Source organism: Kogia breviceps, chromosome 18 (genome assembly GCF_026419965.1).
Source record: "Kogia breviceps isolate mKogBre1 chromosome 18, mKogBre1 haplotype 1, whole genome shotgun sequence".
Taxonomy (NCBI): Eukaryota; Metazoa; Chordata; class Mammalia; order Artiodactyla; family Physeteridae; genus Kogia; species Kogia breviceps.
The window spans coordinates 29402969-29475057 of NC_081327.1; the positions used below are offsets into that span (position 1 = coordinate 29402969).

The window sequence follows — 72089 nt, forward strand, 5'->3', positions numbered from 1 at the left end:
TATTTTTATATATTTTATCTATTCTTCTTTAGATAGATAGATTTTATCTATCTATATTTTATATATTATCTATCTATATTTTATCTATTCTTACCAAACGCTGGAATTCTAGGGCTCTTAATAGTCTTATGTGCTAAAGCGAAGATAAAAGAAGAGCACGCCAGGATACACTGATAGGGGGCGTGGTTCTCTGGGATCTGGGATCAACGCAGGCCTCTTGGGGAAGGTGCCGTTTGACTTCAGGCCCGAGTGAAGGAAGGTAGCAGTTATGGGACCATCAGGGGAAGAAAGGTTTCCAGGCAGAGGGAATCATCAGCAAGAAAACTCTGCAGAGGCTTCTCTGGCTTGGGGATCAATGAAGAAAAGGCCAGAGTGCAGTCTCTTCAGATGCTCTGCTCACAGCAGTTTATTATCCAAAATGTGGAACACCCCAACCAGCTGAAGGGCAGACATGAATGCCACAAAATAAATGAGGAATAAGAGCCAAATAGAGTTTCAAAGCACCATGAACAAGCACAGCTGGTGCTACAGACAGTATGCTGGGGACGATATTATGCGCTTTTGCATAACATTTATCAAGAACAGAGAATGGCATGGCCCTGCTCGGTTTTCTCTAGGAGTGATACAAAATAATCTTTTTATTAATCTTATTTTAAATTTGTTACCATTGTACAGGATCTCAGAAGACTAAGTGGGGAACATTTGATACAAATCAAAGGAATAAATGAATATGAAAGAAAAGACAAATGATATGCCCCAATAAAGATGTCTGCCCATTCTGTTATACTATATAGCATTTTGTAAATGTAAATATTGTACATAAGTGTTAAATAAATATATTAATATAATCTTCCTCTGGGTTTTTAAAACTAAGAATCTCAGTAGGCAAAGAGTTATTTCATATTTACAAGTTCTCTCAGGCCCACATTTTCCAGCCTCTAACAGTTACCACAGGGAAGCCATTATCACGGTAGAGACAATGAGGTTAATACTCGAAAGCCTGGGGTCGGGGGCAGGCAGACCCAGGCTCAGACTCCTACTGCCATTTAATAATTGTGTGACCTTGAACAAGGGATGTAATCTCTCCAAGCCCTTGCAAGGGAATATGCAAAATGTGATGATCCTTTTCACTGAAAATTGTTGTTGGAACAAAATTGGGTTCTTTCGAGAATACGGCACAGTGGTGTCCTCAGGTTCACTATTACCGTCATCATCTCATCAGAGGGCAGGGGTGTGTGCAGGCATCTCGTACTCATGAACCTGGAAAAACACAAGACAGGCTCAGGATAGAAGAAAACTGTGGCGTGGCGGCTCCCCTCCTCCCGTTGGAAGGTTTGTAATGGATGAGAAGCCCTCTGTAGCTTTATCCATCAATTCTCTCTGACAGTTAAGAATCCAGGAAGGATGAGCTCAGCCCGTTGCCAACTGGTTGTCTGTGTATTTAGCCGAACCAGTTTGGCTCCTCATTTTTTTTTTTTTTTTTTCCTGGCCACGCTGCACAGCTTGTGGGATCTTAGCTCCTCGACCAGGGATTGAACCCGGGCCCTTGGCAGTAAGAGTGAGGAGTCCTAACCACAAGGACTACCACAGAATTCCCTGGATTCTCATTCTTGATTAAGGAATTTGACAATAATCTTAAGAATGGTTCTGGAGAGAATTCTTCCTGCAACAAATTGTCACCTGGAAACTCACCCATCCATACAAACAGGAATTCGGCGATACAGCAATTAGTTACTTTGGAGAACTGCAAAGATTAATGTTATTCATGATGGAGAAAGATATTCCACTTTAGGCATACTTTGTATGCTGCTAGCAGGAGTATAAACACATTTTTTCCCTTTTCCATTCAAAACAAAGACAACGAGCGCACTAATTAGAAACAGTAGGATTTATTCTAGGTAACAACTTAGAATATAAATTGAGAGATGAAAAGGACTCCATAATCAGGAGTCATCCATCACTACTTCATCTGCTGGTGAGGTTACACTCCTAGAGTTCCAGTGCTGTCTGTCCTGAGTTTATTCTGCTTAAGCTTTGGACCCTCCATTGAGTGGCTGATCAAAACAACCGTGGCCTCGTGCTTCACCAGAATAACCATGGCTTCCTCTGGACAACCAGTGGTCCTTGAAGGCTCAGAGTCTTTTAACCAAAGGGTGGGTTGTTTCTTTATTGACATCATTAAAGACCTGGTGTATCAGGATGACAAACTTTGTTCCCTGTTGACAAAAAAGACACACAAGGTAGCTGCTGCTACTGATTACTAAATGATCTTATAAACACAAATTCTTAAGGGTCTAGCATGGGTGCAGGTACACTTAATATTCAAAATATGAGATGGATTATGTAGAGCAAACAAGCTGTTTGTTTCATGGAAAAAAAATAATGATCCCAGAGTGAGAACTCAGGTTCAAGTCTGAGGTTGATTACTGAGCAGCTATGTGACCTTGGGCATCGTCATTTTGCTTCTCAGAATGTATTTACTCATCTATAAAATGGGAATGATATTTATTTCAGGTTCCTCATAGCATTGTGGTGGAAATTAAATCAGATGGTGTATGTGGAAGTGCTCTGAAAACTGCCAGAGGAGCTGCTGTGTAAATGGTATCATTATTACCAATTTCTAGGAATTACTGAACACCATATCCTTAGAGCATATCGGCAAGCTGACACCTGACAAATGAGAACGCATTACTGTGTCATATTCCATTGTCTCTGGCTGTTTTCATCCTCAGCTGACAGGGTGGGCCTATGGGGTCCTGTTAGCATAAATCCTTGGTAGAGGGCATTTCTCTAAAAGTAGAAAGAATTTCTAGCTCCTGTCCTATCGCACCTCTTTCCACATACTCATATAGTCAAACAAACGCCACTCAAAATTCCTGAAGCAAGAAAAGACAAACACAGGAAGCATATAGGTATCTCTGTTTTAGATTGCCCCACTTTTGTCAAGATTCTTTACAGATCAAAATGGCCACAGCCTCAACTCCTGAAATCTCTGTAGAATAATAACTATTTATTTGCCATCTGTTGAGCACTTCCTGTAGTTGGTCACAGTGTGGAGTATTTTATTCAATCCTCATAACATATGAAATACTGTTACTGTTCCAAACAGAAAGATTGGGAAATTGAGACTTGGAGAGGTTAAACAACTTCCTGAGGTCATACGGCTAGCTCCTAAGTGGTAGAGATGGGACTAGACTCTAGGTCTGCTTGGTTTCAAAGTACATGGTCTGACTATAAAACACTTAGAGGAAAACGTAGGCAGAACATTCTATGACATAAATCACAGCAAGATCCTTTTAGACCCACCTCCTAGAGAAATGGAAATAAAAACAAAAATAAATGGGACCTAATGAAACTTAAAAGCTTTTGCACAGCAAAGGAAACCATAAACAACACGAAAAGACAACTCTCAGAATGGGAGAAAATATTTGCAAATGAAGCAATGGACAAAGGATTAATCTCCAAAATATACAAGCAACTCATGCAGCTCAATATCACAACAACAAACAACCCGATCCAAAAATGGGCAGAAGACCTAAACAGACATTTCTCCAAAGAAGACATACAGATGGCCAAGAGACACATGAAAAGATGCTCAACATCATTAACCATTAGAGAAATGAAAATCAAAATCACAATGAGGTATCACCTCACACTTGTCAGAATGGGCATCATCAAAAATCTACAAACAGTAAATGCTGGAGAGGGTGTGGAGAAAAGGGAACCCTCTTGCACTGTTGGTGGGAATGTAAATTGATACAGCCACTATGGAGAACAGTATGAAGGTTCCTTAAAAAACTAAAAATAGAATTACCATATGAACCAGCAATCCCACTACTGGGCATTTAGCCTGAGAAAACCATAATTCAGAAAGATACGTGTACCACGATGTTCATCGCTATTTACAGTAGCCAGGACATGGAAGCAACCAAAATGTCCATCGACAGATGAATGGACAAAGAAGATGTGGCACATATACACAATGGAATATTACTCAGCCATAAAAAAATTACTCAGCCATAAAAAAAGCCATAAAAAGGAATGAAATTGAGTTATTTGTAGTGAGGTGGATGGACCTGTCATACAGAGTGAAGTAAGTCAGAAGGAGAAAAACAAATACCATATGCTAACACATATATATGGAATCTAAATAAATGGTACTGATGAACCTAGTGGCAGGGCAGTAATAAAGATGCTGATATAGAGAAGGGACTTGAGGACACGGGGAGGGGGAAGGGGAAGCTGGGATGAAGTGAGAGAGTAGCATTGACATATATACACTACCAAATGTAAAATGGATGACTAGTGGGAAGCAGCCGCATAGCACAGGGAGATCAGCTCGGTGCTTTGTGACCACCTAGAGGGGTGGGATAGGGAGGGTGGGAGGGAAGTTCAAGAGGGAGGAGATAGAGGGATATACGTATACATATAAGCTGATTCACTTTGTTGTACAGCAGAAACTAACACACCATTGTAAAGCAATTATACTCCAATAAAGATGTAAAAAAATATATATATATATATATATATCTCCAATAATTGAAAAAAATAAAAACACCAAAAAAAAAAGTACATGGTCTGACTACTACATTACCAAGTTTTTCCTGAAAATTTGTTCTATTGTTACTGTTAGTTTTGTGTAGAACCTACTGTTGGGATAGGTGGTTATAGAGCACTGAGACTTCCTTCAGCCTCAAACCAGATACTGTCAAATGATTCAACTTTCCATCCAACAAATATTTCCATCCAACAAATTCTAGGTACTGCTCCAGGGAGGGAGTGGTCATAAGCTATGAGTGAATCCCATCCCTTAATCCTGAAGAGCTTCCAGGTAAGGATAATGAATCAAAGACGAAAACTTTCTCCCTAAGACATGTTGATGTGCATTGCATTAGGAAAATTCCTTCAAATTAAAATACAAACTCATGAGGATTTTCTTCATTGTCTAAAAAAGATTCACCTTAGGATTTAATTTCATTCGTTCAATCCACAAAACAATAAATATTTGTTAGGTATCTATTAGGAGTCAGTCCCTGTGCTAGCCAATCTAAAGATAATATTGCATCTATCAACCCTTTGTTTACTCACAGCCATTCCAGAAATACTAGAGAACACCTAATGTTAATACGTGTTCATTCTCAGTTATCCATCTTGACAGGGAAAGAAGGTAGTTGGAATAAAAGGTATATCTATATATCTATACCTATATATCACTGTGACCAAGAATTTGAGACTCTTCCCACTCTACACTTTTACAAAGATCTTTTGAGCTTATAAACAAGCCTCTTAATTTGCTCTGCGGAAGAAATATTTATAAACAGTACAGTAGCTAAAATTAGGCTGCAAAAAAAGAGGTAAAGGGAGAAGTGAAAGGCAGCATGGGTAAGCCAGAAACTAAGTATACTCTTGAATAACCATCAGTGTTTTTAATGAGTTTTTCATGGTTTCTGAGCACCCAGATCAAATCAAGCTTTCATTTTCCTGAATGATGGTACCACTTTGTACCATTAAGCTTATTTTCAGACTAGTGGGGGCCTTCTCTTAGAGAGATGTAAACTCCCTGAAGGAAGCAGCCCTGATGTATTTCTTTATACCTCCACAGCGAACAAAACAATTCTGGTCGCATAACAGGCACTGAATATGTACTTACTGATTCATAGATTAAGACTCTTGGAGAGGTAACAGCAGTACACGAAGGATTGCAGAGACCAAAAAACAAAGGTATTACCTAAAAGCCACCATCTTCCAATTTGTTGGAGGTAGTCAGAATACATAGTGGTTAAGGAGCCAAGTTCTGTCATTTTCTATTTCTGAATCTTTGGAAAAATTACTTAATCTCCTGTGCCTCAGTTTGTCTTCATCTGTAAAAATGAAAAAAATAAGGATGTCTATATTGGAAAGCTGTTGTGAGAATGAAATTAGTTCATACAGTAGCAGCATTTACAACACTTAACACATGATAAGTGTATAATAAATGTTAGCTATTATTATTTGTGATTCTTTTATTTTGGAGAATGTAAAAGTCTTTAAAATTAGAAAATATGATATAATAGATTGATTTATTTCAAAGATAATAGGAAATTTAGCTCCTTACCACCACTAACCTTAATTTAAATAATGAAATTCACTCTTGACTTCCAGGTAAAGATGGTAGATTGACTATGTGCATCTACTTTCACTCCCTCCCAAGACCACTAAAATGGCAGAAAACAATCTTTTAAAGGGATAAACCCACAAGGATTTGGAGAATAAGAGGAGAACAGCAATGAAGTTTCTTCAGTCAGACCCTCACATCTGTGGAAACTGGATTTATAACAATTCTGGCATGGATTGAAGAACAGTGGGGAAGGATAGAGAGTGGGTGGAAAAACACAACCGAGCATCCAAGACATATGCTATAATAACAAAAGGTCTAACCTGTGTGTAATTGGCATCCCAGGAAGAAAAAAGAAGGAGAAATAATACGCGAGAATATTCCAAAATGAATGACAGATACCAAACAACAGTTCCAAGACATTCAAAGAACATCAATCAGGATAAGTGCTCCCCTACCAAAAGTACTCCCACACCATAGGCATATTATATACAAGCTGCTGAAAACCAAACACAAAGGAAATTATGAAGGCAGCCAGTGAAAAATGACACATACCATACAGAGGAATAAAAATTAAAGATAAGAGTTACAGTAGTCTTCTCCAGAAACTACACAAGACAGAAGATGAGGAATGAGGTCTCTGTAGCTGAACAGCAACAAAAACCTGTCAAGTCGGAATCCTATACCCAGCAAAAATGTCTTTCAGAAAGGAACAAGAAATAAAGACTTTCCTGAACCAAAACCAAAAAACAAACCTGAGCGAATTCATTGCCAGTAGACCCATGCTATAAGTAATATTGAAGAAAGTTCTTCAGACAGAAGGAATATAATAGCAGACAGAAGCTTGAATCTACACAAAAAAATTAAGAGCACTGTAAATGGAATAACTAAAAGTAAGCAAAGTTCAAAATTTATTTTTTATTATTTTTAATTGCTCTGAAAGATAACTACCTAAAGCAAAAATAGTAGTATTGTGTATTTACAGCATACATAAGAGTCAGTATGTGGCAAGAATAGAAGAAGAATGAGAGAGAGAAATTGGGGATATATTGTCTTTGTACTAGACATGACAGGATATTATGTGAAAGTGGACTTTAAATAACAGGTACATGGTAAACCCTAAAAGTACTAAATTTTTTTCAAAAGAGGTGTGCATGATAATTCAATAGTGGAAATAACATTGAATCGTGAAAATGCTCAATTAATCAAAAAGGAAGCAAAAAGAAACAAAGGACAAATGGAAGAAATAGAAAAGAGCTGGTTAGATGGTAGATTTTAATTCAACCATATCAATAATCACATTAAATGTAAGCCACACTAATTCAAAGATAGATTGTTAGATTAGATAAAAAGCAAGACTCAGCTATATGCTGCCTACAAGAATACCACTTTAAATATAAAGACATAAATAGATTAAAAGTTAAAGAATGAAAAAAGATATTCCATTCAGACACTACTCAAAAGAAAGCTGAAGTTGCTTTATTAATACCAAAGTAGGCTTCAGACAAAAAATATTACCAGCGATAGGCTTATTACAAAATGAAAAGGGATTCAATTCTCCAAGAAGACAAAAACATTAATGACTTTATGCCTATAATTTCAACAACTTAGAGCAAGTGGACAAATTCCCTGAAAAGCACATCATACCAAAATTAGCACAGGAAGAAACAGAAAAATTCAAAGAGCTTTATATCCATTTTCAAAATTAAATTCATAATTAAAAACCTTTCAACAAAGAAAACCCTGGCCCAGACGGCTTTACTCACAAATTTTATGAAAGGTTTAAGGACAAAACTAATACCAGTGTTATACAAACTCTTTAAGAAAATAGAAGGAAATGCTTTTCAAGTAGTTTAATGAGGCCAGTATAACCCTGTTATTACAACCTGAGAAAGACATTACAAGAAAAGAAAATTATAGACTAATATCTACATGAATAAATATACAAAGTCCTCAAGAAAATATTTACAAATCAAATTCAGCATTATATGAAAAGGATAAATGTTATTAATAAATGGAGCTTATGCCAGGATTAAAGGTTGGTTTTATGTTATGAAATCAATAGTTCTAATTCATTACATTAACAGAATCAAAGAGAAAAAAAATCTCAATTCAATTGATGCAAAACCATTTTTGAACATGTCAAAAAATGTCACACCATTCATGAAAAAAAAATCTCAAAACACTAGGAAAAAAAAGGAATTTCATCAACGTGATAATGGGAATATATGAAGAAACAAGAGTTAATGTCATACTTATTGGTGAAATATTGAATGCTTCTTAGTTCAGGAACAAGATACCCACTGTCTCCATGTCTATTCAGCAAAATACTGGAAGCCCTATCTAGCATAGCAATGTAAGAAAGAAATGAAGGTATAAAAATTTAAAAGAAAGAAGTAAAACAGTCTTTTTTGCAGTTGACATGATTGTATATATAAAACATTCTAAGGAATCTACCCCCCAAAACTACTAGAACTGAAAAGTGAATTTAGCAAAGTCACAGGAATTAAGGTCAATACACAAATTTTAATTATATTTCAAAATTTCACCAGCAAATTATTAAAAAATGAAATTTAAAAGCAATTCATTTACTACTGAAGGACTAACATAAAATACTCAAAAATAAATTTAAGAAAAGATAGGTAGGACTTGTATTCTGAAAACTACTACATACTGCAGGAAGTTAGTAAATAAAAAACTTAAACCATATAACACATTTAGGGATGGGAAAAATTAATATTGCTAAAGTGTCAGTTCTTCCCTAATTGATCTATAAATTCAGTGCAATCCCAATCAAAATTCCATGAGGCTTGTAGTAGAAATTAACAAGCTGATTGTATATGTATATGAAAACGTGAAAGATTAAGAATAGTAAAAATAACCTGAAAAAGAAGAAAAAATTTGGAAGACTTACACTACCTGCTTTTAAATTGTGCTTAAAAACCACAATAATTAAGACACTGTTACTTGTATAAAGATAGATATGCAAGTCAGTGAAGCAGAATAAAGTTCTGAAGTATACACACACACACATACACATATCCAATGGGGAAAGGAAAGTTTTTACAATAAATGATGCTAGAATAATTGTATATCCATATTTTAAAAAAGAAAGAACCTTGACCTCTACCTCACACCATAACACAAAAATTATATTTAGATAGGAATGTTTCATGTAAAATCTGAAACTAGAAAGCGTCAATGTTTTCTAAAAGAAAACAAGAATATTTGCATGATCTTGTGGTTGGCAAAGAGTTCTTTGACAGGATACAAAAAGCACAAGCCATAAAAAAAAATCATAAGATGGACATAACCAAAATTTAAAATTTCTGCTCATCAAATGATACCATTAAGAAGATGAAAAGATGAAACACAGACTGGGAGAGATATTTGCAAAGCTGATTTCTGACAAAGAACTTGTTATCTAGAATATATAAAACTCCCAAGAATCAATAATAAAAAGACAACCTAATAGCCCCAAAATGGAAACAACTGAGCATCAACAAGTAAACTGATAAACAAACAGTATTTTCATACAATGAAACATTACTTGGTAGTTAAAAGGAATAAATTTCTGCATGAATCTCAAAGATGTCACTTTGAACAAAAGAAGTCAGGCACAATAGAGTGCCTAATATATAATGCCATACAGGAAGTTCTAGAGCAGGGAGATCTAATCTATGATGAAAGAAATAACAAAAGTGATTGCTTCATGGATGGGGCCTGATTGCAAAGGTATATAAGGGAACTTTCTGGGGTACTGCAAATGTTCCGTAGTTTGGTGTACAGTCATGTGGGTACATTCATTTGTTAAAATGTATTCAACTGTACATTGAAAATCTGTGCATTCATTGTATATAAATTATACCTTTGTGTTAAAAAAGAGTAATTAAAAGAAAACCCACTGGGACTTCCCTGGTGGCGCAGTGGTTAAGAATCCGCCTGCCAGTGCAGGGGATGCAGGTTTGAGCCCTGGTCCGGGAAGATCCCACATGCCGTGGAGCAACTAAACCCGCGAGCCACAACTGCTGAGCCCGTGAGCCACAACTACTGAAGCCCGTGAGCCTAGAGCCCGTGCTCCACAACAAGAGAAGCCACCGCAGTGAGAAGCCCGCATGCAGCAACGAAGACCCAACGCAGCCAAAAATAAATAAATAAATTTGTAAAAAAAAAGAAGACCCACCTTCATGGTAAGTGGAAGAAGTGAATCACAGAAATGATTCCATCTATGTAACATCCAAAAACAGGTACAGTGAAACAACCTATTTCTCACTGTGAAGTTATTTTTCTAAATAATCTGCTGCAAGAAATGGAAGTGGTTGCCTGTTGGCGGTAGGGGTGGGAGGCTGGGGAGATGGCTATTTTTTGTCACAAAACCTGGAACTACTTGACACTTCAAAATCTGTGCATATATAACTTCAATAAAAATAGAGAACAAAAAAACATACCCATTTGCAAGTTCACGATATTAGCTTCAATAGAGAATTGTTGACATTTGCTTTAAATAAGAAATTATTTCTGATGGGTGAATCTGGCAGAAACTTCAGGCTGTTAAGTCCAGGAGACAGAGTCCATTTGCTGGTGGTTGTATAATGTGGGCCACCTTGTTACTAGTCAAGCATAAAAGACAGCGGGGGAACTCAGCACACCAAGTGTGACAATACACTGGAAAAGGGGGCATTAAATTAGGGTAAGTGAGTAGAATTGTGACAGAAACCCGGTCTGTACTCCCTAATTACAAAGTCTCACTTTCACCAAACTGACACAAATGTTAAGTCAAATTAAATATTGTCTAATTAACAAGCATACACGAGAATGCAAGCCCAGTGACTAGGCAGTATTCAGACGAATAAAGGAAACACAAGGACTTGCAAATTCTCGGTCACCCCCCCCCCGTCTGCCATCTCGGCCAACTGCTACAAGATTTGTCCATTTTGTTTTCACACATCTCCACTTTCAGGGCTCTGCTTGTAATATTTACAGAAAAAGGCAATGCTGGTAAACAGTTTCACACAATGAGGTGTGAGAGTTGATAGGGTCCTATTCAAGCTCTGAACTCTCCTGATGAGCTGCCAAAAGTTGTTATGAATGGCCCGGCTGACAGGGTGATGACTGATAAAGGAAAAAACAAACAGCTCTGGTAATTCATGAAAACACACAGCTCCAAGACAACTCAAAGTGGCGAGTGACAGTTAAGATAATGGAATTTTGGAAGCTTTTCTTAAGGGATCCTCTCTATACAATTACTCTGTCAATAGATTCTCCCTTAATGTAGCTGGATCTTCAACTTTTTTTCCACCAAAAAATACTTACTATGATCGCTGGCAGAGAGGAGCTGGCCTGTGCTTTTATACTGTGATCAGTTTTTCATATAATTTCCTTTTCCTAGAGGAGGATGAATTTTAGTTGAGGCCTGTGTCTGCCATTTAAAGAAATAAAATATCCCATTTCCACTTCTATTACTAGAAGCATTTCAAAGCATTCTTCCCTCATTTCTTTCATTTATAAACCATTTGCCACAAACCTTTGATTAGAAAATAAATATTGGTTTACACACTCAACTGCTAATATTTTAAAAGAGAATAATTTAAATGTGGTCGAAGTCAATTTCCAATTCACATAGCCTATTTTGGCTTCATTTCCTTAAATCAGGCATGACCAAGCAAGAGAGTATCAATTTGTCAATGTTTTGCCTTTGTACCCAATGTTTTTTCCATGAAGCACATTGCGGTTTCTGTAACAATGGCCTATTTCCCAATTAATGTTTTAGAAAGCAGGAATATAAAGATATATATAAAGCATGTGTATATGCACATATAGGACTACGGAGTAGGGGAATGTGTTCAGGAGAGTTGCATTTTAGAGCCTGGCTACTGCGAGGTCTGGGGACAAGCAGCTTGCTAGAAATGCAGAATCTCAGTCCTACCGGAGCCCCCCACCCAATCACAGAATTTGCATTCAAACAAGATCCCCAAGTGATTCATATGTACATCAAGGGTTTGAGAAGCTCTCTAATTTAGATGGTTGTGTTTGCCTTAAGAGTTTAAGGAGGATCCGTATTTTCCAAAAAGTTTAAAACTATATCATAAATCACTGAAAGCATCTCCAAGTCACTTAGTGTCTGCATTCAAAGTTCTTACTGTCTTTTCCTCCCCTTGAAGAAGTGTGAGAGCATCCTTGAGCTTACCAAGCCTTCTAGGGAGGTTCATCCTTTCATGAATCACATTCCTTTACCACAAATATTGGTAGAATCATCCAGCACATTCCTGAGGGGTAAGCATGGTGCCAGAACCTGGATTTTAAAAATTCAATCACTGTAGTGAACCATATGACTTTTATAACACTAATAAAAACATTTTAAAAACATTTAAAAAATCATATCTTGATTGTAATGTCAACTGTTCAGCTGCTACAATGCAGAGTAGAGTATTTTACAGGCGAGATGACAGAATCCTTAGAAAGGCCTAGACAACAGAAGTGGCTTTCACCCACCTGCTAAAGTCTGCAAAAAATCCACCACTGGACTTGCGTTCCTTTCATTTTGTGGTTGTTAGTATTTGTAGAATCTTCTTTAGACTTGAAGGGATCTTGAGATTTAGTCCAACTCTCCACAAATTTCCTGGGTGTTGAGAAATGTAAAAACGTAAATTTAAAAACTTAGGATGGGCCGAAATATTGTAAACAAAGGCAAAAGACAAAGGGTAAAGTGGGGAAAATATTTTCCTTAAGGGCTCGTTTCCTTAATTGACAAAGGGTCTATATATTTCACTTGGAAAAAGACACACCCAGTGGAAAAATGGGCAAAGGATATGAATAGCCAATTCACACGCAGAAGTAAAAAATACAAAACAGGGAACAAAGAGATGAAATGGTGCTCAATCATATTCATAATTAAAGACATACAAATCAAAGCAATTGTGGAAGAATGGATCTTACCTATCATGTTGGCCAAAATGAAAATATTTGATAATATCAAATAGGCACACTCACCCACTGTGGGTAAGAATGCACTGGTTCAACTGTTTTGAAGGTCAGTCTGGAAATATCCATCAAAATTGTGAACAGATATAACTTCTAGCCCAGCAACTCCACTGCTAGGAATTTAATCTAGAAAAATACTTGCAAAAGTACCTTAGACTAGATGGATGAGGCCCTGCAGTGCAGCATGATCTGCAATATTGGATCTGGAAGCAACTTCAAGGAGCACTGCTCCAAGGGCGCTGGCACCCATGACAGTGCAACCCAGCAAGGGAAGACCACGGCAGCCATTCAGAGTCCAGTGGGCCAGCAGGGCTCTCATGGAACTCTGTCTGCAACACTCCATGTGCCCAGTTTAGGCCTCTGCACGACAGAGTAATTGCAGAGCCATTTTGCAATGGGGCCACTTGAAAATTGGTTTTTAGGGAATAATCTCTTATGGTCTTTTGGGGCTCTGCAGAAAACGGGTGCTGCAACAGCTCAGCGTGACTCCTAACTCCAAGGAAACCCGGCCGGTGTGTCCAACATGTGTTAAAAACAGGTACTGTCGGTCTGATTCTCAGTGCTATGTCACATGTATGACACACAGCCAATGAATTAAATCCCTTTTGACATGTTACACCAGCCTCTGACATACTGCCAATGTAAAATGACACAATGCATTGAAAATGATAATATTTTAAACTATGGTAATATGTAGATCCAAACAATCAGCATGTAATAACACTTTCAACTGTTAAAATGGAATGATAGTAATCACTTTGTCCCATTCTGAAAATGTATCTTTCTCAGAATAACGATAATCGTATATAATAATAGCTACTAACATCTACTTAATACCTCTATGTACAGACATTGTTATAAAGACTTTATAAGGATTATCTCACATCCTCCTCACAACAGCGCTCTCAGGTAGGTACGATTAACATCCCCATTTTATAGACGAGAAAACCAAAGGCCAGAGAGGTAAAGTAACCTGCCAGAGGTCACACAGCTGCTAAGTGGCAGAAGCTCCTTTAGCAACATGGCTACATACACCTCCTTTTAAAGGAATCCAGAAATTTCAATGGGCCTTTTCAGACTCACTTCATAAACTAGATGATATCTCTGACACACACACTGAAAAAGAAATACAGAGCATGTAAATGGTATGTTTGGCTTTGCTACATGGAAGTCATCAGGCCAGTGACTCAGCTTCTATGAACCTCTGTTTCTTTATCTTTAAAATGGAGATAATGATAGTACCCTTATTATAAAAATTGTGGTGAGGATTCAACACTGCTATGAGCTGAATGTGTCTCCTTCTCCTCCATCCTAAATTTATATTTTGAAGCCCTAGTCTCCAGTACCTCAAAATGTGAGTATATAGGGCCTTTAAAGAGGTGATTAAATTAAAATGAGGCCATTAGGGTGGGCCCTAATCCAATCTAACTAGTGTCCTTATAAGGAGACAAAGGCACCACGGATGCTCACACACATAGGATAGGCCATATGATGACACAACAAGTAGGCAGCCATCTGCAAGCCAAGGAGAGAGGCCTCAGATGAAACCAAACCTGCCAACACCTTGATCTTGGACTCCCAGCCTCCAGAAGTATGAAAAAATAAATTACTCTTGTTGAAGCTACTCAGTTTTTGTATTTTGTTATGGCAGCCCTGCAAAATAATACAAACACATTTAAAATGACTGTCATAGGGCTTCCCTGGTGGTGCAGTGGTTGAGAGTCCGCCTGCCGATGCAGGAGACATGGGTTCGTGCCCCAGTCCGGGAAGATCCCACATGCCGCAGAACGGCTAGGCCCGCGAGCCATGGCCGCTGAGGCTGCACGTCCGGAGCCTGTGCTCCGCAATGGGAGAAGCTACAACAGTGAGAGGCTTGTGTACCCCCCCACACACAAAAATGACTATCATAGTATCTGGCAAATAGTAAGTGCTCAATAAATGATTTTACTATTAGTTCAGTTATGAACACACACACACACACACACACACACACACACACACACACACACACACAGCCTTTGTTCTGGCTTCAGGGACATGTATCCTAAGGTACATTATCTGAAAAAAATGCTTCTTTTCCAAACAATAGACATTTCATGAAACTTTAACTAAAAGACTGAATATAGTTCACTTTTCAAACTAATACAGTCTACTTAACACTGGTTAAAAGTCATTTACTATTATATGACATCATATTATGATGTAAAATTGCATGTGACTTTGGAAAGTTCCTTTCCTTCCTGGTACCCATGTAACTACAAGGCAGCACATGTAGTTAAGTCCAGGTTGGAAACTGATGCCATTTGGACAGAAATACACAAAAGTCATGACAAAAGGAGAGTGAGAATATCCAAACATAAACCAGTGTAGAGCAAAAAAACCTAGAACTCTGAAATTTCCTTGAATGAAGCTACCTAGATCAGAGCTGGTCTATAAATGTCATCTCAAGGGCCAATTCCAATCCCTTGACTTAACTTGTGTTGAGGAAAGTCTCCAATGACACATCTGGGCTTGAGAAAGACTGCCAGGGTAGATGAGGAATGGCTGTTTGAACATGGGGAGAAAGATAGTTACATCCTGAATCTGGACATTGACTGATGGGTACTTCTGACATCCATCTTTTAAATTTAAGGCCTATCAGAGATTCAGGCTATTGTGCATATTGGATGTATTTCAATATCGTAAGTTAGCAATTTTGAATTCACTAAAAAGTAAATGTTTTTCTTTATACATCTATTTCTTGGGATGTTTAAGCATTATTATTTAAGAACATAAGGAGAACACTGCTTTGAGCCAACAAAGGCCATTAGCCTAATCACTGTTTGGGTTGCTTTAAAACTCAAGCCAACAAATCCATCGACTCAGAGAAGAGGAAGACAGTTTTTCCTCAAAAAGTCACCAGGGTAGGGCTTCCCTGGTGGCGCAGTGGTTGAGAGTCCGCCTGCCGATGCAGGGGACACGGGTTCATGCCCCAGTCTGGGAGGATCCCACATGCCGCAGAGCAGCTAGGCCCGTGAGCCATGGCCGCTGAGCCTGCGCGTCCGGAGCCTGTGCTCCGCAATGGGAGAGGCCACAACAGTGAGAGGCCCGCGTACCGCAAAAAAAAAAAAAAAAAAAAAAAAAAAAAAGTCACCAGGGTAGCCTTTAGGTTACCACCAAAAAATAGGCGTGTGGCTCACACATCTGCATCAATCTCTAGGTACTGTTTAACTTAACTCCTGATGAATGCATGTCCTCGTGGAGGAGGTCAGGTTGTGTGTGTGGGATGTGTCGCCCACTGAGTCGTCCCCTGGAATGTTAGAGGGACATACTGGCCCTGCAATGCCTGAACTTCATTTGTTTCTACACAGAGGACCAAAGCTCTCACTGTAAGTGTGAGTCAGGGCTGATGCAGCAGCCAGCCAGCCCCCCTGTCTCCTCTGGGAACCCAATGGAGAAAGTCATTCCTAGTGATCAACAATTAGCATTTGCATTCAAAGTTCCAAGCCCAGTTGTCTACAGTAAGGTACTAAGAGGTCTAAGAATCTGGGTTTAAGCCCCAAATGGGCCAATTAGCTTCACACAGAGAAACCTCCAGCTCCACTCCAACCATAGTCCACCCTGTGGGTTAGACAGAGGAGAGAGAGACAGAAACCCAGAGTGACAGAGAGACTGACTCAAGTCAGGTTCAGCACCAAAGGGCAGGTGCCGCTGAGAGGGCCCTGCCTGCTTCCTCCCCACGATTATCACAACCAATTCATAGTCCACACTCAATATGAGGTTCCTTAAAAAACTAAAAACAGAGGTACCATATGATAAAGCAATCCCACTCCTAGGCATCTATCCAAAGAAAACCTAATTTGAAAAGATACAGGCACCCCAATGTTCATTACAGCACTATTTACAATAGCCAGGACATGGAAGCAACCTAAATGTCCATCAACAGAGGAATGGATAAAGAAGATGTAGTACATATGTACAATGGAATATTACTTGGCCATAAAAAAGAACAAAATAATGCCATTTGCAGCAACATGGATGGACCCAGAGATTGTCATACTGAGTGAAGTCAGACAGAGAAAGACAAATATATAACATCTCACTTATATGTGGAATCTAAAAAAAAAAAATTGGTACAAATGAACTTATTTACAAAACAGAAACAGAGTCACAGATGTAGAAAACAAACTTATGGTTACCAGGCGGGAAAGCCAGGGAGGGATAAATTGGGAGACTAGGATTGACATATACATACTACTATATATAAAATAGATAACTAAAAGGACCTACTGTACAGCACAGGGAACTCTACTCAATACTCTGTAATGGCCTATATGGGAAAAGAATTTTAAAAAAGAGTGGATATATGTATAACTGACTCACTTTGCTGTACAGCAGAAAGTAACACAACATTGTAAATCAACCATACTACAATAAAAATAAAAAAAATACGTATCACTGCAGAAGGAAAACAGAAGATGTCTAATGTTCTAAGTTAGTCATTGTGTCCTAAACATGTGATGCCTATAGGGTCTCACACAGTTCCTTACATGCAGGTATGTCCAGTAAGTATCTGTTGACTGACTACATTTGAAAATGAAAATCAGCCTATTACTGTTCATTTGATCTAACAAATTTTGCTCACATCTCATTAAATTGGTTGGAGGAGGTTGGCTCAGGCAGCAGTTTATTGTACTGTGTTATGAGCTCTACCAAAAGTTTGCAAATTGAAAAAAATCAATTATTATTTTAAAATTTCATTCAAAATATAAAGTAGAACAAAATAAGGATTATGTTGGTTTATTTTCAATGTCGAAATGATCTAGAAGACTTTAAAGTCCTCTTCAAGTTTTAAGAAATTCTAACAGGCAAAACAAATTTTTTTCAAACAGGGTAGCTGCTGTTAAGATGTCCCCCATCAGGGAGTGTCCAGCTTATATTTATTCCAGCCTCATTCCTGCTTTCCAGCTATGCACAGCGAGGGTTTGTAAATGACATGCTTCTTATGCCATTCTGTAAGCAGTGCCTTCTTGGGCTGGCTTTGCTTGCCACCAGCAGAATTGCTATACTGTGGAAAACATTCCAAATGACTGGGTTTTTTTCCCTGAAAGATGCAAAGAGACAAGCTTTCATATATAGCAAGGGATCCCTTAGCTGATTCAGCATACTTTGCACATCTGTTACAGGAACCTTTCCCAATTGAAATTACATTTAGTTATGCTTTTTTAAAAAGTTGCTTCTAGGAGAATGCAATCTCTCATTCAAATATCGAGGTTTCCAGCACCTTATGTGAAGAAGCCCTCAAATTCCTCTGCTCTTCTGTTGTCTCCTGCATGGCTTTAATGACCAGGAAGCACAAAGATGGAAAATGAATTCAGGCAGCGTAAGTGGTAACCCTCTCCCACATTTCCTCTTCTCTGCAACCCTGTGGAATGCTTTTTGAAGTCAGAAAGAGCTCCGTAGGAGGTGAGGGCTGACTTTGGCTGCCAGCAAGCAGAAATGTTCAGCTACTTAACACTGGGCCACATGTGGCAGCTACAAAAACATCACCAGGACTTGAAATCTACTTACTTCAGTGTAATACCCTTGCCTTCAAATCTTTGCAAACCTAAGGAACTATGGAAGTAGGTGAACTTGGAGGGAAGGGTGGGGAGAGATATCCTGTGATTTTAGTCCAAAATTTGTATCGTATAGTGAATCTTGGAATCATGTCCTGCTGTTTCTTTTCCACATTGTCCTTTGAGTCTCGGTCCGTGTGTGTTGTATTTAACACAAAGCCCAGTGGCACAGGGGATTAAGAAAGCTGACCAATGGAATATTAGGTGTTTTATATCAACTATAAGTCAGAAGGAAATCTATGTCAGAGTAGATTCCCAAGGTGCCTTTCTCAGGGTAAGCACTGTACTTACTTAAGTTACTCTGGTGTATAGCTTCATTCACACTGTGGACAGAGGGTTGTGTGCACTTGCCAAAAATGATCTGGGGTCAGCTTTTGTGCCCTTCTTTGCCTTGGTTAGCTACAGATTCTGATCCTACTGTTTCCTGTGAGGCATCAATGCTAAATGCAGTGCTCACCGTGCAAATGATACATGGCTGGAAATGTCCGGCTTACGTTTTCTCCTCAATACCAACAGGAGTTGGACCAAAGAGATGACCTCTATGAACTTTTCTTCCTTTGAGATGTCATGACTCCAGCCAGTGATTCTGTGATGCTTAAATGTAGAGGGAGGAAAACATCACAGAAACCAGTAGAACATGACTATACCAGCAGAAGCTTTCGCATCAGACAGACCTGGGTCCAAGTTTAGTTCTTTCATTCATGAATCCCATGGACTTGAGTGAGTTACTCATCTTCTCTAAGTCTCAGTCTCCTCACTTATAAAAACAGAAATAATAGGGATAATCTACCCCAGATGGGAATTAAATGAGATTATGCATGTTGCATACGCAGTATGGTGCCCAGCACATAGGAGATGCTCAATATATGTGCATTGTCATTATTAACATTATGAATCAAATCCCAACCCCAGAGCACTGAGCTACACACTCTTCTCCAAAAGGGACAGGGCTTAAGTCATCACAGCTGGAACACAGATGTGGGGGAGTGAGGAGCAGACATAATCTTCCTCTCTGCATGGATCCCAACTTCACTCCCTCGTAAAGCAGTATGTGGTCCCAGATCTGGCACTTTAAAGGCAACGTTGGGTGCTTCTGATGGCAGCTTCCTCCAGGCCAGGCAGAAGGAAAACGTCACACTTCTTCCAGTCTAGAACAACCTAGCTCTGCTTTGTTTATTCACTCAACAAGTAAGTATCAAGTAGGTGCCAGGATTTGAGTAAAGAGTGATAAAAGATAGAGCTTGCAGCCTAGAGAGGCCAAGAGACAACACAAGCGGGAGAAAATGGAGACCCAGGAGTGGCTTTCTGAGGTGACAGTGAAGCGAAGGAAGAGACAAGGGTTCCAGGTAAAGAGGACACCAGTATGTAAGGAAAAAGAGAGAATGAAGACATCACTGCATGAAAGATATCAAAGTCATCTTCAAAGACATCAAAACAATTTTCAAAAGTGGAGAGTGGGTGGAGAGTGATAAGTTGGCTTTAAAGAGCAAAGGAAGCTAGACGCTAAATTCTGCAAAGGGGAGCAAAAATGAGAATGAAGCCCATGACACCTAAAGGCTCAGGAATGGGAGGAAGCAGGTATGGTGGAGCATGGGGGCTGAGCGTTAAGGTGGAGATAGGCTCAAAGTCTGTGTACACAGCAGACTCCCAGATCTCCTCCCCTCTCATATGTATTCAGGCAACTGTCGGGGGCAGGAGACGTTAAATTAGAGGCTCCAGACTCAAAGATACCAGGCAGAGATAAGGGCTGCAACAAGGCACAGGGTTTAAAAAAGTTGTACTGAACGGGGAGCTCCCTGGGCCTTTCCTCCTCCCTGCTTCCAGAAAGTCAGCCACTAAATCATACCACCCAAAGAGGAGATTGAAAGATTCATCTCTTGAGACCCAAGCCTAAGGAAAGGGAGACTTTCAGATCCAGAAGTTCAAGGGTCCCCCAGAGCCAAGGATGCCTTGCCACTTGATCATCCAACAGTGAAATTCATCCACCAACAAGCTCCACAGATGAGCAAAGAGCTTCCATCAATTTCTGAGCACCTTTTTCTTAAATATTATAGCTAATGACTACAAGACATTTGAGGAAGATTCTCCAACATGAAAGAGAAAGACCTAAATTTACAGAAAAATGGGATCTGGAGGAAGCTTGAGACCATGCAGAGCACAAAAGGAAATAGTGCTTAAAATCAAGTTATTAACAACCACAGAGAAATAAGAGAAGATTCTATATTGATGAAACAAGAACAGGCAGTTAAAGGACAGGAGCAATCAGAGTATAAGATAGAGCTCTTGGGGCTTCCCTGGTGGCGCAGTGGTTGAGAGTCCGCCTGCCGATGCAGGGGACACGGGTTCGTGCCCCGGTCTGGGAAGATCCCACATGCCGCGGAGCGGCTGGGCCCGTGAGCCATGGCCACTGAGCCTGCACGTCCGGAGCCTGTGCTCCGCAACGGGAGAGGCCACAACAGTGAGAGGCCCGCGTATCGCAAAAAAAAAAAAAAAAAAAAAGATAGAGCTCTTGGAAAAGTGTGACACCTCCAACAAAGACATTTTCACATGAAAATATTTTACTTCCATCCATATTTCTGTAGAAAGCTGTGGAAGGATGTGCTCCATGAAAATGAGAAGCAAGAAAGAGGAAGGCATAAAACAAGAGACAACACAGACTCCAACACAGGAAAACATAAAGATTAGTTTCAGGATGACAACCAGGTGGCAAAGCAAGAAAGCAATCGATCCAAACTGGAGAAGGAGAAAAAAACGTTTCCAGAGAGAGTTCCCTAGAAAAGAAAAACTAAATAACTAAAAGAGAATCGATAAATTATTATCTGATAGATATAACTGCTTAGAAACTGTTGATAGTGAATAATGGATTTGATGGAACACATGGAAACTAATCAAATATAGAAACAAGTCCATTATTAGCTTCAAGAAAAAAAAGTTTGAATGATTAGGGAAGTATAAGTACACTATTTTTCCCAGCAGTAAAAACCAAATTTAGCCAAAAATTATATTAGGAGAATGAAGTTTTGGAGCAATGGGGATGGTAAAGTAACAAAGCTATATACTCATATGTCACGAGTGGAAGTCAATAAAGCATTCCTATAAGTGGTAAGCAAAGCAGAAATCATATTATTTAGAAATGTGAAGGCAAATAATAGAAGAAACAGCTAGAAAGTTTTCAAGGGTTATCTCTGACGAGTAGAATGGCAGTGAAGAAGGGCAAGGTAAAGACCTTCCATTTTTCTTTTAGGGTTATTTCATTGTTAACTAATTTATCATTGTTACCCTGATGAAAATAAAAATTAAAAAGACAGGAATAGATTAACAGAAATACCAGAGTAAACCACAATCCAAACAGGTATGGGAATAGCTACTATGGAAATGAAGGTTGTCCTTCTGATGAAAGAGTAAACTCAGCGATGACAGAAATGAAAGACCCAGAGTGACTGATGGGCAATCTCTCAAGATCACTGAAAGGCCCACCTGGAGAACAGTGGATTCTGTTAGCAGGACTGGGACTCCAGGGAGGCAGGTGAGGACCCTAGAGTGCCAAATTCAGGAAGGCACTCACTCTCAGCAGCATGCAAGGTCCGCCTGACTTTGCAGACACTGACAGTGATCAATTTTGCACCCTCTGGGCCTCCCTTGGCCCACCCTAGTGCCAGCTTTTCTCCACACTCACCCATCCTCACCCATAGGTACAGTGGGTTGTAGCAGCAGTGTTTGCTGCTGAGAATTGCTCACCAAACGGAAGGAGAAATGTGCCTGGGGAAGGCTCACTGCTTGAGCGCTGGAGCAGAGGGAGAAGCAAGAAAAATGTGAAATAACTCCAGACTCTTCAAAAAAAAAAAAAAATCACAAGGAGCGCCACACTAGGGAAAAGGCTTCCTTTAGTAATCAAAGGGAACAAAGAGAGAAATTTTGTATCAATTAAATGTACAATCTACTGAGAAGATACAGTGGAAACAAACCTTTACTCCATGAAACAACAAAGCCTCAAAATATATAAACACTATTGGAAATACCGGAGAATGTCTGAAAACCACAAGCTCCTAGAGACTGACAGGTTAAGATATATGGAAAATAAGAATGTAGAGTATTTGAAAAACAAATTAACAAGGTTGAGTTAATAAGCAGACTTAAGATACTTTTCCTAAAGAGAGAATGCACATTTCTTAAAACCTGCAGAATGTTTACAAAAATTAACTGTTTGACTACAAAGGAAATCTCAATATATTACCCAAAGGGGAAATCATATAGGCTCTATTCTCTACCTATAATGAAAAAAAAACAACAACCCTAGAAATAAACAATATATGGATAGCTCTCTCCTCCTTACACATAGTCACCCCCCCGCCACACAAAATATTGCTCTAACCACTTAATTTTTAATGCTATTTTCAAAATAACTCTTTGGTTAAAAAAGAATAAAAGTGTAAAATTATGGACTATTCACTTATGAAAGACAATGAAAGGAATATATATAAAAAATTCTGGACATGGCCAAAACAGAAATTAGAGGATGATTTACAGACTAAAAATATGTATTAAAGTCTAAGAGAGAGAAAAAGTAAACACACTATACATTCAGCTAAAAGACCCAGGAAAAAGTCAATCATATAAACTAAAACAAGTAAAAGGAAGAATTAAGATGAAAGGGCAATCAAACAAGTAAAAAAGAGAGCATATCAATAAAAGCAATTTTTAAAATATACTTAAAGACCAATAAAGTAAAACTCTGTCAAGTCTGACAAAGACAAAAAGTGGAGAAACCAAAGTAAACTACATTTGGATTAAGAAAGCAGACATACTTAGAAATATGGGGAAAAGTTTTAAGTGAAAATATTATGTAGAACTTTACAATGATAAATTGAAAATCTAAGTGAAATGACCATTTTTAAGAATTTTTAAAACATCTAGAAAATGATCAAATATTTACTCCCTCTCCTCATCTCCAAAACCAAAACAAAGCATATATTCATTCATTCAACAGATAAATATTAGCTGTTATTCTGAGATATCATAAGGAGTAAGGATTAGAAAGATTCATCCCTTTCCCTAAATTAATCTATAAATTCAATCTATTCTCAATAGAAATCCCAAAGGAATTTTAAAATGAAATTTGCAAGCTGATACAAATGTTTATCTGAAAAAGCAAATGTATGAGATGCTAAAATATCTTTTGAAATTTTATATTATATAATATTTATAATATCTATAACTTTTATAATTTAAGATTGAGTATTTGATAGAGATTATCTTTTTAATTATAAGATTTTAAACTTACTTTTATGTTATAATGGTAAAAAGTGTGACACTGCAGGATTAGACCTGTGGAATATTCCAGAGAATTGGCAATCCAGGGACATATATAGGTGGAATATAGCATTAGACAGAGATTATCTTTCAAACCATAGAGAAAAAAATGGACAAATTACAAAAGTGACCTGTGGGTGTTACTAGAAATAAAAGGTTTGATCTTTATCTCACACTGCACACCCAAATAAATCCCACTTGAGTGAAAGATCAAACTTTAAAAAAATTAAAAGTAGTAGAAGAAAATGTAGGAAAACATACTTGTAATCTTGCAGGTGATAAAAGGCTTCATTATACCTCAATCCACAAAGCAAAACTTGGTAATATTAAAATAAAACAAAGTAAAAATATAAGCAACAGGCTTAGAAAAAAATTTGATAAACTATAACAGAGTCAAAAGCCATTATCAATAGAGATCTATTGTAATTTGCTAAGAAGACAACACTACCGAAAAACGAGCAAAAGACAGAAACGGACCATTTCTCAGAATAATAAATGTAATGGCAATAAACACATGAAGCCACATTTGAACTCACTACTTAGAAAAGATAAATCAGAAGAAAAAACAAAGTATTTCTGCAGGCACACTGGCTTGGTTAAACACTCAGACTGGTGTGCCAGACCTCCTGCGTTTGAGCCCAGGCTCTGCTATTACCTGCCTGTGGCCTTTGGCAAGCAACTCAACCTCTCTGTGCCTCAGCTTCCCTATATGTAAAATACAGATTATAATACATTTTAGCTCTTTATTGTAATGATGCAATGAGTTAATACTATATATGTAAAGTGCTTTGAATAGCACCTGGCACAGAGTAATCACTCAATAAATGTTAGCTCAATATCTTTTTATGACACGTGCACAGAGATGCATACACACCTGCTGCAAACACACACACACTCAAGCACAATCAGAAGTTCACTGCAATGCTATCTGCCATAGCGGAAAAACTGGAGGTGACTTCAAATGACATCAATAGGCAATAGATAAATTTTATACCTCTAAAATACGAAATGGCAACTGGCTATGAAAAAGAATGAGGGGGCTTCCCTGGTGGCGCAGTGGTTGAGAATCTGCCTGCCAATGTAGGGGACACGGGTTTAAGCCCTGGTCTGGGAAGATCCCACATGCCGCGGAGCAGCTAGGCCCGTGAGCCACAACTACTGAGCCTGCGCGTCCGGAGCCTGTGCTCCACAACGGGAGAGGCCACAACAGTGAGAGGCCCGCACACTGCGATGAAGAGTGACCCCCGGTCGCCGCAACTAGAGAAAGCCCTCGCACAGAAACAAAGACCTAACACAGCCAAAAATAAATAAATAAATAAATTAATTAAATTAAATTAAATTAAAAAAAAAAAAAGAAAGAGAATGAGGAAGATTTGGACACCAGTATTGGAAAATACCTATGATAAATAAGTGTGGGGAAAAAGCAAATCACTGACTTCTATGGGGTGATCCAAATTATGTTCTTTAAATACGTTATGTGTACTATATATAAATAAATAACATCTGTATGTGCATGTGTATAATATGCACAGAAAATGTTATGAATGCTTGATATGTTATCAAACTGTTAGCAAAGGTGATCCCCAGAGAGGGAGGGAGGATTGGGGGAGAGGGTAAAAGGGAGACTATCAAATAAATTTCTACACTCTTCTTCTCTCTCTTTTTTTAAAAATAAGCATGTATGTTCTAAACATTACAAAAAATAAAATAGAAATCATGATCAGTTAGAATAAATTCTCAAAAAAACTGACTCAGACAATGGTAAGCAGAAGAAAATTATGAAATCAAAAAGTCCTGCAACTTTTTCAAGAAGACAGAATGAATGGCAAAGGAATTAGTCGAGTTATGCTTCAAAGAATGTCAGTTTAGCTACGGTTTTTCAAATACTTTGAACATGGGCTAAACATGTCAAAGTCATACATCTCTCACAGACAAAGAGTCTATAATAAATAGTCTCCATTAATTGTTTCCATTGTCCATAATATTTTGTAAGTTTTACGTCCCCGGGAAAATAATGTTTGCCAAATTCAAACCAGGGACCTTCAATATTACTTAGATGACATAAATTAAAATGAGACCGACCTAAGCCAGTTGTGTTTATCAACCTGATCTCCTCTGAAAAGGAGAAATGAAGTCAAATACCCTTTAATACTATTTATTAGTGGAGTAATATAATACATTTTGACAAGTTGTAACAGGCGGCCATTAAAGTCTCTACAGGGCCTGTTTGGAATGAAAACAGGAGTGAGAGACAGCTCTATAACTGGGTTTTAAGAACAGCTCAGCCATCAACTATATCCTAACCAAGTACTTTTATCCAGTTAATTTACGGAGGGAATCCCTTAGGGTCTCTAGCCGTCTACCACTGTAGCTCATTAGAGTCTAATATCCAACTTTTCTCATTGTAACACTGAGAGCATTTATGCTTAAAATGTAATTAAACTTAAAACAAACAAGATCTTTATTCCCTGACAGTCCTGCTATTTTTAAATTGACAAAGGCATGAACTTATATAGGATTATTTAGAAAGCACTATACATTTCAGCCGCTTATGGCAAGACATTTGCCCAACTGTTCATCCTGCGTGCAATTAGAAATCTAAATACTTGGGTAACGGGTTTCTTTTGGGAATTAAACTTGCAGATCTCTTACAAACGAGTAATGTGGTAAGACTTGCTGTCCAATGAGGTGTCTTATTGAAATATCCCAGGCCGTTTCACTTGTCACAGCTGTCGTTTCAGCCGCTTGCACTCACAGTGTATAGCTTTCATTACGAAAATAGAAATTTGTGTCCTAAGTGCTGTTACATTACTAATGCTAAATATTTAATTCCCTGGGGTTCCAATTATGTTTGAGCACTGGCAACACTGATTCTACTTTTTAATAACAACTGTAAAAGCAATTTGAGCATTTTTCAATTAATTAAATACATAGTAAACGAGTAACCTCTTGTCATTTTGCCCTCCAGGACCTGAGCTAATTGGTGTAGAATAAAATGTTTTGAAAATTAACCAATATTCTGGTCTGCACACTGTTATACCATTAAATTACAGTTTGCAAAATGAAGTTTGTCTTCTAATAGTTATGCTCAGTATAGTCTGCAGATATGACAGGGTACCTGCATTTTATGTACTTAACCGTGCCTCTAATTAGAGCAGAGTTGAAAGCTGAGTGTCGTTCCTCTAAACACCAGTCCGTATCAATAATACTTTGCATTGTTCACATAAAAATGCAACATAGGAGAGTTTTCCAGCTTTCAGGATGCATATTCACAATTTAGCTTAAACAGTTTTAAAAGTTTATCCATAAGAATTCCTACTGTCAATTATACTCACAGGAAAAAAGTTCAAAAATAAATGTTTAGATTTCTTTCATGAAAGAAAGTTACAAATCAAACATCTGGGAAAGTCCTTCTTTGCTAAACACTTTGTTGAAGTTTCTCCTGCCATAGAACAATGTAAATAAACTCTAAATTGGTTTCTCAGCTTTAAAAGGATGAATCATAAAAGCAGATGCTGTTTTACCCACATTCTAAAATGAATCTTTTTCTGAAGTGCAATGAAACCTGAATAAAGACACCATCTCCTTGCAGAAAAACGTCTCTGACAGGTGTTCCTCCAGCTCCAAGTCTTGATTGGCCATAATCTAAAGTCCATACTCGGAGAGTGAATGCCTTTTTGGCAGCTGTCTTTCTAACAGAGATGATCCCCTAAACAGGTTTCACTGAATTAGGGATCTCCGCAAAAGCATTATGGTTCATGGAAGAAGACACAGAAAGTGAAATGAATCACTCTGGGAGAGAAGGGAAAAAAACAGGGAAAATTTAATAATTTCCATACCAATTTGTAGGGTTTAAATCTTTAATATTTCTAAGATGTTAGTAACATCTTTGAGAAATGAATTTTAATTACAGGATTAACTTGATAGCACCAGTCTGTTAATATAAATAGATTGGACTAAATTTCCGATTTTTAAAAAGCTAAACTGGATAATGAATTAGAACATTTTAGAATTTGGGGGTTGGGTTGACTTCTCAGGAAGCAATCTCTACTCCATCAGCAAATACACACCCACACACCCACACATATATAAATGAAAAGAAAAATATAAATTTGTTAAAGGTTTATTTAAATATTATTCTATTTGGAATGCATCATCTTAATAGACCTTCAAAAACATTGGTTTAATATAACCTATCATTTACAATTCTTAAAACAAAAAGCAATAGAGTTTGTAAATGACAAATTAAATCCAGCTATGCAAATTGTTTTTGCCGAAGACTAATTTTTTCCAGCTCAAAAACAGCTATATATTGAAATCTGAAAATAAAAATAAAGGAAACTTGTGATTTGGATACAAGTGGTATAGATATATTGTTTGTCTTAAGAAATGGATCAGAATATACTCCCAAACTCTTTAGCACCTGGTTTTGAAAAATAATAATTTCATTAACTGACTACTCATATGTGGCCAAAACCACTAAACAAAACAATATTTGGTTCTCTAAAAACACTGGACAGTTATCTACAGGAATAACTAATGCCACTACATTTAGTACCAGAGTCCCCAGGTTATTGTACACAACTGACCATCAGTCCTTGGATCCCAAACGGGCAGTCTCCAGCCCTCCAGCAGCAGCAGGGTGACGGCTGGTTGAAGATGACAGACTTCTCCCTTAGGATCACATGCTGAGCAAGTTCTCCTCCTCTCGCTTTAGAAGATCTGACACTTCACGTACTCGGAGGCGTTGGAAGCCCTAACTACACACTGAGAACTAATGTGTCTGCACACTGTAAACTAATAAGTCTCACCTCTTACTCACCAGTACGATAACTTGGGAGCTAATGGGGGAAAACACACAGGTCTGGGCTCAATCCTGAGAGCGCTAACAGCAGTGTGACCTTGGACACATCACTGGACACCTCTGCACCTCTGGTCTCCTAGCTCTGACATGGGGGACAATATAACCACTGCATTGTTCTGAGGATCCAATGAGAAAACACGATGAAATCCTGTGAAGCACCGTGGAAATGTCAGACAACCAAGTTTCTAGTCTAATTGTCACCTGCCAGCATCTTTAATAAAGAATTCTTCATTGTTTTGTGCAAAGAAACTAAAGTAAAAAATATATGTAATGAATCCATAATAACGTGCATTAAAAAAACTAGAATCATTAAGGGCTAGGCAGTTTTGACTAGAGATGCATTTTTAGAATTAAGGCTTTAGCTTTAGTCCCAATAAATTACAAGACCAAAGAGTGTATGTTTAGCATTTTATTTTTTTTAAAAAAGGAAAAAGGTGCAATAGGATAAAGAGAAGGAGAATTTGCAGGATATTATCATGATATAGGCATCATTTAATAAACTACGAACTTAAAATGAGGCCTGTTTTAAACCTGATTTTCTTTTCTAAGGTGTATTCAGCTAGCTGCTTTAGTTCCCAGACACAAGGCTCAGAGTTCCCCTATCCTGGCTAGAATCAGCTTCTGCAGAGCTTTGCTGAGTAGAGAAGCATGTTGAGGGGAGGAATTACAGCAGATCTGCCCCATTTTACGACCCGCTGGCTAGAACGCAGAGAACCAACAGGCTAAGGAGTAAGAGTTTTCAGGGAGGCAAGGGTTGCTTGCAAGTTATTAATACACAACTGAGGCATCGGACCCGTTAGTGGGTCCCCGGAAGTCCTTTCTCATGCCTGCTTATATTCTCATGAGTTCTATCACCTGTTTCCAAGTCCATAGAAGTATAAAAGCAGTAAATTGAAGGGCACTGTTTCTCACGTGCCCTCCTGCCCTCTACCAGGAAGGCCCGTGAGAAACACAGCTGACGGCCATTGAAGAAAGAAGACTGGTTTAAGAAATGCCCAAGAGGGCTTCCCTGGTGGCGCAGTGGTTGAACATCCGCCTGCCGATGCAGGGCACACGGGTTCGTGCCCCGGTCCGGGAGGGTCCCACGTGCCACGTGCTGCGGGGCGGCTGGACCCATGAGTCATGGCCGCTGAGCCTGTGCGTCCGGAGCCTGTGCTCTGCAATGAGAGAGGCCACAACAGTGAGAGGCCCGCGTACCGCAAAAAAAAAAAAAAAAGAAATGCCCATGAGAATTAAAAATCAACAACAACAAGAAACTAAAAACAAAAAAGAACACCCAAGTCCTTTAATGAGAGCTGAGTCACGCAGTGCAATTCTTACTGAAGACCATGAGTTATTGTCAAAGTGCAGTGAGACTCTACCTTTTTTTCAAGATAAGAGGGATAGGTATGGTCCATTTTAAAAAGGTTTCCATCACAAGTAGTTAATGTTCATTCTTAAAACTTGGCTATCTTGAACAACCTATTCCCTGAGGGTTCCAGATTATCGTGGTTTTTACCGTAGTTAGATAGTTTTATGGTTAATGTACTGTGGTAAAAATAAATACAGCTTAGCCTAAGCGTCTCCACTGAAAATATGTATGTCATAAAATGACAAATAAAATAGGTCAATAACCAAACCCACAGTAAATAAGTCAAGCACTAAAGTACATAACATTAGAATAAACTAAAACTAGCCCTCTTCAACACTGACGATAAATATATTCAAAATGGACTTTTCAAAATGAAAAGTGAAAATCTCCAAAGGTAAATGGGGAGAAAAGAGACATAAAATTACTAATTTATACCCTTTTGATAAAATCTAAATAATCACACACTACACTCATGAGAAGAGGCTGTAGGAGAACAAACCTACCCTATGCATCTGGCTGAGGATCTAGTAATATTTCACACCATTCTAATTTGATTTCACATCATAATGGCCTAGTAGGTGCTCAATATATTGTTGTTTATCTGAAACACAGTTTGCAACTGGTCTGGTTGTCATATAAATAAAAGAAGAGAGATACTGGGACTATCACCAACTTTTCTTGGGGGTGTTTAATTAGACCTCTAAGACATAAGGAAAGGGAAAGAGTTCAAGATTGTAAAGGAGACCACTCCACTGCTAGCTGTAAAGCACACATTGATTTTGACTGCATCTGGGGGCAAAGACTGCCAGGTGAAGAATGTCCCATCTTGGTTATTTTTCAGAGTAGGAGACTGTGGCTAATCTAAAGATACTCTAAATAGCACCAGAAGATGATGAGGACCAAGTCAGTGCCCCCGTCACAGCTCGCATGAGCCTTGCTACTAGGTCGTCCTGTTCGGTCAGGCCACAAAAGATGTCCTTATTTGTGGCTTTGGGGAAATAGGGTAACAGGGTGACCTCTATGGGGCCCCTTGGGGGCAGAGGGAGGTGACAAAGGCTATCACAGCATCAGCCAGCCTCCTCTACCTGCTTCCCTGGTGCTGATAATGTCAGGGTTTTAGTAACCCCGCTGTTTTCGACTTTAATTTACATGGCTATTTGGCTTGAGCATTTTATAGAGCATATGACCATCTGAGCCATTTGAGGCAGGTATACTTGCCTTTAATGTCTTCTGGCCTAGTTTATGCATTGCTATGCTGTCTACCACTCTGTTATCTCAAAGATAAGATATCATAAGCTGTGCAGTTTTTCCCATCGGGTATGAATTCTAGACAGTATACTGGGCCATGGACGTGGGCATCCTCTAGGTCCCCATCCTTACCCCAGTTTGTGAAAAGCTTAACTCTACTTTCCAGGTCCAAAATTCACATAGCCCACCAAAAGGTAGTTAGAGCACCAAGGATATTACCAAATCACTTTACGGCAAGGTTTTAGCTCTCATATAGTTCATAGTCAGAATCTCATGTGTCTATCTCATAAAGACCTGGGTTAAGGATGAATTTTACAAACACTTATACATGTTCAGTGTATGCCACTGCATCTTTCACTCCACCAATAAAGGACATTTTAGGCTGCAACTGACTGGCAAGTAGGGGCAGATTACTCATTGTTTATGCCATTTTGAAGGAAAAAAATCCAGGAATTTAGAAACTATAAAGGTAAACTTAGCGAGGCCTCCAAAGGCTATTTAGAGACAGGGCAGAAGAAAGGGGACGTTTTCTTTCCTTTGAGCAGAGGTTGGCAACTACAGCCCATGGGCTAAATTCAGCCTGCAGTCTGTTTTCATAAATGTTATTGGAACACTTTTGTAAAAGTGTCACTGGAACTCAGCCACACCCACTTGTCTATGGCTGCTTTTGCATTGCAATGACAAAATAGTTGCAACAGACATTGTCTGGCCCACAAAGCCAAAAATATTCATTATCTGGCTCCTTTGAGAAAAAGTTTGCCAAGCCCTGCTTTAGAGGCTCTCTCTCTCTCTGAGAAGGATGGGAACCCCAGGAAAGCTGTCCCAGGAGAGCCCCACCTTCAATGGCTTCTTCTCTGGTCTCCCCCCAGCCCTGAGGCATCCAGATGCTAGTTTCAGTGTTACTTGGTAACTGCTCCTACCTAATGGCCTGAAACACATCCCCCTTTCCAGTTGTGAGATGCCCAAAGAAGACACAAGAACATGAAATCGTCAGAAATGTAGCAGAATCTGTAAGTTTCCCTTCCAGCTCCACACTCACCCCACATTGATTGAGCACCTGGGCCCACCTCACCTGTGCATTTGACATCAAATGCAGGAAAACCCCCAAGAGGATGATGTTAAAGGCTATGTGGGATTTCACCAGAGAACAGTGAAAGGAGGGAAGGCCTTCCCAACAGAAGAGGCTGCAGATGCATAGTTGCTGCACATGCATGACTGAGGTGGCAGTGCACACCACGATCTACTCCAGGAAAACCAGCTGCTGGAGAGAAGGGTCACAGGCTGGAGTGGTAGAAAACGATGTGAGAGGGGTCCTCTGTGGTCAGGTAGATAGCAGCCTTGGGAATGGTGCTGAGAAGTTGAGAAGCGTTAGGCAGAAGGTGTCTCTAAAGAATTTAAGCAAGAGGGGGGTGACATGATCTGATCTCCATGTTAGGAAGATCACTCTGACAGCAGGGGCGAGGTAGGTGGGGGGTGGAGGATGTCTATGCTCTCTCATACGCCACTGTATCCTGCCCAGCACAGCCACTCTGAAAGGCCCTAATCACCCTTTTCTTTGCACTCCAAGCAGTTTGACTTTCTTCCCCTGCAATCTCAGAGCACCTTCTGGACAACTGATAAAAGTGGTATAATTCCCATCCCCCAAATCATCATTTTCTTGACTGTCTCCCAGTTCCTTTCTTCTCCACCTATCTGTAGTGAAGGGCCAATCGTTTGTTGTCTTTTTGTTTTGCTTCTAATTTCCAATCTTCTGCAGACCAATATTTTTGTAAAATATAAAATCGTGCACATGGATACCATGGCAAAGTCAAATCGCCATGTAAGTTTCTAAATGCTTTCTCTTATTATTTGGTATTTATCTTGTCACAGGCTGATAAATGTTTGTGGATTTCTGGTTTCTGGTCCAACACGTAAGGAGCTTAGATGTCACCAACTCCAATGTAAAACAAGTAAAGAAATGAACAAACTGAAAAATCAGCCAATCTCGTGAGATCCATAAGGGAAGTGCGGTTACAGGGCAAACTTCTGCCCCTAAAGCTGGGGTGAGAGACAGATGAGTACAGAAAATCACAACTCAGTAGAGCAGAAACCGGTAAGCAGAAACCTCCATGGGAGCCAGTGGCGGGGTGGGAGAACCTGAACTGTAATTGCCCAGTTGCTGGAGGCTCAGTGTGGACAACTCTGAAGGCAAAAGTTCCAGGGGGGCCCAGTCACAGGCAGGTCCCACCCTTTTGTGAGTTTCACCTCCAGGAGCTCAACCAGGTCTTCACAGTGAACATCCAGGAAAAAACCCCTCATGCTTCTGGCAGGCGGAGGGGAAAAGGAAGCATTTTTGAAACATGCCAGAGCTTTCTTCTTAACAAGGTCTGCTCTCAGGAGAAACTATTTTCATAGAGCCTAACCTGCTAGGGTTTTACCAGAGCCTAACTGACCTGAAGGAAAAGAAAAACCCGCTTCCAGCTGGCCATAGCCTTCCACAGGGAGGAAGGGAAATATGTAACTGCAGCCCGCTCTAGCCACCCTGTCCTACCTAAGGGGGCGGGGAAACTGAGGAGGAGTGCGAAGTTCAGACAAGAGGTGCAGCAGGCTCATTAAAAGACAGAGACCTAATCATGGGTCTATCTCATTCCTTGCTGGTGGGAATGCAAAACAATACAGCCACTTTTGTAAGACAGTTTGGCGGCTTCTTATAAAACTTAATACTATTACATATGATCCAACAACAGCACTCCATGGTATTTACCCAAAGGAGTTGAAAATTTATATCCACACAAAAACCTGCGTTCAGATGTTTACAGCCACTTTATTCGTAACTGCCAAAACTTGGAAGCAACCAAGATACACTTCATTAGGTAAATGGAAAAACTCTGGTACATTCAATGAAATATTATTCAGCACTAAAAAGAAATGAGTTATCAAGCCTGAAAAGACAGAGAGAAAATTTAAAGGCATATTACTAACTAAAAGAAGCCAATCCGAAAAGGCTAAATACTTAATGATTTTAACAGTATGACATGATGGAAAAGGCAAAACTATGGAGACAGTAAAAAGATCAATGGCTGTCAGGGGTTAGTGGAGAGGAAAGGATGAAGAAGCAAAGCACAGAGGATTTTTAGGGCAGTGAAATTATTCTGTATGATACTCTAATGGTGGATACATATCATTTCAAATTTGTCCAAACCCACAGAATATAAAACACCAACAGTAAACCTTAACGTAAACTATGGACTTTGGGTGATGGTGTCAATACAAGTTCATCAACTGTAGCAAATTTACCACTCTGGTGGGGAATGTTGACCCTTTTGAGCAAGTAAGTCACAACTCCATTTCCTAGCTACTCAGGAATAGCCAGGAGCTACTGTCCACATGTGCTCCAGTCCCCTGATTTGAGGAACAATTCCAGCTAGCCCCACCTCAACAGATAGAAAGTCAAGGCAGCCTGAATCCTTTCTTTTTCTTCCTCCTGTGAACGTGGCAGTGCCCTCTGGAGGCATAAATGTTCATTTTTATAGGATTTGAGAGTCATAAGTGGTCCTCGCAACGTATGTCAACTACATTAAACAAACATGGAGAGAAATATCATAAAAAGCTACCTTCAGGATTTATAACCCTCCAGCTAGACTACAAACTCTGTGAGGGAAGGACCATGCCCACTACAGTCTCTATTCGATGGCCAACGTTGTCCAGTACCCAGTACATGCTGAGTAAGGACTTGTGGGTGAATGTTGGAAGTAACATGATGCAGATAATGTTACTTACTAATCACTTAAGCATAGGTTGTAATCCAAACTCACCAAGTGTCTAAAAACAAAAATATTCTCCAGTGCTTTTTTCCTGGAAATGTTTTGCCCCTCCCTGTCTATCTTTAAATCCCTCTGCACAAACGAAATTGAGTATACTTAATCCATTGAATGGTTTAGGGGACAGCTATAGCCAGGAATATTCTTTCACTTTCCTTCCTTCGTATCCTTCTGAACCCCATCTTTTTTTAAAAACAAATGCTGCCCAATAATATTGAACGGTTCATCTCAGATTTGCTTTTCACAGGACCATTACAGCTGTATCACACAAGAAAAAAAGGAAAACAACATTTAATAATGAAAGAAAACACATTTTTGGAGAAATGTGCCTTTCAGAGAAATGAAAACGAACGGATATGAAAGAATAGATTGTGTTCCCTGCCTGCTACTAGATCGTGAGTTCCAAATCCCCTGGATATTCTACTAGCATCTCACCACCTGCTTGGCCCACACTGTCTTTTCTCCCGTTAGACTTCCTTCTCCTAGGTTCCCTGTCTCAAAACACCACCACCACGACCTAACTGCTGCAGCCTTCTGGACGCCCTCGTTGACATGCTTTTCCTTTACCCCCATACGTAACCGGTCGGCCACAGGTCCTTTAATTTCTAGCATCTTAGTATCTCCCATCAATCCACCGACAGCTCTACTTCCTCTTGCAACTATTCTCATCCCTGGACAATTATGTGCAAAAACCACCAAGCTAGTCTCTCACCACCAGTCTTGCTGGTCTCCAATGTACTCCCCATGCTACCACCAAACATGATACCTCCACAACGCAGAGCTGGTCAGGTGAAAGTAAGATGAGGTCCAAGCTGCTCTCTCGGGCGTATAAACCATCCTTTGCAGCCTGGCCCCTGGTTACTCTCATCTCTCCTTCTAATCTCTGCACGCACCTCTCCTGCTTCTTTCAAACTCCTTGCTGACTCCTGAAGGCACATGCTCTCCCTTGTCTTTCTTTGCTCCCCCTTCCTTCAAGGCTCAACCCCAATGCCCCTTTCCTCTGGGAAGCCTTCCTTGACTTTGCCCATCCTCTGTCAGGCTTGGCTGGGGACTCTGCCCCTGGGGTCCCATGGCACCTGGCCTTTCCCTCTCACCATGCTGTGCTGAAATGGTCTGTTTATGCCTCTATAGCCAAGATAGCTGCTAAGCTCCAAGCTCCACAAAGGTAAACACTGCATGCTGTTCACCATTTCATCTCCATGCCTGAGCCCAGTGCCCACGTTGTTGAATTCAGGGAACATACTGTATTCATATTTGATTCCCTGGATTTATCACAATGTTAAAAGACAGCAGGTATGTCTAAATAGTAATGAATACATGAAACATCCTATTGGTTAAAATTCAGTTCTGAGATTAACATACTTTAACTTGTTACTGGTACCCATACTGGATGACAAAATGTTTGTATGATGTGTACAGATGGCAAGTAGACATTTATTTCTGATATGTATAGAATAAAATATTATGAAGAATAGGGATGTGATACAACCATCTTCAGATTGAATTTCCAGAACTGGGGACAAGCATCTTCAAGATGGCAGCATTTGCTGTGGAGTCAAAAGATCCTTATTACCACTTAGTAGCAAGGCATTTCATCTTCCTGGACTCAAGTTTCTTCACGTGAAAAACACATCTTCTCCAGCTTCAAAAGCCTGCAAGTGGAAGCTGTCTGCTATTTTTATGCATAGAGTTTGCAAGGTGTTTTGACTAAAAAGACTCCTGGAAAAAAAAATTAAATAGTCTGCTAATGTGTCTTGCAACTGACACTTCAGTATATTCATACATAAAGTTTAAAGATGGCAGGTAGGTTAAGGTAATTTAGGAATAAGTTGTTCTGAAAACATTTTGTGGAGAAAATATATATAAACAACTATAGACAAAATTATAAAGTGCCTTGTATTTTAAAAGAATATACAGAGAATACAGCAATCACAGCAGAGTCAGGAAGTCTAGTGGTAACCAACCTGTGATTTGCAATATTTGTAAAAAAAATTTTTTTTTAACTGTCTAAAATAGCACCATTTTCTTTTTTTTTTTTTTTTTAAACTGCTAGATAAACAGTATTACAAGATGATTCCACAGTGCTGGCTCATTATACATAGTCAGAACTTTTAATTCGCCCACCTAATGTAGCACTTTCCTAAAACACAATTCATTTTGGCCTCCTCATTGGCAACGGCATATAGTTGGGGGCACTGGAATCTGTATTATTACACATAAAATCCTGACTATCTTAATTTTGATGTCTTTTATAACCACGTTGATCAAATCTATGATTTACATAAATTTAAAGAAACTCTGATAGTCCCTTAGGTGGCTTCCTTTTTCCAAGTTCCTGACTTAAAGGGCCTCAGGCATATTAGCGCTTCCCAGTTTAGCCTTCTGAAATTGGATGCATATTTAGAAAAGGCTCTCAGCTCTCTTACTGCCTTGAACACTTGAAAAGAATGCACAGAAATGCCTGTATTTTCTTAGGGTGCCCAAAACAGTTTCTTAGTAAAGCCATCTATGTACCATCTTACAAATGTATTCTTTATGTAACTTTTATCTATGTGATCTTACAGCTTTAATTTTGGAGCTCGTCTAAAAGAACTTTAAGTTATTTTATTTTAAGCCTAAAATAAAACATTGTAAAGTATTACAGTATTACAGATTATGCATTTAAGACATCAGAAAGGTACAAAATATCTTATTCCTTATCAAACACAAATGGAGGAAAGTAAGGTTGTTTTTCACATTCACACACACATACTGAGCCTCATAGCCTAAAAGCTACTTCCAAGTCCTAGTTTTAAGAAGAAGAGTATCCATTTGTTTTTTCACTCAAATATACATATTTAAACTCAAATATTACTCTTAAAGAAAGCATGCCACATTTCTGGTGAGTTCCTAAAACATAGGAAGCTGTTAAGTATACTTTGGGGCAGTCATCTACTATTTTGATGACCAGGCCAGATTGCATCTCACTTCCAACAAACCACACTGCAGCCCATTTCCCCCTGCTCCTGATGTCCTCGATGTCCTCCCTCTGTGTCACATACATGCTCCTTCCCAATTCAAGCCCACCATTTTCTGTGAGGCCTGCTCCAGCAGTTTCACCTTTCCTAGTCTCTCTCCTAAATTCCAAAGGTTCTGGATTTCTAGTAACACATAATCGTGTTGGACTCTACCTCAGTTTCATTTACTTCTCCCCTGTCCCCATCCCCCAGTCTAAGAGCCGTGAGAACCCCACAAAGGGATCAGGGCCTGTATTGCTCTTCTTTACTGTTGGGGTCCCAGTTCCTAGAAGTGCTAGACAGGAGATGCTTCCCTAGCTGCTTCTTGATGAGTGACTACTGGTATTCAAAGATTCTATATGTCCATACTATCTTTAGTCCAGGTCATTTTTAAGGGCAAGGACTATTTTATTATCTTATGTCATTTATATCACTGTGGTCATGACCATAATGTGCTAAAGATTAACTATATTTAGAAGAATTGCAAGACTGGGGTTCCCCTGGGCCTAGGGCCTCACTCAAAAAGGTTAAAGATTTAAAATATTGACTTTTGTTAGAAGGATTATTGTAACCAGTTAAAGGCATCCAATGTTTCTAAAAAAGAAATGGAGCTACATCTTCAGTAGGAGTTCTAAAGTCAATATATACGGTGGAAAATCAGAATAAAAATTATCCTTGAAAATCCTTTCAGTAAGTCACTCCCAAAATATAGCATAGATGGTTTCATACATGCCTCTCAGGAAGTATAACAGTATAACTTCCACCAGGGTTGGGAACAGAGCTGTTTCTTCCATTAAGCATCATGTAAAGTATCAATAGTTGCCTTTTAGGGGCCACATACTAGAAAAGATACTGTTTTTTATTTCCTTCTTTTCTTCCTAAGTGCATATAGTTGAATTAGATGGACATTAAATGCAATACCGCTGAACACAAATTATAAAGATAATGAATTCATTCTACAAATAAAAACTACAGGCAACATGATAGTGACAAAAGCTAGAGTCTACCAGTTGAAAAACTATTATAATATATCCTTGAACGTCAAGTCTCTCTATTAACACTTGGAAAATTTCCCCAAGTAACCTGTCAGCTTTGCAGCATCTTTTCTAAAATGTATGTCTACCTTTATTCCTTTACAAAGAAACTGTTTACCCCCCCGAAAAGTAATTTTTTCTCAAAAATGTTTCTCTAACAATAAGAACAAAATCTAGGTTGTGGAAAAAATGTTTTTTGATATCTAGCTACAAGTTATTTAAGATAGTCTGCATGTTTTGAAATCATAAACAAATCCAGTTAAAGCAAAAATACCACAAAAATGTAGATGTCCTCTTTGTCTCCCCTTCCATACACACAAAATCAATTCTAGTCTTAAAAAGAAATGCTCTCTGTAATTATCATATGACCCACAATCGCACTCCTGGGCATTTATCCCAGGAAAATGAAAACTTATGTTCACACAAAAATCTATACACGAATGTTTACAGCAGTTTTATTCGTAATAGTGAAAAACCAGAAACAACCCTGAAGTCTCAACTGGTAAATGGTTAAACAAACTGTGGGACAACCATACCATGGGATATTACCCAAACATAAAAAGAACAGACTTGAAATATTCAAGTTGAATTTCCAGAAAATTGTGCTGAGTGAGAAAAGTCAATTCCAAAAGGTTATATACTATATGATTCCATTTATATAACATCCTTGAAAGGAAAAAATTATAGAAATGGAAAACAGCCTAGTGGTTGCTATGGTTAAGGAAGGGGAGCAGGAGAGAAGCAAATATGGATATACAAGGGCAACATCAGGAATCCTTGTAGTGAAGGAAATGTTCTGTATTTTGGCTGTACTGATGTCAATGTCCAAGTTGTGATATTGTACTATACACCATACTATTTGGGGAAACTAGGTAAAGGGTACAAAGGACCTCTCCATTATTTAGTACAACTGCATGTGAAATCTACAATGATCTCAAAATACTAAGTTTAATTTAAAATAAAAAAGAAACACTCTAGCCTAATAAATTTACTTTGCCATATGGAGACCTGAGCTTAAGAATTTATCATTAGCACTTTCTTTGTAAAAACTACAGAAGTGGATGAAGTACGAACTGGGTCATTTACAAAACAGTCACTCACAACTGCTTCTTCGAGTATCATCAGCATCTGTGAATGATCCTAGTTTCCTCGCTGAGGGCTACCTCTAGTGAGACATACCTCTTGACAGTGTTCACACCACAGAAGCCAGAGGCCTGTGCCACAGAGGAATCCTTCCATTTTCCTACAGCCACCACAAAGGCCACAACAAGGAATTTCCCAATGGCAAGGCAAACGGTCATTATTCAGTCTCCCCAAATGTAAGAACTCTGTGAAAGATTGGATGTCAACCTTCTTTACATAACAAATGCTCAAACACATAACAAATGCTCTGCCAGTTATGATTTTTTTCTTGTATCTGAGTTGAGCTAATAGATTTTTTGAGAAGAAAATGCTCTATTCCAGAGGGACTAATCTAGAAAATTAAAACATATATAAGGATACCTTTCAAGTCTTTTTTCTCCCATAAATATAATACAGTCACATTAGAAAGTGATTTTAAACCTACTCTAATGATATCAGATTGCCAGAAGAATTGCTACGTTAGAGAATGTGATTTTCTTTTTGGAATGCTCTTTTTCAGGTATAAACATTCATTCAATCCAATAAAGTCGTTTTAGAAAAAAGTCAACATATAAAATTGATTTTATTTTTTCTATACTTTGATTAAAACAGATAGCATTTGGTAATACATTACAATGCTAAGCATGTCAAATAAAATTGGTGATCTAGAAGGGCATAACCTTCTTCTGCATGACAACTGTGGATTTTAAGTGGAAAAATACTGTAATCTATAAATAAGAACATCCAAAACATATTTAAACCACTTAAGCACTTGATTTTTCCATGGCCTTTGAATCTAGACTGAACAGACCACAGGAAATTTCAGACTGATAGCTGAATCTAAAAGAAAAAAAAAAATCCATTTAGTTACCATGATCATTGTCACCATCAGTCCGTAATATCTTCTTATACTTCACCAACCTCACTTAACTTTGCCCTGTTGCTTTATGCTTGGGAGAAAGACAAATCACTAATCAATTATGCACACTAATTTAAAATGCTACCTTTAGGAGGCATTTTGATACCTTAGGAATAGGGGTGAATATTTCCTCTAACTGCTATACTTTTAAACATTTTCGATAACACCTTAGGCAGGATGCACTGAACATTTGCAAACACTTAAAAATGCTACAGTCTACATCAACTATCAAACTGCGCCCCAAAAGTGGCAGTACAATTCTGCAACTGGTTGAGGTCACGTGGAAAATAGAATTATATGCTAATTTGTTCCTATATTAAGTTATCATAGAAGGTCAGACCAAGCACAGTAAAATGAATTCTGGAAAAAAAATTAACTAAGTAGATTGGTATGTACCGTATCAAAGTAAACTGTTTATCTTAATAGATACAAATACAAGAAAGATTTTTAAAACAGGGGCATTTTCTCCTTTTCAAAAAAGTAAATGTTTTAACCAACCCCAGGCAATGACTTGCATGATTTAAAAACACTTTATCTAAATAGTTTTTCCCTAAAGGAGAACAAGGGCAAGATTTTTTTTTTCCAAGGGGAGAAAAGAAATGGAAAAGGGCAGAGTATCCAAAAGAGAATAATTTCCCCGGAAAAAGCTTTACTTTATCTACGTATTTATTGAATTTTATTCACATAAATAGTTCTGCACATGTACTATAAAAGGAACAGATAGGTTTAAAACTAAATGATGGGGTCAGGAGGTACTTACCATATACATTTATTATTTTACTCCAAAATAAGCTAAACAACAATACAGATGTTTTCCTTAACGTAGATTTGTATGAAGAAAATACGTTTCATTTAAAAAAACTGTTGAGGAAAAAAATCTATGTTCATTTTTTTCTGGAGGGCATATCTATAGATAGGCCTTAACCATAGGTAAGTTTTAAGGATAAAATATCAACTTAGATCAACTTAGAATATCATCCTTAGAATTTTAAGGATAAAATATCAACAAATTAATGGTTGAAGAATTTGGGCTACCAGTTTCATATGTGATGATAGTACAACCTTTATATTTCTATTTTCAAAGGTCCTTTATAGAAAAAAGGAAAAAATTGGGGGGAGGGGGTGATGGAGACCTAAAATCTTACAGCATTTGAAACCAAGGGACCAGTATCTTATAAAGCATCCAGCTTACTGCAGGACACACTAAGACAAGTAACAGAGATCATCTGTGTCACACCCTCAGGCAAATTCCTGGGAAAAAATAAAACGATAATTTTCTGTTCTAGAGTCTATCCTATTTTCCATTAAAAGATATGTTTATATTTTTCATTTTATTGCAACATTTCCAATGCAATGCTACAAAAAGAACTAGCACTCACAAAGAGCCATCTGAATTTTCTTTAAATCATAACTCATTTTTAATTTCTAAAGGGACTTTACCTATTGCTTTCAATAAAATTTTATTACTATTAGTTATCATAAAATACATCAGGTTCCCATGGAATACAAGTTAGACATCTTCAAATACTGACTTTTCTACTATATATTATAGGCATTGTTTACCCTATTTTCTCCTTACCAAGTCAGATATGGAGATACTTAGTCAGGCATAAGATCTTTGGCTTCTTGATGAACTATGAAATAAACCAATATACTACTTTATTATCATTCTTGTTTGAAGGACCTTATGTTTTGGGATCTTTTTTTGGGGGGGGGGGATCTTAATCCATTAAAAAGTTGAGAATTACATTTGAAAAGGGTGGGCGGAAGTCTGACAAAAATGAAAACATGCAATGATGCCTAAAATATCAGGGCTTAAGTAAATTAATCTTCATTCCCACTGAAAGCAGTCTGATGTCCAGGGACTAGGAATTATTCTACCATAACATACAGCACATTAAATACTACAAAAGATCCATTTGAAATGTCTTAAGATAATTATTATGTCATCTACAAATGATTGTATATAGACTTATATTTTAATATTCAATACCAGAGGTTCTAATGCAAAATATGCTGGAATGGTAAATACATTAATTTGGTTAAAGATAAGAGCAAGCAAATCAGTAGCTATTCTATGACTGAGAGTAAGACTCCAAATAAGATCTGAAAAAGAATCGATAGAAGCAAGGGCAAAATATTCGGACCCTGGTTATCACAAACACACTATCATTCCTGATGGTTTGCATATAAAACTCCTTATCTCCACTAGCTAGTTGAAAAGAATGAAAAGCTTCTTACAACCAGCTAAAAAGAAAGTCTTTACCATGCTCCTTGAAAAAGCTCATTTTCACATTACTCAGGCTTCATTATGCTAAATCAATATTCGTTTAGTCACTGGGGTTATTGACATATTTTAAAATAAAAGTATACCCTTCAGCTACTGCACTCATTACAGGTAATTTGTCTTGTCAGAGAGCAGGGAATATTATCCTAGTCTTTCAGGGGCTGACAGCCCATGGAAATACCTCCCCATGGTTACAACTGTAAATAATTTTAAGGTAAAATATTGAAAAATCAATGACTGTTTCCTGCAATCTGTCACAAACAAATCAATCATAATCTGTACTGCCAGAGAGTATGATTTGAAGGAGATGGGAGCAGATGTAATTCTTGGCTGGAATCTCTCATTTCAAAATCACTTCACATAATGGTGTCATCATTTAAACACTTAACAGTCAGCGCAACTGCCACTGTAACATCTAGTTGGACAAAACCACAAGGAGGAGGAGGAGAAAATGCCATCACTATTAGGTTAACAAACATTTAATTTAAATGGTTACTGCATTAGTAAATTTCAGCCGAAAGCAGTTTTACCTGCCCCCTTTCACAGTTTTAAATTAATCAAGCTGCTTTTCTGTGTACTAATGCTTAATAAATTAGTCCATAACTAAAACACATATTCTTTTTATTTTAAAAGTCTATTATAGAGAAAAAAATTTGGAATTAATAAATAAATCATTTGGATTGTAGAATATCCATAATTCTATCTATATAACAAAGACAAAAAATAGTGTCACAGATGTCAAGATTATACTTTTAAAGTAGGTTTGAAGGTCACAGTTGCCCAGATATTAAATTTTATATTTTCCTTCTATTAATAAATATTACATTTCAACTTTGTAATATTGTAGCACATTTTAGAATGACCGGCAAGACCTAGTCAATTCACAAATGCCCTTGCATTCCATACACAAGTTACACCATAGATTGATAGTTTAAAAGCTAGAGTAATAACCCAAGTATATGAAGTATAAAAGTTGGTCAAGGACATAATATTGAATTGTTCTGCAAATGTACACTACCTTCCAAATAATCACTTTTATATCATTTTTTTTCTAGGCTACATGTTAATAGCTCCTCAGCTGCTTCCAACCTCTACCTAGCCAAGAATAAAAGAATCTGAGATTAGTGTATTTCCTCTTCCTGTTGCATTAACCAAAAACATCATATGATTTAAAGATTAAAGAGTCTCCTTCTTGAAGGTTTTTGTTTTTAAATGTATACTAGCTCTTTAATAGAAGAAACTGATTTTAGCTACTACTGTTGCTTACCAATTTCCCAATTATATAATTAAACATCATAAAGCCCTTTATTATTACATTAATATCCCTCCATAGATATAGTTCAGGGAGTATTTTTGATGACTAGAAAAGTATATCATTTTTCTTAAAAAGGAAGAAAAATGATATAAATCCCATTACACAATTTAAGCCTTTATAAACATTCTTAGACATAGCGATTGATAATTTATAAAGGGGTTTGACTCTGTTTTTAATTTAACTTGCATGGGCAATGTAGCAACATAGCATGAAAAGGTGGAAGCTTTTCTTATTGACACAGATTTTTCATTTTTAATTTTTGTTGTTCAAGAATTTTAGATTTATTCTTTAACACCAGCATTAGGTTTCTGAAACTGGAAAAGCATGTGGGGAAATGATCAAAGATCTCATCCAGAATAAAACAGAGTCCTCCATTCCATGTGAATCCCTGCAACAGCTGCAAAGAAAGCAACAAGCCAACCTAGTGAGAGGAAACGGAAAGTATTACCCATAGCCTAGGATTACACAAAAAATGGAAAGGGACCTAAAGCTGACAACTAGGGAAGAAACCCGTGTGTGGGAGCTCCTGGCCTCCAGTGCGCTAGAGCAGCCCAGGCTGGGCCTGGTGAGCTCTTTGGCAGAGCCCTGGAACCAGTTGTCAACCAGCAAGTCTCCCACTCAGAGCTGGGTGGTGGCTGGCAGTAAACCACCCGGCTGAGAGCACGTTCCCCCAGAGAAGGCAACAAAGCCAGAGAGGTAAATGAGGACAGCTAAGCAATGTGCTCAATGTCCGCACATCAACCACAAGCTAAAATGACATCTACTAGAACGGGGTAGGCCACCATCACAGATCTAATTCTCAGAAAGAAGCTATTTTAAGGGTGCTGAGTATGCCTAGATGAGATTTCTCAGCTCTCCCAACATAGCCTATTACCCCAGGAGGAGGAGCTCAAAAACTGAACACAGGAAAGTCAGATTGTTTCCATACCCCAAATTTAAAGAAATTGCTCTCTACTAGATAAAGTTCTTATATGTAATAAACCACAGGATTACAGAGGAAAGTATTCTTTTAAAAGAGATAATATTACCTCCCTATCTTCAGAATCTCCTTCTTCCAATGGCCAGTACAGTAGCTCCATTATGGACTGTAGATTCTTAAAGAGAAAAACAGCAAGAGTTAGCTTCATCTTTCCTACCAGTTTGTTCCTTCATTGAATTACAATTTAATTACCAATACTTCAATTGATTTTACTCCTGAATGATATAGTTCTCAAAAAGCATACTCTAGCCATTTCCACTAGAGAACATTTAGTATAACCTTCTCAATCAACCATAACCTATTACTGTTGTAAGGACATGCTTTCTTCATATTTTCAAGAGTGGGGAACCCCCCCTCACACACCTATTTTATATAAAAGAAGTATCAGTTTTAATACATTTGAATACCATTAATATATAAGCTATAAATATGAATCTTCATAATAAATTTTGGCTAATAAGAGATATAAAACTCAACCAATTTGCATATATGTTTAGATTTTTCCTATATTCATCCTTAGGAGGGAAGAAAAATCTAATCCTCCTGTCTTTTAAACTCAACAAGTTTACATGTGGTTAAAAAAACAAAAACAAAAACAAAAACTAAGCTTAAAGGCAAACAAAGAGGAATCAGATTGCTCACTGTTTAACATTTTCTTCATATTTGTGTGTTTCCTAAGTCACTGTAATGCTTCAGCTCTTGGTCATACATGAAGCCCCATAACGCCCAATCAGTGATAGGAGAACACGAGTGTGTTATTTAAAAACAATTATATAACATTAAAAATCACTTTAATGCCTTTGAAAGTATCCACAGAGAAGCACTTATTCTACTGCAGGCTGTACTAGAGTTGCCTTCTGTAGAATTCTTTTTTTTTTTTGGTCATCCAACCATCTTTTTTACTTAAGAAAATATTCTCTATCACTAAATCCAGTACTTGCTCTCCCCACTAGGCAACACAAATATTCTGCACAGTATTTTTTTTTTTTCTCATAGCTTTTCTCATCTGCTTGTATTCAGCAGCCCCTATTTTGATGAGAAGTGACAAGTTTTGTGCACACCTGTATATCCTTTGACTTTTTAAAAGAGTTTAGTACCCATGACTAGAGCTGATACTCCCTCTAAGTTTATTCTGAAAAGAACTGGGGTAATGAAAATAATCAAAAACTGTAATTTGATATAAATATTATTTCCTTTAAATAATAATCCTATTTCTATTACATATCATAACTTTAGTCTTGATTTTTACGAAAAGCACTGAGTTCAAAAATTTCACTATCCGATGATAACATTAAAAAATAAATGCATTTTAAGTGCATTTCTATGAATCAAAAATTTTCCTACTTACCAATGCATTGGTAAAATTTTAATAATCAAAGGCCTCAAGTGACATTCTCTACATTCTGTACTTAGACCATCCCTATTTCCAATACAAATACTTTGGTAAAACAAACGCTGATGCTATTTTGGGTTTACTCCACACACAAGCACAACTGTGCAGACACTCACTTGCAGATGAGCCTGGGATGCGCAAGGACAAATTTCAGTCAACATTTGGAGGAACCCCATGTTTCAGAAGTGAGCTTAGCTGAAAACATCCAAATGTATTACGGAAACATCATATTTAAAACCTGCACAGAAAATGGAAACGATTCTGTTTAAGGAAACACAGAAGTCTCGTTAAATACTTTGGGGATATTAAATATGAATATCTAATCTAATTTTCTCCAAGGTATCACTCTATATTATCGCAAATAAACAACTAAAGACTGTATCAAGGTGTGGAATATCATTAGCCTGAGAAAAGGCTAGAAAAATGGATTACATAAATGACAACTGCAGGAGAAAATGATATTCTATTCTCCTGAACAAATGTTAAGTGCATCCTTACTAATAAAGATTTAAACTTTAACTACATTTGAATATACTGGTTTTCAATTTTGAAGCATCTAAGTTAATTTGCCAAGCTAAATTGGTGCTCAGGTATACTCTAGCTATAAAATACTGCAGATTTATGCAGAAATAAGTCATGAGTATCACACTCCAGAGTAGTGCTATGAAAGCAAACCAGAGTCATTACTGAACAAGAAAAAAATAATTCCAAGATTTTACATCTTCTTAGAGTGGTATCAGCTGCTATTCTATTAAGGACAATTATTCTCTATAAAACAGCTAACATTTATACTGAAAAGATGTTAAACTACAGGAGCCAACACAATGTAGACACTGAAGGGAAATACACAAAGATATTGAGCTATTACCACACAAAATAGGCTGTGCTATCTCAGAGTTAAAACGCTATTCCAAAATATGATCCTGTTTTCATAATCTGTTTTAAATAAAATGTTTAATTCACTCAGGATTACATGATCTCATTTACTTGCACATTATCAACTGAAGAACACTGAAATTTTCCACAAGATTTCTATACTCTAAAAATATATTAATTATTATATATTAATAATTACTTGGTGTTACTTATTAAAACAGATGACAGGTAATTAGCTCATATTCCTATTTCATTTCTTTTAACACAGCATATCAAATTTGAAAATAATGTATGGATAATAGCATTGGGATGCTGATTTTAGCTGCCAGAAAAGAAATTTTTGAAGGGGAGTTGGGGGATAAGTAAAGCAATTATGTCAAAATTAATGCTCTTGTTTTAGTTTCAGCAAACAAATCTAAATAAGTCATTCTTTGATTTTAGTTTACCATGTAATGCTCTGCAGCTCATTATCCTTGGAGTCACGAATGAGCTGTGACTCTACACCTGGCCTCTCCGATCATAACGCCTATGGCCTCCTCCACTTTCATTTCCTCTTTCTACAATGAGTTTTAATATTAAAGAAAAACACTCACGCATCTTACATACACATTGATGGACGGCCAGCTTCCAGAAAATCATGAGCTACAAAGAGAGGGGGGAAATCTTAATGCAATACTATGTCGAAGGGTATTAGGTGCTGGGTAAGCCAAGGGGTAATATAATCAACAGTATCCGTCCTGCTATTGTTTTGGCATTTGGTATTCAGAGATTTGAAGTAAAGGACAGTAATACTATTCTAGTGGTCATCCAGGTTATGACTCAGATCCTTAAACTAATAAGAGTCTAAATGCACTATCTTCACTTGCTCATCAATTCAAGTTTACAGAACCACATTTTGGAAGAAATAAACAGTTTTCTTCTATGTCTGGAAATAAAAACAAGGCATTCCATAAAAAATGTAGTTAAGTACTTGACAATAAGAAAAAAGAAATTGTTTTAGATCATTAAAACATTCTAGGAGACTGTCTTCTAAAAAAAAGTGAAGGGACATAAATTTCTTATATATTTACCTTTTTATTACAATCCTGTTTCTGCACAATAAGCATGCCTTCCTCTACATATTTTTACTGAACACTAATAAACGTTTGCTTAATAATATACTATGCTATTTATGCTTTTCTTTCTAAATCAGGAACCATTATTCCACAAAGATGGAAGCACAAAAAAAGTCGACAAAGGCATTGCCAAAAAGCCACAAGTAGTATTAATACATGCCAGAACACTTAACACTGAACTATCATTTCTCTCTAAAACTTCTGCTGCCAAAGTGCTCACAAAATCTGGAAGCTCAAAGACAGGTTTCCATGCAATTAAATTCTCCCAAAGCAAAACTGTACAGAAATATGCCGCCCTTCTTATGTCACCATTTTATAGACAACATTTTCTCAGGATCTTAATTAAGATAACGATGCACACCTGTGTCAACATTCTCTGGCAAGACAGCCTTATCAATCATAATCCTTTAAGTACACTCCAAAACTGCAAAGCGATATGACAGAAGCAATCTGTTGCCTTTCCTAGCGTCAGTGTTGTGTCTCTCCCACAAGAATGATGAGATCTTTAAAATACAGCAGATCTCCTTTTATGAGTCTTTAAAGTTTTAACTGTAAACAGTTATTACACTAAATAAACAGGAATAACCTCTTTTGCACTTGATTTAAACAATGACAACTGTACAGCCAAAACTCGAAAAGCAAGCTCCACGACCACGTCTTAACAATACAATTGTGGATCTTATTTTAAAGCTCTAAATTTTAAGAGTTATGTATAACAGGATACGTGCAGACATGACAAACCAATAAACTCTTAGGAAGTTTTACAATTAGATTTTTTAAAAAGTTTTTCATTAAGAACAATCAGGGAATACCTATCCCTAATGTAAGTTAAAATGTTCGGAAAGATACAAATGCAATAGTAAGCCAAAAAGAAAAGGAGTTGTCTTGGTAACCTGGAACCAGAGGGAGTTAGCTCCCACCTCTGCTGGGGGAGAAAGCTTCAGTGACAAGAGACGAGTTAAACTACTGCTAAAAGCACGCAGGCTCCCAAACGGCAAAGCTGATGAATAAAGGAGGAAAAGGGGCGGGGGGGGGCGGGTGGAGAGAAGGGAACGTATCCTTATCGTCACTGCTACCAAGACTAAAAGTTAAAACCTCCGGTTTACCAGCAAAAACGTGAAAGCTTTCACATGAAAACGGAGAAAACCCGCCAGATGTTATCTGAATCCCGTCTGCCCGCTAATGATCAGCTCTCTTCCCATTCACATATTAACACGAGTCTATCTCAAGACGCCGGGCGGCCGTGGCCAGCCGAGCATCAGAGCCATCAATGTGCAAATAAACCAGAAAATAGAGACATCCTTTAGAAATGAGTCTCAAATTTGACGAAGAGCGGAGGTGACAACCACTGCAACAGAACCATAAATTCTAAATGCCTCAATATCTTGCAGGATTCTCTACAGTCCGTGCACCAAAAAGAAGACAGGAGAAAGAAACGAAGTGGGGGGGGGGGGGTTTGTAAGTATAGTGTGTGTATGCGGGGGGTTGCTTAGCTGCCCAGAGTGTCATGATGATGTAATGAGAATGTCTGTGTTGACAGACTCAGATTTTCGGTGGCACAAACCTCCACGGCTCCATTTCATAAATCAGCATTTCAGAAATCTCGGACGAGAGCCGAGAGGGTGAAGCCGCCGCGCGTGGATGGAGGGGACACGCCCACGTCCGCCCGCCCGGGGACCGTCACACCAGGAGAAGCCCGCCCAACGTTCACGCGGCCCATGCCCACAGAGGCGCGCGGGGCACCGTCGCGTCCGTCCGGTCCACGAAGGGACGCGGACGCGGCTCGAGAGGCAGGAAGGCCGGCCGCAACGGGGCGGGTACGCGGTGGCATGGAGGACCCGGGGCTCACCTCTCCTCCACGGCGCGGGCGCGCGAGCCGCGGACGCTCCCTCGTGGCTGGCGCGAGCCCCCGGCGGGCGGCGCGCGCGGGCCACTACCGACCTTTAGCGCGAAGGGCTGCGGCGGCGGCGGCGGCGGCGGCGGGCGGAGCCGGCGGCGGGCGGAGCCGGGAGGCGGGCGCTGGGGAGCTGAGGGGCCGCGAGTGGCGGAAGCGATGCGAGCAGGGCGGGGACGCTTCGGGGCACTCCCCGCGACCACCCGGGCGTTGTCCGAGCCCAGGAAGACACTGCCCCTTGGCTGCCTGAGAGGCCGCCACTGGCCGGCTCTGCGCGCTCCAGGCCGCTCGGCCTCGCCTCAGCCGGCTCGCTGCCACCTCAGCCTGGCTGTTCCCGCCGCCGCCGGCTTCCCGTCTCCATGACAATAGCGCGCCGTCGCCCCGCCCTACCCCGCCCTCTCGGCGCCGTTACTCGGAGGAAAGCGGGCTCACGTCGCCGAAGGGCGGAGTCAATAGAGGCCAGCGTCCAATTAGAGGTGAAAGCAGGGAGGGATGGGGCCGGGAGGATAGAGCGGTTGTAGGAGGACGTCCGCCTGAGGGGCGGAGCCTGGAGGGAACTGACGGAGGGGAGGAGTTAGCGCGCGTGCGTAGCGCGAAGAGTGTGCTGTTGTGGAGAGTGGGTTTGTTTGCAGGGGTTGGAGCTCAGGAAATAAAAGTGTATCTCTCCCGTCAGAATCGTTGAGGGAAACTTTGTGTATAGGCATACTTCGGCTTCCGTGTGACCTCATTATAAAAGACCACAAAGTCCCCGATCTACTGGGCCCCAGCGGAGTGCCCAACACTGTGCCAGCCCCTGTCCTGGTTCACCAGCGCCCCGGTCTGTCCCAGAGTTCGAGTGCTTCTGTGGCTTGTGGCGGCGCGGTGTGGAGAGACAGGCAAAGGGTCTGTTTTGTATTCTAAATGTGTGGCCTTCGTGGGCAAGGGCTCAGCCTGTGACTCGGTTGTGTGTGTTTGCCTTGCCAGCGCCTCGCTGAACAAACGGTGGTTGGGTTGGTTACTGCTCCGCAATGTTAGCAGTGGAGCGTGGGCGGATACGAGAGTGGGTGCGAAGGGGAAGAGGACCCGCACTCTCCACCACCACCGGCCTGGCGGGGCGAGCTGCGGATAATGCAGAGCCCCGAGAAAGAGGCAGCCAGGCATTGCGGGAGGGGGTGTAGTGGAGTCCGAAGACCTACTCCGGTGTAGCTGCTTCTCCGTCTGGCAGCTCTTGCCCACTACCTCTCTGGAGAAAGGCCACCCCCGTAGTACTGGGTCCCCACTGCCTCCTCCCTCGCCGTCTGGCGGGGAGTTGGTGGAAGGGAGGCAGGGCCGGAGACGTGCAGATGTCCAAGGCCTGTCTCTCGCCCACCTGCTGCTGCTGGCGGAGAGGGACAGTCACCCCGGACTCCCTGCGCCCTGGACGCTGGCATCCATCCGGCTCTCTCGGGGGCCTTCATTCCGGGTATCCAACTCGCTCTCGGGTCCCCTAGCTTGGGGGAGAAGCCAGGGGCGGGTGGGCGGCGATCTGCCTTGGAGCTCAGCCTTCTGGCGAACGAGAAATCCGCTAACTCCGCGATTTACTGCGGCGTACAGAAAGCAGAGCTTTCGCTGGCGCGCGGTCCGCGTCCTCGTCCCCTTTGTGCTTCGAAGCGGCGGGACCGGCCATCAGGGCCCGCCTTGTGTCGGAACCGCCGCTCCACCCCAACTTAGCAGGGGAGGAAAGTTGGAAGAGATCGGCGCGCCTGGGATGTGTTTGTCATCCTGGGGCCGGCGCTCAAGAGTCTGAGAGAGAGAGAGAGAGAGAGAGAGAGAGAGACCTAGGAGGGGAGGGGGGGGAGAGAAGAGAAGGGGGAGAGGAGGGCCGCGGAGGAGAGGCGGGCGCTAGGGAGGGGCGAGGGGAGCGCCAGCGAGCGGGAGAGGGAGCCGGGGAGGAAGAGGGAGAGGGCGAGGCGCGCCTGGCGGCCGGGTTGGCTGCGGCCACGCAGAGGCTCCTGCCAGTCCTCCCACCGACTACACCCCGCGAAGGAGGAGCTTCAGGCGCGCACAAGGCGTCAGAATCCTCAATTTCCAACTTAGCATCTTGGCAGGACCTTTGCGAAGCCAAAAGCTGAGCCCCCCAGTGCAAAGAGCGAGGGGGAAAAAGAGAAAGCAGCAAGGGAGGGGGGCGGAAAACCCTGCCGGGGCGAGCGAGGCGCGCAGAGGAGCGGGCTCGGCGGCCGCAGCCGGAGGCGCGCGGGAAGCCAGCGAGGAGGCGCCGCGGGCCGGAGCCCGGGAGCCGGGGCCCGAGGAGCGGCGGCCCGAGGCAGCCGGAGACCAGGTGCCCGCCCGCACGCCCTCGCAGGGCGCCGCCCGGCTCGTTGGCGGCCGCGGCGCGGAGCGCCCCATGCCCGTGCGTGGCCATGTCCTACCCGCAGGGCTACTTGTACCAGCCGTCCGCCTCGCTGGCGCTCTACTCGTGCCCGGCGTACAGCACCAGCGTCATCTCGGGGCCCCGCACGGATGAGCTCGGGCGCTCGTCGTCGGGCTCTGCGTTCTCGCCCTACGCCGGCTCCACCGCCTTCACGGCGCCCTCGCCGGGCTACAACTCGCACCTCCAGTACGGCGCCGACCCTGCGGCGGCGGCAGCCGCCGCCTTCTCTTCGTACGTGGTGAGTGAGCGGGAGCCGGGGCGGGCGAGGGCAGCTGGGGCAGCTTGGGGCGGTCGGGGGCTGCGGAGGACACGGGCCTCGGCTCCACCGCGGACCGCCCTTGCCAAGCCTCGCGGACCCTGCAAACTTGGGCGATTGTCTCCCTCGGCTTCGCCCGGGCCTCGGGCTCAGGAGTTGCTCGGAGAGAAGAGCCGCGTCTTGCTCGGATCGCTGAGTTGGCGGAAAGGGTTTTTTGGGGAGAGGTCGCTGCGATTAAAGAGCAGCATTTGGTTCAAACGTGAGCTCCAGGCCGCCCTACACATTTTACTTTCTTTCTTTCTTTTTTTTTTTTTTTTTTTGGTTTTGCCATTTGGAGAAAGTAGTTCAAAAGAAATAGACCCGAAATCTGAACAGAAGCGTGCTAAGTCTGTGTAAATGTGTTTGGCCTCGCCTTTAATTAGTCCTCCAAAATGTTGCAAATCCGTAATCCTATCTTCGCAATCCGATTTGGAGGTATTAAATTTCTGAAAAGTCGGGCGAGCTGCGGTGCATCCGGGATTTTTCGGCCGGGTGCACTTTCTGGAAAAGCGCCTTGGCTTCGGTTTGGGGTAACACTTTTGGAGGGGTGGGAGTGCCGAGGCAAGGCTTAGCTTTTCGTTTTCCTTTCTCTGTGGGGAAAAAAATTTGCTTTGCTCACCACCCTTGCTCCCAACGTGCAACCACTCGGGCGCGTAGCGGAGAGTCGCCGCCGCTGCCCAGGCCTCTCTCTGGGTAGAGAGCCCGGCCGCGGTGGCCGGATCTGTGCACGGAGGGAGGAGGACGTTCCCGGGCAGAGGGGGCCCTACCAGGGGCCAGGGAAGCCAGGACGGCTCCAAGCGCCCCCAAGGACTCAGGAGTTGGCGCCCCCACTTCCTTGTGAGGAGGAGGAGGGGTTGCCCCAGGGTCTGAGCTCTCCAGCCCTACCCCAGGGGAAGCCTGAGTGCGGGCCTCGCAGCCCGAAAACCCCTGGGCGCAGGGGAAGTGTCTTTCGGTCGCCCAGGTGGCACTGGGGACCACGGCCCACTCTCACTTTCTCTGCCCGTTCCCTGCAGGGCTCTCCCTACGACCATACACCCGGCATGGCAGGCTCCTTGGGGTACCACCCGTACGCAGCACCCCTGGGCTCGTACCCTTACGGGGACCCCGCGTACCGGAAGAACGCCACGCGAGATGCCACCGCTACGCTGAAGGCCTGGCTCAACGAGCACCGCAAGAACCCCTACCCCACCAAGGGCGAGAAGATCATGCTGGCCATCATCACCAAGATGACCCTCACCCAGGTGTCCACCTGGTTCGCCAACGCGCGCCGGCGCCTCAAGAAGGAGAACAAGATGACGTGGACGCCGCGGAACCGCAGCGAGGATGAGGAGGAGGAAGAGAACATTGATCTGGAGAAGAACGACGAGGATGAGCCCCAGAAGCCCGAGGACAAGGGCGACCCCGAGGGCCCCGATGCAGGTTGGTGGACGCGGGAAAGGGTGCGTTGAGCAAAAGGGGGACTGGAGAGGGGGCGCACAGGGCCTGGAGGTTGAGGGCAGGGGTCTTTGATTCTGCGGGCGGGGACCTGGGCCCCGCCGCGCGGCCTCCGCGCCTCTGACCGCCTGCGTTTCGCCCGCAGGAGGAGCAGAGCAGATGGTGGCTTCAGGCTGTGAACGGCTGCAGGGGCCGCCCACCCCCGCCGGTAAAGAGACCGAGGGTAGCCTCAGCGACTCGGATTTTAAAGAGCCGCCATCCGAGGGCCGCCTCGACGCGCTGCCCGGGCCCCCCCGCGCCGGTGGGCCCTCCCCGGCCGGGTCTGCGGCAGCTCGGCTGGCCGAGGACCCGGCCCCTCACTATTCCTCGGGCGCGCCGGCTCCGGGCCCACACCCAGCCGCGGGAGAGCTGCCCCCCGGTCCCGGAGGGCCCTCGGTCATACACTCGCCGCCACCGCCACCGCCTCAGGCGGTGCTCTCCAAGCCCAAACTGTGGTCTCTGGCGGAGATCGCCACATCCTCGGACAAGGTCAAGGACGGGGGCGGCGGGAGCGAGGGCTCTCCGTGCCCACCGTGCCCCGGTCCCGTAGCCGGGCAAGCCCTAGGAGGCAGCCGCGCATCACCAGCACCGGCGCCATCGCGCTCGCCCTCGGCTCAGTGTCCCTTTCCAGGCGGGACAGTGCTGTCCCGGCCTCTCTACTACACGGCGCCCTTCTATCCTGGCTACACGAACTATGGCTCCTTCGGACATCTTCACGGCCACCCGGGGCCCGGGCCAGGCCCTACAACGGGTCCGAGCTCGCATTTCAATGGATTAAACCAGACCGTGTTGAACCGAGCGGACGCTTTGGCTAAAGACCCGAAAATGTTGCGGAGCCAGTCCCAGCTAGACCTGTGCAAAGACTCTCCCTATGAATTGAAGAAAGGTATGTCCGACATTTAACGCGGGCTGCGTCGGTCCTGGACTTTCCTAATTTATTAAAAAAAACATGGCCTTGGCAGTTATTTTTCCATCAACATGAGAGAAAAACAAAACTACCCCTCCTACTAAAAAGTTTATAGTTCCTGGAGATGGATGACATAAAAATGTAAACATCTCCACACACAAACAAAAACGTCTTAACCAACTGAAAAGAAAAATTTAAAAAAGGATTTGTATTAAATCTTATTCTGTATATTTAATGTAGCATTTTTGTATTTAAATTGATAACTCAATATCTTTGAAGTAAATTATGAAATTAAGACACCTGTACAGGCATTTAATGTTTTTTTTGTAATATAAATATATACATTTGTGTTTCCCCCAAAACTGTTTCATAGTTTAAAAATACAAGTTTAATTTAATTTTTTACACCTATTGATTTTTCTGGGTATGAGCTGAAGTATTATTACAGAAAGGAAACAGGTTATACTCTTAGATTTAAAAAGTAAAAGGAACTGCAGCCGCCTTTGTAAAATGCAAAATATTTAATTAAAAGAGATTTTAACATAATCAGAGCCACTCATTACTTTTTAGAAGCCACAGTAAACTGTCCATCACCCTGGACAAAAGGTGCAAACTGCAACTTTTTTTCGAAGGGGGGAATGAAAGGTTCCACCGAACCTAGTGTGCCAGCGGGAAACCGTAATTAGGCTTCCAGCCCCGGGGAACCTGGCCCTGCCCGGAATGCAGATTTGGATCACTGATGCGGGCTGCTGGGGGGAGATTGGACCCTGGAGGAGGGAGGAGAGAGACCCAAGTGTGTGCCCAGAAGGGAGAAGAGATGGCAAAGGCAGCTAGAGACATGCACCACCCGAGCTCCATTGCTTAACCTAATTACTTCCAATCAGTGTCGTGTTTTATGCAAAGCAATCAGCTGGTGAACTTTGCTAATGAGTTCGATTTTATGCCGGATTTAGCCCTTATTACTCTTTCAAAGGTGCTCTGGGCTAATGCGGACGGGAAGCGTTAGGGGATGACAAGGAGAAGGCTTTCCCAAGTCACTGTCTTCTCTACCCCTTCAAAATTGGGCATTGATCTCTTCGCTGGATTTGATTAGATTAGTAAACGTTCCATCCGCGACCGTGCGGGTGGTAGGCGGCCGGGTAGATTCCCCGCGCAGCCGCGGGGCTGGGGCCGCGGGACCAGCGAGGGGACGGTTCCCCCCTTTCACAGGTAGGTGTCACACTTGTCCTGAATTACAAGCCTGCACTTTGCAGAGTCGGAGATTGGAGAGAGAGTGGGCGGAAGTGGGGGAGGGAGTGCCATAGGCGCTCGGGGGAAGCAAGGGGAGCCCCGAACGGACCAGAAGAGCCCCCCCGCCCCACCCCCAAGGGCCCCTTTTTGGACAAGCGGCATTCAAAAGTTCGAGGACGTTTGCCTAGATAATGAGGCCGTTGTGGACTTGATCAGGCTTGTCACTTTAGCACTCTTCCCATCTCGGATTCAAGAGTCCGAGTAGCTACAAAAGTATTTTTGAGGTTTTATTTTCTCCGTTTAATCCCGCATCTTTCATCGCAAAACGAAAAGGCAGGTTGTGTCTCAATCCCACATGAGGAAGAGATACCGCCCTGTGCCCGAGGCCCTCCAGCACAGTCAGTGATCGCGTCTCCATTTTGCGTGGGAGATGGGGAACCGCGGACTTGTGGAATTTCGTGGGAAATTTTCACTGGTCGGGGGACGGGAGGCTTTACTGCAAAAACATACCCCAGCGAGGGGAATTAATTTGCTCTATTAAACCCAAGCCTGAGCGTAGAGAGAATGTGTTTGCACATAACACCGGTTTAATTAGGCTAAATCAAAACCCACATATTTGCACTTTTACTCAAGACCACTTTAACCCTGTTTTTTTAAAACACAGCCCAAATTTTCACTGGAGTTTTCACTTTTGCTACTTTTTTTTTTTAACCTGCAACGGGGCTCCTTTAGCTTATTCGAATTTAAACAAGTTTGAAAGCAGCATTGTCCAGATGTTTTCTTGAACAGCAGTCGACTTCAGTGTTTAAATTAGTGAGAAAATTCACGCAGGGAAAATGGTTTCAAAGCTGGAAGTGTGAATGATTAAATATGCATGAGACGATCGTATTTTATTTTGTCCCTTTAATTATAAATGATTTTTTTAAACAATTGAATTCCAAAGATGACTTGCCCTACCCCCCACGCCCCAGCCCCCTCCATCCACCCCCCCCCCCCGACAGCCCAGTTCACAATCCGCTTTTTCCCCCCTGTTGAATATGCAGCCCCAGGAGTCACCTTCTCTTCTAAAAAAGTCAGAAGAATAGGCCAGTCGCCTTCTCTTAAGAGAGAGTTTAAGGACGACATCAACTCTGCGGGATTTGGAAGCACTGGCCCTAAACCCTGCCCAACGATTTTAAAAAGAAAATTCTAGGCTTCCTTGTGTTCCCGGGAATATGCAAATGGCGCGGCGCGGGCCTCCCGGGTCTGATTGCCGAGACTCCGGGCTGGGAGCCGAATGCCGCGGGGGCTGCCTGGGAACGGGAACCGCGTACCGGGGAGCCCGCGGCGTTTCTCCCCAACGAGGGGCTGCGCGAGACGCCTCCCGGCTGCGCAGCGAAACCGCCAGAGGCTGGAAGGCTGGTGCCCACATCGCTGCCCCCTGTCCGCATCCCTCCTGCCCTTGGTCTCTGCAGGGTCGAGGGTTTTCTTTGCGTACTTCGTCCTAAGTACAAGCCCCAAATTAAGTTTAGGGTTTTCTCCTTTGCAGAGCTGGGTTTCGGTGGCCAGTGGTTTTTTTCTGTTGTCTAGAGACTTCTCAGTTTGGGGGCGGCCTGCTGGGCGGATTGAGGTATGTGCAGCTAGGAAATGTCTCCCGCGTTTAATCCCAGAAGTAGATGCGTGTCTGTAAGGTCCCAAGTCCCTCCTGGAGCCTCCTAGCCTCAGCCTGGCCGCATCTTGGGCCGTGTCGAAGGCGTTGCTTGCAAGGGGCGCTGGGGGAAACCTTCCAGCGTGTGCCAGGGGTTTGTTCGCAGACTTGGACTGGGGCGCGGAAGTTATGCGAAGCAGCGCCTAATACACCTCGGTGCTGGGGTAGCGCTGGCGTTTGTCACCTGTGCTTGGCTGCACTGGTTGCAGCCCCCAAGCAGAGCCTAGCTTGGCACTAAGGGGACTAGGAGTCGCTGAACCCCTGGCAACGGAGGCCGCGGGGCCACTGAGTGGGGTCCCTGCAGTCAGCCCCAGGAGCCAGCACCAAACCGGGGACCGGCTGGGTTTCTTCCCTTACCCCCCTGTGCAGGGCCGAATCAGCTTCTGGGATTTGGGGCGAGGAACCAACAGCCCAGTCAATCCCCGAGGGCGCATACTCGGGCATTGAGGTGAGGCTGCAGAAGGGGCCCTTTCTCCTTCCCGCTGTTCGGACCGGGGTGCCAGGGCCCGAACTGCTGTTCCCCGGCCTGGGTGAGGGGCTTTCATCCAGGCCTCCTGGTTTCCAAACCCCTCAGGGCCTCTCGTTCCCTGAGATGTGCACAGCTCTTGGAGCCTGGAAGGTTGGGGGCTGGGCTGCGGTGGTCGTGCGATTGGTTTCAGAACTGGCCGTTCCTACCAGCCCACCTGTCTCGCCTAACAAGCTGCCAGCTGGGGCGGAGGCACAGAACAGCGCCCTGCAAAGCGCCCAAAGTGAAAGGAATGTGATTGAGCTCCCAAGAGGGAGCCGGAGGCGGATGCAGTTTAGGAAGGGCGCCGCCTACTGGTCCCCGGGCGCCACGCGGCTCGCAGAGAGGAGGAGTTAGGCGACACCCAGCTATGCCCTCCACCCACAGCGGGGCCTTAGCTCTGGACCCCAAGAGAGTCAAACGTAAATTGCTCTGCCATCCCACTCGCTTCGGCCTGGGACCCAGCACCCAGTTAACATTGGGGATTCGGAAAGCACAGCCTTCGACTGGAAGAGTATTAACCCTACAGATTCCTGCCACGGCTTGGGCACAGCCTTTAAAACCTGGCGGCAGGCAGTTGAGAAATATGCGGGCAGCTGGAGCAGCCTGCGGCGGGCCGGGGGTGGGGGGCGGGCGCAGCAGTGCGCAGCCCAGGCAGTGCCGGTGGCTCCCACTCCGCTTCAGGTGCAGGTATTCCGTTTCTGCTGGCTTCCACTCCCGGCCTCTGGGCCCCGCACCGTTTTAATTTGCGGTTTGGCATATCGGGGGTCTACGACGCAGCCGCGCCCCCAAAGATCGTTTCTATCTTTTGGCCTGTAGGTTGGACATCTTTAGGAAAAGGAAAAACAAAACAAAACTACCCTCGAATTCTTCAAACCCTATTTCGAATGCACCTTTAATGAGCTCGGCGTGGCAAAGGAGGTGGTGCTCACCTGGACGTCCCCCTCTACCCATCCAGAAGCGCTAACGGGAAGTCTCAGCTGGTTTCCCCCGGTGCAAGGATGTTGGGGACAGCGGGGGGCGCGCCCTCTACCTGACTTTCGCCTTCTTTGCCACTCGGCCCCTGAATAGGAGGAAAATCGGCCCGATCGGAATTTTGCCTCCTGCTCTCCCCCCAAAGTGGCCAAAGCTGTGGGACTGGTCCTACACCCACCTCACGGGTCTCCCTTTTGGACCAGGCCAGAGCTAATCTCCTTTTCGTTTTCGCGCTAAATGCGACTTGGGTCCCAGGCACGAGGTGGGACCCAGGTTGTGGCCTAACACGATCGCCTCGGGGACCGGGCTGCAGCTCTGGCTGCACACCCAGCGCGAGCCGGCCCCTCCTGGCCGTTGGGGATCTCCGGCCTCCCGTCGGCCGCAGGCCCCAACCCTGGGTCCCCAAGGCCGCCCTCCCGGCCGCGCTCGTTTCCGGCGCCCGGACGAGCCTGGCGCTCCCAGACGCCACTTTTCTCAGTGAAATCTGCTTTTATTTGCTCCGAGCAAACCCCGGGCTCTCAGCGCTCTCGCCTGATGGATGCAAATGTAAATGTGCACTTATTTAATTGGATCAGGCCCCAAGATAAAAGAGATAAACGGCTCCCCGTTTGCTAACTTATTTTCCGAGGCATGCAGCGCAGCGTGGAGGGGAAGCTAATGAAGGAGAGGCGCGTCGCTGGGCGCTCGAGCGCTGGTCGGTCGGCTCGGCTTGGGCGGCTCCTCGTCCACCTCCTCTGCATGCGCCCTGCCCGCCGGGTAGGATCCCCTTGGGACTTCCTGTGCAAAGGGACGGGAAAGTGAAAAGGCGCGGCTTCGGCTTCGCGCTTGCAAATACCCAACCTCTCGCCACAGTGTTCTGCGGTTTTTACCCAACTCTCCATGCTGGAGTCCTACTGGCCGGGCCCATTCGATAGAAAATCCTTTCTTGCTCCCCTCCCCAGGCGTCGGTTTCAGAAAGAAAGACGGGAGGGATGTGGAAAAGGCCAGGGCGTCCCCCACCTCCACCCCGACCCCCGGCCACCAGGGTCCCGTGGAGTCACCCTTTAGACGGAGGGACCACCCTTCTCTGTACCCACACGGCCCTCTTTTGGATCCTGGGATTTCTTTCAGAATTGGCGTGGATAACACCCCTTCCCCCAATGTATGCCCGCAATGTACACAACCCTTCAATAGTTTCAAAGGGTCGCAGAACCCGGACATCCAGACTGTAGGAGGAGAAAGGACTGCCTGACTCCTAGCTCCACTGGGCGGGAGTTCAGAACTTCAGCACCAGTGCGTCGGTCTCCGCCATCCTCGACAAATTCATTCCCCAAGTTTGGGCCTCGGTTTTTCCGGCAAAGTTTTTCTTCTGTTTAGAAAGATGGAGGAGGTCTGGGTGGGTGAAGGCAAGAGGCCGGCTGAGACAGATTATGGAGGATGGGTGCAAAGGAGCCTGGGAAAGGGGGCGCCCTAGGCGGAGACCCTTGCCAGGTAGCCCCCAGAGGCTAGGCTGGGCAGGGCTGGGACTGGTGAGGCCCGGCTGGTCAGGGCGGCCCGGCCGCGTCCCATCCCCAACGCGCTGATGGATTGGCTTGTCAGGAGAGCTCTGTGCACGGAGCCCATCAGAAAGCACTTACCTCGCTAAACTGAAATTACTGTCTTTTCAGGGGCTAATTTGTGTAACTCCCATGGAGGGGCTTGGAGGGGGTTTGATGAGGCATAAAATGATGATTAATGAATTTATTGGCCGCTGCTCATCAAACAACGGCTGGAGAGCTCCAGTCCACACGGGGCAGCCTGGCAGCGGCGCTCAGCACAGCTGGGGTTCGGCCTCCGGGGGTTCAGCGCCTGCAACGGTTTTCTCTTGCACCCAGACCTGGCCCTGGGGACTTTCCTTGACCTTAGCCGCTTTCTGCTGGCCAACCTCGGATTTGGGGCTCAGGCTCCAGCCATGCCGCCACCGCCCCCTGCGGGCCAGCGGCTCAGGCGGGGGTGGAGGTGGGGGGAGGCCAGGACTCCAGCGGCTGCAGGCCCAGAGGTGGACAGCACCTCTCCAGCGTCCTAGAAGCCAGGACTTGAGTGTGACCAGGACACCCCCGGCAGTGTGAAGATGGAGATGTAGGCTGTTGTCCAGAGGTGTTACATTGTACTGGTTGGTTCCTTGGGCCTCTTGGTGGCTCAAATCCTACCTCCCTCTGCAATTTACTAAGCTGTGAGTCCTTGGGCAGATCAAATAACATCTCTGAACTTCAATGGCCTACTCTGTCGAATGGGCCTGTACCACCCCTGTTTTGTGAGGATTCTAGTGGGTGACAGATAGTCATCCTTCAATACAGTTATAAGGGTCATGCTCTCTTAGCACTTCACTTCACTGGAGATGCTAGCCAAGGCCTGGGGGGAAGGGGAGAGGGTGGGAGACTGAGACTTTGGGTTCTGACTTGGGGAGAATCCTGCCAGAATGGCTGTTGTTCTTTAGCACTCTTACCCTTCCCTACCTCCTCTGGCTATACATCACTCTCTGGGACTTGATTGGAGGGGGACACCGGGGAACTTGGGAAGGCAGCTCTGATCACAGCTGAGCTTCGGAGAGCTGACCAGACCTGCCTTGGGATCCCCTATGGGGTCAGAATTGAAGTTCAAGTTAGTTCACAGGACAGTTCAGACCTCCTCTCATTTATATTTAACCCACCCTTTTTCTGCAGGCTCCTGTCTTTTGGAATGTGTCCCCAAGTCCTTTTAGCCACTTCCTCTAGTCTCAGTCAAAACCCTGCAGCCCACAAACTTATAAACTCAGCTTGGAGTCTTCACTTTCCCTGCCTACCTTGTACCCCACACCCTGCCCCACCCAGATTTCCCAACAATTGGCTCTACCTTTGCCTCCCTGTGCTGAAGCAGAGCACAGGGAAGCCCTTGGCATTGACCTCTCCAGTAAGAGGCTTGGTTGGCCTCCATGTTAGTGCAACTCCACTTAAACTATTTTTTCCCTTCCTGCAACATACATAATTGAGCATCTATAATATGCCAGATTCATTGTTCTAGGTGCTGATGATGCAGCAGTGAACAGAGCAAAGTCCCTGCCCTCCTGGAGCTTACATTTTAGAGGGGTGGGCAGAAAGTAAACAAATAAGTGTGATAATGGCTTTTCACAATCTCCAGGTGAAGAGTGTTAGGAACACATTAAGTAGGGTAAGGATATGGACGGGAGTGTGCTCTTGGAGTGAGGCAGTCTGGGAAGCCTCCCCTAGGAGGGGGCATTTGAGCAGAGACCTGAAAGAAGTTAGGGAATAGGCCAGGCAGGTATCCCAGGGGAGAGAGTTCTGGGCAGAAGCCATAGCAGGTGCAAAGATCCTGAGGTGGGAGCAGCTTTGAGCAACACCAAGAAGACTTTTATGGGAGGGGATTAGATCGAGGCAAAGCCAGGTTCAGGTTATATGGGGCCTCGTAGGTCCTGGTGAGATCTTTGGATTTTATGATGTGACAGAGAGAGAGGGAGAGAGAGAGGGAGAGGAAGGGAGGGAGGGTTTTGAAGGGAGAGACGGGATCAAATTTATGTTTTAAAGGCATCCCCCTATATGAGGAGCTGAGACTCCGGGAGGACAAGAGTAGAGTCAGGGACCAGTTAAGAGGATGATGGAGAATTTAGGGGGAGGTAATGGAATGCGATCTTGGTCCAGCACGGTAGCCGGGGAAGTGGGGAGAAGCAATCAGGTCTGGGCCATATTCTGAAGGTAGTGTCAATAGGCTTTGCTGATGGATTAAATGTTGGGAATAAGAGGAGTGGAGTTCTAGATGCCTCCAAGAATTTGAGCCTGAAAACCCAGAGGCATGGGGTTGCCATTTGTGGAGATATCCAGCAGTAAGGGAGGAGCAGGGATTTTTTTTTTTTTTCCTGGAGAAGGGGGAAGTAAGATACTTATTGACCTGATCCCCAAGCCCTTTGGTCCAAAGGAGTTGCTCTCGTGGACATGCTGGTCATCCAGTGAACCCTGAAGTGAACAGATCCTGCCGCCTGAGACCAGAGATCTCAGACCTTTCTAACCCCATCTTCCCTTTTATTTCTGCTTTTTTTCCCTTTCCCTTTTTCTTTCTTTTTTTTTTTTTTTTAAATCAGTGGAGAAACTGAGGTTCAGGAAGTGAAAATGACTTGCCCAAGCTCACACAGTGAGATTATAGGCAGCACCGAATCGGAAACCCGGGTCTCCTAACTCCTAGGCTGTGTTCTCCCTCTGTCTCAGCCAAGCTAAGATCTCACGGATATCTGTATTTTAACGGAGAACTCCTGGAAACAAAATGCCTTAACAGAGAGGAATGAATTTAGAATGGTGGAGTCTCAGACACTGTGACAGGCTGTCAAGGGAGATATTTTTAGGCAGGGCCGGGAAATATCTTAGCCCTCCTCCAAAGCTGCTGGAGGACAGGCTGCCTCCTCAGGACTCTGTGTGTGAAGTACAGATGAGGGAAAAGCTAGGAGTATGTCATCTCTCCCAGATACTCAACAGCAAGGAAGTACTAGGACTTCTGCCCCTGCCAAGGAGTGTTTACTTCCCTAAATAATTGCCATCTGTAAAGATTTGCTCATTTCTCCTGTTGGAAGTGACTGCCTGCCTGCCCACAATGATCTCACATAATGCAGCAAAAATGACTGTTCTTTTAAAAGCCCATCATTTTACAGAGCAGCTCCTAGCAAACAGATTTGAATTGGGGACAAGGACTCCAATCATAGGTCTTTCATGCATTTATTTTGTATTTCTTTCTTTCTTTTTTTTTTCAATGCCTCACCTTGACTGTTTTTTGCTTTTTTTCCCCCCCTACCTCAATACTTTTCTTGACTCCTTGTGTCATATATATGGTCGTCAGCTTGGGGATTTTTTCTGTAAAAACTATCAGTGGCTTTGTCCCCAAGGGAACCCACAGGCCCTTAGGAATAGCATCTCAATGTCTTTCAAGCAGAGTGAGACATCTGTTAGCCCTAGATTCCAAATACCCTCACAGTCCCAGAACATCCCAGACACCTTCCCAGCTAACACAGTTTGACATCAGACTCAACACACAGTTGTCATTGCTGAGACTTTTTTTTAAGGTCCAAGACACAAGGTTTTTTGTTTGTTGGTTGGTTGGCTGGTTGATTTCATTTGCCTTCTATTTGTATTCAGCATCTAAATCCAAACCCTGTGGTAATAGGTGGCTCTTTTTCTAAACACTCACACATGCAAAGATGTTCATGGGTAGTTGAGGACTGATTTTCCTGGATCACATAAAAGAGTGGATGAGTGGCGACTTGGAGAAAAGGGTGTTTTTGGAAAAACACCACCTCTTTGCGCTCATGAAGAATGTGGTAGAAAAATCGTTGGCCTGGTTTATTTTGGTTGGTGGAGTTTTTTTTTTCCCCTCTCTCCAGACATTTTTTTCTTTCTTACTTTCTTTTTTCTTTTAATCTGGTAAGTGCCTGACAGGTTCTAGAAAATGTCTGAGGAATGTCTGAGAAGGCTCCATAGGACTCGAAATTGCAAGGAAAGAGTCCTTACCTTGCTCTGTGTTCCCCGAAACTTACTCATTTGAGCCCCGCCCTCCCAATCCTTGTCATAGCCTACGATTATTGAAACTACTATTTACAGAATAATTTCCTTTGAATTTTGTCACCATTTACTTATATTGAAAGGAACGTTTATACCACTACAGTCACTGAAAAACTAGTATCACTCGCCATCAGTGGAAGACAATTATTAAGAAGCCAGTTAATTAAGTGAAGTTCTTGGCCTCCTGGGCTTTGAAGGCAACTGGCGTCGCTCAGGGTCTCTGGTTGTTCTAGAAGTTACTGCAACCCCATTCTTTCTGCTTTGCCCATGATTATGTGGGTCACATGAGCATCTTTTCACCCACACCTAAAGTCATCCTGTGTCCCCCCAGAGATGTGCTTCCCACACTTTAAAAAATAGTAACCGCTCATTTTACAGATATGGAAATTGAGGCCCTGAGAGGTAAAGCAGTTTGCTCCAGATCACACAGCGTGTTGGTGACACAGCAGCCAGGGATGGCTGCCCCCTGTCCCCACCCTGCTCTCCCCCTATGCCCTTTTCTTAATGAATTCCTTGCACTGTAATCCTCATCTCTGAGTGAGCTTCTGGGGAGGCAGGACCAAGATGGGAGAATCCTTACAAACCTTGTAAACTTTTGTTCCTTCCATTCCACTGGTTCTGCAAGGCCTGAATCTCTCTTTTCCTATCTGTGGGTCATTCTTTGGGGGTAAGAGGCCAAGACCCACAACCTTCTTTGACGCCAGAGAAGGACTCCGGTCCTTCTCCATTTCTTCTGAAGGGGAAGAAGAGAGGGTTGGAGCCTCCAGCTCTGAGCAAAATTTGGAGAAGGGGTGGGTGGGCTTGAAGAGGTGGATGCATCTCCCTTTGAGAGGTTCCTGCCCTATCAGTGCCCCTTTTCCCAGATACTTACAAGTGGGAGGTTCCCATCTCTCTCCCTTCCTTTCTGAAGCTGGCCACAGAGACACATGGGGACTTTGTTTAGTGCTAACAAGTAGGGTGTTGTTAGGTTCCCGGCTTTAATATTACTCAAAGTTAACACCCCTGTACACACACACACACACACACACACACACACACACACACACACACACACACACACACACCTGGCTCCTTTCTTCTCTCTTTTCTTTTCTCCCTGGGTGGGGACCTTCAGCATAGACTGTTTATTGGGTAGGCCCTCCCTCACCTGCCCGGGAAGGCCTGCCATGCCCCTCAGTGGTGTTGCAGCACACCTGGCCTACATCCAGCCCACACTCTCACCTCTTCTCCAGGCCACCTACCCACTACCTGAAGTCTATCTCCAGCCGGAAGGACCACAAGCAACTCACATTCAAAATGTCCCAAACTAGATTTATTCCTAGGTATTTTATTCTTTTCAACATAATGGTAAATGGGACAGTTTCCTTAATTTCTATGTGGTATATATATACAGTGGAATACTACTCAGCCATAAAAATGGAAATTTGCCATTTATGACAACATGAATGGACTTGGGGGGTATTATGCTAAGTGAAATAAGTCAGACAGAGAAAGACAAATACTGTATGATACCACTTATATGCGGAATCTAAAAGAGACAACAAAGTAGTGAATATAACAAAAAAAGATGCAGACTCACAGATATACTCGTGGTTACCAGTGGGGAGCAGATAGGGGGAAGGGCAAAATAGGGGAAGGGGATTAAGAGGTACAAACTATTAGGTGTAAAATAAGCTACAAGTATATATTGTACAACACAGGGAATATAGCCAATATTTTATAATGACTATAAATGGAGAATAACCTTTAAAAATTGTGAATCACTATATTATACACCTGTAACTTATATAATATTGTATATCAACTATACTTCAATAAAAACTAAAAATAATAAAAAGAAATATATATATATAAAAGAATAAAGCCAGATAAAATGACAGATGGAAAAAAAAATGTCCCAAACTAAAGTCACCTCCTTCCCATTCCTAGCCTCACCCTAACCCCAGATTGGCTTCTCTTGCCTTCCTTCATCCAGTGACCCAGTGGAAGGACTTCAGAAACATGCCAACAGTTTCCTTTCCCCAATGCTTCATATGCATCCACTCCCCAAGTCCCATAGGTCCTTCTGAGGGATCTTGTTCAACCGTCTCCCCAGCCTACTGCACTAGTCTGAACTTCATCATCTGTCATACAGACCATCACATACCTCCTGAAGGTCTCCCTGCCCCAGCCATCTTTGTAGCACCAAAGTAGAGCCCAAAGCCTGGAGTGTCCTGGGTATTCAATACATGTTGATGGAAATGGAAACAAAGAAATGGATTCCAAGCCAGTGTACTTGGATTTTTCCCATAGAAATGAATTTTGAAACAGCTCTGGGATCAGACAGATGTGAATTCAAATCCTGACTGCCCTCTACTATCTTGGGTATATTAATGAACCAGATTAGATGACTAAGAAATCTAAACAGAGAGGCCCAGGACCTGTGGTGATGGAGAAGGTGGACTCTATTGGGTGCCAGACTTCTTGGATTCCATTCCTATCTGTGCCCTCTGCCAGCTGTGCAACCCTGGGAAAGTTCCTTAACCTCTCTGAAATTCAGCATCCATAAAACAGGGATAATACAGTACCTACCTCACAGGGTGAGGATTAAATGAGCTAATGGATGCAAAGTGCACCGAAGCACATGGTGGACTCTCAAGAAATGTGAGTGCTTACCATTATTACTCAATAAATATGGTTTCATAGGATTGCAAATGATTTCATCTGAGAAGTTCTAAAATTGTGTAGCGTGTTTTCTCCATTTCTTAACTACTTCACATCTTTTTGCTGATCAGCAATGGTTAAGATGTCTAGAGTGAAAAAAAAATCTTATTTTAAGAATCACTCCTTGGAACATTATTTCATTACTTAAACTTTCTGCTGACTCATCTGTTCCGTGGTAACTGAGTCTTTCTTTACCAATAACTTTAATTACATCAATCACTCATTCCCAAAACTGCTGAATAATGAAAACTCTTAGAGGTGACACCTTGTACTTCTGTCACAGAAGCAGGGGCTTTTGGAGGGAGATATAATAGGTTTTTCTTTCCTTTTCTTTATTTTTTTAAAATAGCAATCAGTACGTCAAATAGGGAAATATGTTTAGCTTTCATGATTTACTATCTGTCCACCTATCTCTCTAACAATTTATAATTAGGAACGACCATTCACAACTTCCTGAATTGAATTGAATGGAATTTGCTTCATCTTCTGACATTTCTTAGTCATAAGACCCATGTCGCCACCTTGGTGATAAAATGTGTGATGTTTGAGAATTCCAACACCAATTCCTTTGCTAAAAGCTGCATAACAATCGCATAATACAGTTAACAGTTAACATATTACCTAAACAATTATTTTGTTATTGATAATAATAGCTACCTTATTGAGCTCTTAGTGTATACCAGTTATTCTACTGAAGATTTTATGTACGTGAGCTCAGTAAAGCCTCATCAAACCTATGGAGTACGTACTATCACTATCTCCGTTTTACAGGTGAAGAAACTGAGGTGCTGCAAGGTTTACTTGCCTGAGTAAGTGTCAAAGTGACATATGAACCTAGGAATGTCTGACTCTCATTTTCTGTGCCTAGATGGAGCCAGGAGGGAGTTGCTGGCTGTTCTTTGCAGTTTTAGGCAGCAGTTGTTTTTCTGGCTAGTCACAGCTCAATTCTACTGTGAGTAGAATAAGGTAACTGCTATTTTCTGACCTTGAAATGTTATCTGATGCTACAGAGAAGCAGTGACCCTCAGTGTGATGAGGGCCGGGGCGGGGGGTCGGGGGGGAGGGGTTGGCACGCATCTCACAAAACCCTGTCCCAAAGTGCATGCTCTTCCTCCCTCCCATCCCCTCCAGGCCCTTGTCCCCTCCCTCTTGGACTGTGACATCAGCCTCCTAATTGGTTTCTCTGTCTCCAGGCTCTCCCCAATCTTTCCATCTACATACTCTTACCTTACTAGCCAGGAGACAGTAGCCAAAGGAGCTACAGAAGGTTGTAGAGCGGGCGAGTGACAAAATCAAAACTATACTCCAACAGATTAAAGTCACAATTCCTCTCTAAGTCATTTGAAGCTCGTCATCAGTCTGACCACATTCTCCCAGGTGACCCCGTCTCCCTAGACCCTTCCTGGGTATCTTGTGCTCTGGTCACACGGGCTAAACAGTCACTTTCCAAGCCCTTTTCCCCAGGCTGGGTCCCCTGCCTCAGAGCCATCATCTTAGTCACCTGTCTAAATCCACTTGCCCTTCAGAGATTGAGTTCAAGTGCTTCTAGCAGCTTCTAGGGCTTTCACAATGGCTCCACCTCACACTGCTTCCTCTCCACATGGGGCTGCTGCTGAGGAAGAGACAGCAGAGCGCATGGGCTCTAGGGTCAGGGAAAGCTGGGTTTGCATCCCATCTCTGCCACATGCCAGCTGTGTGACCTTGGGCAAGTGGCTTAACCTCTCAGAGCCTCAGTTCCACCAGAGTGAAGTAATGATGATACTATCTGTGTCCCAGTTTTTGGTTAGAGGGTGAGCCTGTCTGTGGAGTGCTTTAGAAGTCATTCCAGGGCTTCCCTGGTGGCGCAGTGGTTGAGAATCCGCCTGCCGATGCAGGAGACGCGGGTTCGTGCCCTGGTCCGGGAAGATCCCACATGCCGCGGAGCGGCTGAGCCCGTGAGCCATGGCCGCTGGGCCTGCGCGTCCGGAGCCTGTGCTCCGCAATGGGAGAGGCCACAACAGTGAGAGGCCCGCATACCGCAAAAAAAAAAAAAAAAAAAAAAAAAAAAAAAAAAAAAAAAAATAGAAGTCATTCCAGGACCACCTGCAAAGCCAGTATGTTCTTTGTTCACATATTAGCATCCATGTGCAGGACTGGAAACAAGATGATTCCAAAGAGTACGTGCTTCTGTGAGCTTTGACCTGGCTTTTCATCTTGGCATGTACATTTCCAGAAACACACAGATCTGGTTCTGCACTCTCCTAGGCTATTTGTCTGGAGCCCCATACCGTTTATCTGACTAAGTTGCAATATCTCTTACAATATGACAGAGCAGTCCTTACTTTTTGCTTTTCTTGTTCAAAACTCTTTGACTTGGCTATTTGGGGGCATTTGTTTTTCCACACAAGTTTCAGGATGAATTTAACAAGTGTCAAAATCATTAATTTTGGTACTCTTTCCCTCAGTACTGTACCAGGCACAGAGTCTGAGCTTCGGGGTAACAGGTGTGAGAGCACCCAGGTGATTCTCTGAGGATACAGGTGGAGAAAGGAATCAAGTGCATACCAGATTCTATAGAGTCTATCTTGGGCACCCTAAAGTGTAGTCTGGGGTGCCCAAGATAGACTACAGTCAATCTAAGATGAACCTGAGGGCCCAGATGTCTTACGTTGGGTGCAGGGGAGGGGCTAAGATGGTGGCTCTGAGGCAGGATGAGGGAGGGCCTCACTACCTGCTCCTGGCAAGGGGCACTCGCTTGTGCCTGGTGTTCTTTGCAGGGTGAGGAACTGGCTGTGTGAGGACTTGTACCCACACCCAATGAGGAAGGTTTCCTCACTTCCATCAGGTTTCCCTTAATACCCCTGGGCCAGTCCTGAGTCCTGACATTTTCCTACTGCGTGTTAAGCGTCAGGGATTGGGATTGAATTGTGACGAGGAGTGCAGCCTTGGGAGCCAGGCTGCCTGGGTTCCTGCCCTCCATACTCACCTCCTGCCCTCCATACTCACCTCCTGCCCTCCATACCCACCTCCTGCCCTCCATACTCACCTCCCACCTACCTCAGCTTAGCCAATGGCACCACCGTCTAGAAACCTGGGACTCAGTCTTGGCTTTTTCCATTTTCTCCAGATCGTCACCTCTGGTTACAAAATCTGGATTCAGACTTGGTGGATTCAATGTCCTTGATTTTTTTCCTTGAATCTACACTTCGTTACCATC

At 42.6% G+C, this 72089-nt stretch overlaps 1 protein-coding gene and 1 long non-coding RNA gene across 7 annotated transcripts; one reads left to right on the top strand and one right to left on the bottom strand.

Moving 5' to 3' along the window:
• Positions 1-386: 386 nt before the first annotated feature.
• Positions 387-51244, bottom strand: LOC131745011 (uncharacterized). Of its 6 annotated transcripts, none has more exons than XR_010837995.1 (9): positions 51131-51218; positions 47407-47528; positions 45947-46012; positions 12587-12713; positions 12282-12386; positions 11408-11479; positions 10543-10704; positions 5729-5861; positions 387-1260 (listed from the first exon to the last, which is right to left on the bottom strand). It is a non-coding gene; the product is annotated as an uncharacterized lncRNA (long non-coding RNA). The 6 variants fall into 6 exon arrangements; XR_010837993.1 differs by having other exon boundaries at positions 10543-10759; XR_010837998.1 differs by lacking the exon at positions 387-1260 and adding an exon at positions 1963-2216 and having other exon boundaries at positions 10543-10759.
• A 1897-nt stretch (positions 51245-53141) lies between these two features.
• Positions 53142-56731, top strand: IRX5 (iroquois homeobox 5). The gene is made up of 3 exons (XM_059045125.2): positions 53142-53802; positions 54873-55278; positions 55439-56731. Exons 1-3 carry the CDS (start codon positions 53554-53556, stop codon positions 56233-56235), a joined length of 1452 nt encoding a protein of 483 aa, XP_058901108.1. The 5' UTR covers positions 53142-53553; the 3' UTR covers positions 56236-56731.
• Positions 56732-72089: the final 15358 nt, after the last annotated feature.

Coding starts and splice junctions, on each gene's coding strand:
- IRX5 (XM_059045125.2), top strand. CDS start 53,554: ATGTCCTACCCGCAGGGCTACTTGTACCAGCCGTCCGCCTCGCTGGCG. Junction 53,803..54,872: donor CCGCCTTCTCTTCGTACGTG/GTGAGTGAGCGG, acceptor CGTTCCCTGCAG/GGCTCTCCCTACGACCATAC. Junction 55,279..55,438: donor CCCCGAGGGCCCCGATGCAG/GTTGGTGGACGC, acceptor TTTCGCCCGCAG/GAGGAGCAGAGCAGATGGTG.